At 44.6% G+C, this 72,089-nt stretch overlaps 1 protein-coding gene across 2 annotated transcripts; it reads right to left on the reverse strand.

Moving 5' to 3' along the window:
- Positions 1 to 437: 437 nt before the first annotated feature.
- CXCL12 (C-X-C motif chemokine ligand 12) lies at positions 438 to 17,910 on the reverse strand. 2 transcript variants are annotated; one of them, XM_082286615.1, is made up of 5 exons: positions 17,795 to 17,910; positions 12,545 to 12,662; positions 9,067 to 9,153; positions 5,370 to 5,467; positions 438 to 3,604 (listed from the first exon to the last, which is right to left on the reverse strand). In XM_082286615.1, exons 1-5 carry the CDS (start codon positions 17,853 to 17,855, stop codon positions 3,573 to 3,575), a joined length of 396 nt encoding a protein of 131 aa, XP_082142741.1. In that variant the 5' UTR covers positions 17,856 to 17,910; the 3' UTR covers positions 438 to 3,572. The 2 variants fall into 2 exon arrangements, with proteins under 2 accessions (XP_082142741.1, XP_082142742.1); XM_082286616.1 differs by lacking the exons at positions 438 to 3,604; positions 5,370 to 5,467 and adding an exon at positions 6,916 to 7,525.
- Positions 17,911 to 72,089: the final 54,179 nt, after the last annotated feature.

Genomic DNA, 72,089 nt, shown 5'->3' on the forward strand with positions numbered 1-72,089 from the left:
CAGGAACACAATTACAAAACCCTTTTCACATTATTTGGGAAGATACTTGTTTTTACTTAATAAAAATATAAAGTACAGTATTTACCACATTTTGACAACACAGAGTTCTTAAGGAATGGAAGATGGGAGGTTCATGCAGTCCTTTCATCATGATACATGTTTTCTTCTCTGTGGCCACCAAAGTTTCATGTTTTCAGACAAGGATTATCTTGGTGGGATGTTGATAAAGAAAAAATAATCAGATTTTAGGTGATGAGTTCACAAAAAACCTTGACTTCTATAAATCACATCACTCAAAAGAATTTTCCAGAGAAAAGAAGGACCTTCTAGAGGCTAACAAAAGAAAAACAACAAAAACTTCTATAGGAACTGCATTTTCAATAAAATGTGTATACTTTGAAAAAAGCTTTCATTGCAAAATAAACAGTCATCTTTATTCAAACACCTTAATCAAAAACACATCAAAGTCACCCTTCATTCTTCCTCAGGCAGAATTCATATAAGATATTCATACATAAAAGTATAAAGCTAGTATAAATAGAAATTGACACAGCAATAAATACCATCTACTCTTAAAAAATAATCCAACCTTGGGATTTGACAGCTGCACTTTGAAAATACCCACGTGATGATTTCACATTTATGGAAGCTGCTTTTTCATCATGGTTCAGTGTTCTCTTTTCCGTCCTCTTCACATGTGGTCCCTACCTCACTCCCATCTCCTCAAACTTCCTTTCCCTCACTCTGTCTTTGGTCAACAGTTAAAGGCAGCAGGGAAAACCAAGTGCTCTTCCCAAGTGAGATGCTGCCAGTGCTGCTTCCCAGCCTGCTCTGGTCATGGCATGAATGGGACAAACAACATGTGGTGCACTGGGGCAGCCCAGTGACCAATTTCTCTGGTGCAAAGGCCGTGGCTGCACTCCCCAGTGCATCATGCAGAGAATGTCAGGCAAACAGCAAAGCTTCCCACTCAAGGTTGAATTTTGGTCCAAAGCAAGAGAAAGCTTTTATCAGGTTCTCACTTAAGTCTCTGGCCACATCTGTGCCACCTCTGCATTCATGCTGTGCTCAACCTTACCCAGGTGAGGGAGGATCACGGTGCTGGTCCCTGAGAGGAGCCCCATGCCCTGAGTGGTTTGGCCAGGGTGCTCCAGCACTGCCCATCTCAGTGCTCCTGTCACAGCAGTGTTTGCTCAGGCTGTAATGTGGGGTTGGCATGTTCCCAGGGACCTGTCCCTGCTGGTGCTGACCCCAGATGCACTCCCTGTTAAGGAGGACTGCCCCAGAGCACTGGCAAGGCTGTGCAGTCACATTTACTCACCCCACCTTCTTCACCAGAATGCCAATGTTTCCCCTGGAAACAAAATGGCCATGGACCCTAGCATCACGAGCCAGGTATGCTGCTGAATCAAAATCAGAGGATTATTTATTTCTGCATTTACTGCAATGGGAATCAATCAGAGCTCAGGCTGTCCTTTGATACCAATTATGTGTGAAGAATGCACTTTCCTGGGTGACTTTTTCTGCAGTCATTCTTGGCTTGGACACTCACATGTCCACCTCTGGCAAACCACTGGCAAATGCAGGTGCATGTGTGGCACAGGGGATGGACCCTAGGATATAAAATACAATCCAGGGAAGATAGGAGATACTGTTTTCCTCATAAAATTTCTTTCTTTCTTTCTTTCTTTACCCTTTCAGGAGAGGATCTGATCCTACTAATTTTAAATCAAAACTCCAATTATCATGAAGTACAGTGGTACCAGACCTTTTAAAGCAGAGACACAGTATACTTAAAGCACCAGGCAGGTAATGATAACAAGACAAGGAATGTCAAAATCACAAACACAAATATTTTAGGCACAGCAGTTTGTTTCTGCTTTAAAGCAAATGAGGTGATGTGGTCCCAGCTGAAGGACTCTCTGCAATAGCCCTGTTTGGCAGAGAGGAAAATACTTAGAAGATTTTTACCTGAATCCACATGGAAATAATGTAGTCCCTGGATAGCCAAAGTGCCTCTTTGGCACTAAAGAAGCCTACCACAAAAAGTAGTGTGAAACACCCCTCTCAGTGTTCCTGACACAGGCTGCAGGGAAGAGGAAAGATTTCTTTTGAAGCAACCAGCTCAAAAAAGACAATCTTACAACATTATTTTGTTTACAATACAAACACAGATACATACAAACACAAGCATTGTGCGGCACAAATGTGCTTCCCCCCAGATCTCAGTGCACAGCATGACATGATTCTTGCAGTGCTGCAGGTGTCTTTCCATACCATACAGCAGATATTGTGTATACAGCAAGGAATTGGGAGAAAGAAACTTCTGGCTTAGAGAGGGGATCAGTGCAAGGAGTGGTGCCTGTCCCAGGCTGTGGTTTGCAAAGGGAATTCCAGAGGCTATCCTGCTCACAGCTAACAGGGCCATGACCACTGGTGAACTGTGAATGTTGGCCTTCATTTCCATACTCGAGAAACACCTCTCCTTCCACAAACTGCACAGACCCTCTCTTGCCCCAGGCATCTCTTTTCACCAAGATATGGCCAGACATCTTCTTCAGGTATCTCCAGAGCAATCAGGGATGTGACTGCCCACAGGCAGGTGTGACTGTTCAGTAGCCGAGCTACAGCATCGTTGGTGAAGGGTGAATGAATCTCAGCCTGCTTCAGTGCAAAGCCAGCCAGGCAAGCTGAAGTCACCTCCTGTGGAGGGGTGGGAAGAGATCCCTGGTGCATGGCAGCGTATCTGACTCCTCCAGCAACTTGCAACACAATTGTGTGGTTAGGGCTTTAATAGCCCATTCCTTTTTTTGCTAGATTTGTCATCAGAAACACAGGAACATAGGAAATGCCAGATGACATCAGAACAGTGCTGTGGCTCCTAACACACACAACTACTACAAACTGAGTATTAGCACCTCACAACACCAGATGTGCATTGATCCAGCTGCTCACAGATGTCAGCAAGGTTTCTGATCTTCAGAGAAAACTGTAGCCCTGAGTTTAGTCGCTCATCCAAAATATCTGTAAATGCCACTCAGGCTAATGTTGTCCACTTTCATCAGTCTGATGCTTTTTAGCTTTCCTATGTTCTTGGCCTCTATGACTTCTGGAGACAAGCAGCTCCACCACTACTTACACAACATCATTGCACTGTACAGTTCATGTCCTTCTAGGTTTAAAACTCCAGGAGACTTGCATGAACCAAAAGAAAGTTAAATAAACAGGACCTCTACACAACAAAGGAAATAAAATATTATATAATAACAGGGTTAGTTTAAATTGGTATCTGCCCCCAGTGCTAGGTAATAAACCAACCTGTATAAATTCGTATTTTTCTCAAATAGTTACATCTTACTATATAAAAATAGCACTGTGAAAGCAAGCCAATTTGTGCAAGGGGGAAAAAAAACCAAACAAAAATAAAACCCCACCAAAAATAACCAAGAAAAAAACCTTTGGAAATGCGTGAAGCGTTGCTTTTGTGCTGCATGTTAGCAGTGAAATGTATTCATTCCCTAATACTGGTTATCTGCTCTCTGGGTCCTACAGTAAGAAATCCTGTAGACGGCTTACAATGCTTGCCTCTTACATCTTGAACCTCCTGTTGATGAAGAAGAAAGTGAAACACTATTAAAGTTTATTTCAGTTGCAAAGGCTTTGATATCAGGCCTAGTCAAACAGCAAATCTGTGTCTGGACTAACCCAAAGGCAGCCCCTCCAACCAGTAACTGCTGAACATTCTGGGAGAAGTTCTCCACAAGGAGCTACTGGGACCCAGCAGGGCAAACCCAGCAATGGGTGTTATTTTGGGCAGGTTGTGCTCATCACAGTTAGTAAGGTGTTCAGAACTAATATAGGAGGAAGGTTGGCTAGAAAGCTTATTCTGGACTTGAAAGCCAGAGCAGAGAATTATTGGTGGGCAAAGAAACTTGGCAAAAAATACAGCAGGGAAAGGTGAGATTAATCATTTGTGAGCAGCCCCAGTAGCGGAGCAAGTGGCACTGGGAATGCCTCCTCTACCTGCCCCTACCCCACAGCTCTGACGGAGATCATGGACTGCAGCTCCAGAGAGTGCAAGGTCTCCGTGAGGATGGAGGAATGTAGAGGGCAGCCCATGCTCTGCTCTTGTTCGGCTTCCACTGTGGGGTGGCTGCAAAGCAGAGACAGCCAGTGTGCTGCCAGCCAGGAGCCACCCCCGAGCCCCCCTGCCCTGGGACCTGACCTGCTGTGAGCAGCTGGGGAGCACATCAGAGTAGTGGTGACCAGCTGCCCAGAGAAGGTGGGGTGACAGGCAGGGCAGGCAGGCGCTGCACAGTGAGCGTGTGAGGCCCGAAGGGCCGAGGTAGGAGCTCAGGTGGGGTGCAGACAAATGGAGTCTCCCATGCTCAGTGTGAGCATGGTACCCAGGAGAGTGTGGGTTAGGCATCACAGCAAAGTGCAAGTGTCTCGTGTGTCTGGTTCACTCAGAACAAGGAGCCAGTTTGTGCTGGTGGCCTCCAGGTTTTGTCTGAAGCGACCCTTACTCCTGGCTCCAGGCTGATCACCTTTTGCAGCCCAGAGGTCACTAAGGCTGAGTTACAAACGTCAGAGGGTAAACACCAGGTATTCAAAAATTGATGTCTCAGCACATCTTGTCAAACACCCCTTTCAATGCCTGCTAGACAGCTAAGGCTCTGTGACCACAGCCAGAGACTGTGACTCCCAGTAAAGGCAGTCTCAGAAAACTCAGAAAACTCATCTAGGCACAAAGAGGATGACTAAACCACAAGGAAAGTTTTTCCTCTGAAGATATCTTTTCCAATATCCCACAGCAGTAACCCTATTTCTTTTGGTGCAGAAAGGCAAGACAAACCACTCTGGTGAGGAAAAAACATGGGACATGCAGAGCATTGGCATATATAACACCATTCCCTGGGAGTTGCCTATCATCTCCCATAGGAAAAGCATCAACCAGTCACCCATGCACCACATCACGTTGTCACCACGCGGTGCTGCATTTCTCATTAAAAAACACCAGTGGCAAATTCACAGCTGTTATAGTTTAACTCTGTCAGTTTGATATTGGAGTTAAAATATATAGGGCTCCCAAACCTTCACCCTGTTTTTGACTTTGTCTTTGCTTCTTTTGGCCTCTTTCTCTGTCCATTTTCCCACATCTGTTGTAGCTAAACTTTCTCCCCATTTTAAGAGTTACATCTATATAATACACCTTTGAAGGAAGGGTAGAGATATTATCCTCAACAAATATGGAGGGAAATGGAGATCTGGATAGGCTAATATATTTGCCCCAGGTCCCATAAGGTGGTCAGTGGAAGAGCAGGGACTTGAACCTGAGGTATCCCAGCTCAGAAACTAATGCCTCCTACCATTCTTTCTCCCTGGAGACTTTAGTGGTGTTGCACGGGAAGGGCAGAGTGGGCCCCGTTTCTTCTGTTGCTTTTTTTTATGAGTGCGATGACGTGGTCTAAATTAAAAGAAAAATACAAAAAAGACTGCCATAAATTATCCATATACAAAAGCCTTATTCACATTTATCCTATGGTCCCTTCATATCTTGCTGGCAGGGTGCAAATGTAGCACCCCCTTTCATATAACTTCTGCCTGAGAGGAATGCTAGACAAGTCAAGGTGTCCTGGTGGAAGAATATTGGCAAACTCTGAGGCCAGAACAACCCTTTTATCCAAAATACCAAAGCCTCCCCAAATGCCTTCCATAACTTCTCAGCCAGGAGCCTCACCATCCAAAGAATTCCCTCTGAGGTATAGCGGAAGGAGAGGAGGGCTGCATTTCTGGCTTCCCACTCAGCATTCCTGCTGACATCAGCAAGAACCAGTGGCTACTCCGAGGGGATTTGTGGGCATTTGGTGCCTTAAAACAAGGCTGTAAAGATAATCACCCACATTGTTCCCCTTCGTGTGGGGCCTTCACCCAGCACGTGCTTGGTGGAGTACTGGGAGGTTGCTGTTCTGGTATCTTGTACTTCAACCCTCATTTACAAATTAGGTGAGAAATTAGGAAGAGCTGCCACACCAGGGCTTGGAAGGCCGCACCAGGGCTTGGCTACCAACACAGCCAGCCCCTACACATTCAGAGTTTCTTTTCCTTTCTCCCAGCTGGCTTAAGGAAGATTTTTCCCATGTGACTTGGTTATCTTCTCCAGATCCATCGGCTCTCTCCTGTGTGTCTGCAGTAGCCACTGAGCTTAATGGACTCCGGGATCTTGAAGCGAGGGAAGTTCTGAAGTGGGACTATATTAACATGACAGCAGAGAAAATGGGCTGTGTTAACTCTGTAGAGGCCTGATTTTGCATATCCTTGTACAAAGGCAGGAGGAAGAGGGAGTCAATGTACCGTAAATGATGACTGGGATTGTGTGGAAGTGGTAAAGGATTTGTTAGCTATTTCAAGAAAGGAGTGATTTGCCCCATGTCTATAAAATGGATGAATGTTGAATGATGTTGGCCACAGCAGCTGCACAATGATTTTTAAAGCCAGTTAAGGAATTTGGATTCCTGTCAGCCTGAATGTGTTTTACTGATGTCTCATATGTGTATTACATGGAGATGTGATGAATACAAAGCAATAATAAATGCTAAGCAGAATTAGTGAGCAAAATAATTCCCTAGAAAAAAACATTTCTGGTTTCATAATTAACTGTATTGGACTACTATTCTAGGAAGTTTTCCTTGCCCTTATCTGCAGATTATGACACTAAAGATATTCTCATATTGAAGTACTGGTATAGATTAAGATGTCTTCACAGTTTGGATTCTACTTAAGCAATTACAAGAGCCCTTTCTACAAAACGTATTGATTTTATTCCAGAAAAATAAATTCCCATGTACAATTGGGTTTTCATAACATGAAACAATTAGCCATTTTATTGCTAGTGCATATAGGGTAATGTCACATTTCATACAATTTCGGTACAAGTGAAAAAATATAATATATGGCTGATTGAGACTGATAGCTACATTAACATTTATAGATCTATATAGATTCATTTTACAAGCTGTTAGTAGTTTAGAGGGATATCGGTGTTTTAAACTACCAACATTCATATGGCTCCAATTCAAATATATGAATTGTTTGATGCGCTATAAATATATTCCAAAGTACATTTCATTGAAGAAGTCAAAGCTGTGCACTAAAATATATCAAAAACATGCCTGGTGAAAATGCCACAGACAGAGCCCTGACTGTCTGTGGAGCATGAAAATGCCACTGGTGCTAGCATTACTAGTTGGAAAATGAACACAATGCCATGATTACAGGATTAGGGGATGGAGATAGATGCTTTCTGTCATCTTATTTCATAGAGCTGGGACCAAATTCTCTCTTGTTACCCAATGTAAACCAGGATGAATCCACCAAATTGGCAGAATTGCTTCTGTAGTAGCATTTGGTAACAAAACCCAGAATCTGGCTGGAGATCAGGCAGACTCACTGGTTTCAGTAGAGCTGGTCTCAGATCTTCACTAGTGGAAGTGAGAGCAGAACATGTTCCAGCTGAGTTGCTCCCCTAAGTCAGATAGGCACATAATCACGTTTGTCCAACCTTGCAGATTTGTAAAATGCCTCCTGAGTTTCAGTTTGGGGATGATAACAAACAGAAACTTAAGCAGGAGCTTGAGGATTTTTCCAAATTGTAAAATAAAGCAGCTCAGATCCCTAGGATAGTCAGCATGGGCCACATCCTGCTCTAAGGTTCAGTGGTGCCTAAACCCAAAGCCATTCTGGCAGCATTAACCTGGATTACCTCTGCAGAGAATTTGTCCAAAGGACAAAAGGGCTGAGTGCTGGCAGCAAAGAAGGCACTGAGCATCAGATGAGATGGGAAGAGCTGTCAGGGCTGGAATCACATTGACTTTGTTAACTGGCTTCCTTCCCTCTTCCTTCTCACTCCTGGCCCCAGTGCAGTCCCCAAAAGGGACATGTGGAGGAATCTCTCTACTTCTGGTGGCATTTTTCCCCTTGTTTATTGTAAAAACACAGGGGAGTAAAGAATTTTTTTTGTTTTTAACTCTACCTCTTGTTTGGCAGATGCATTTACCAAGCACGCAGCGGAGAGCATTCAGGTACCTGTGCCTCCCATCTGCCCTGAGGCCATACCTTCCCCAATAACACACTGTTTCTGCAAATGATTGGATTCCAGCCCTGCCTTCACCCTACAGATGCAGGAGGGACAAGGTTCAGCAGGGTTACAGTGCAGTTACTGTGGGGTGGGAATGTGATGGCAAGGGTGGCAGGGATACTGAGTGCACAGGTAGGCTTGCTGGCCAAAATGCTGCTGCTGGAGCAACCACAGCCCAGGGCTCTGGGCAAGCAAGGGAATGCTTTGTACCTCATTTGGTATGTATCATCTTCTGTGCTGGAAGGCTGGAGCCCTCCCCTGCAGTTCAGCACAAAACTGTGCTCTGTGCTGCTCTTTTTAGCATAAAATTGGACAAAGATGGGCTGAGTCCACCTCAAAGTAGACACGGGGAATAAAAATAGATTAAGAAAGTCCGAATTTGCCAAGGTGGGCTGGTTTTCCCCTGGTCTTGTGGGAAAGGCTTATTCATGGTAGCACATTGCGCCTTGGCTGACATTAACAGCATTCCACACTGGGCAGCAGAGAAAAAATTTTTAGCACCAAGAATCCCTAGGCCTCAGCTGCCTGTGCAAGCAGACACCCAGTGTAACATGGAGAAGGGGCTCCAAGGACACGGGAATGGTATAGATTCTGAAGTAATTGTAGTTTGGTTTGGGGAAGGGGGGGCACAAAGGAAGCATTTTCCTTGGGAGAACAGCTGTTTTTTCAAAAGAGGATGAGTTCGGGACCCCAGACCATACTCATTAGCATAAATTTTGCCTCAAACCCTGGCAAAATTCTTAGTTTAACATCTAGGATATATTAGAAACTGTTGTTTCAATACAAATTAGGTCAACTCCAAACCCTTCTTTGAAACAATATCTGATTCCACAAGTACTTTGTCCACATGGTAAAAGCCAGCCCTTTAATGTTCTACCCTTTAATAAGTCAGGATGTTAGCTGTTAAGTCCATTTGTCTCTTGCCTTACTTGTTTAAAGCTTTCTCCAGATACTCCTGGATCCACTTTAACTTGGGATCAATGCACACTTGCTTGCTGTTGCTCTTGAGCCTTGCACTGCCAAAGGAGAAAAGTCAGAGTGAGTCTGGTGTGCAATACTCCTCATCCCACACCCACCCCCCGCCCCTGTGCCTTATTCTCCTTGGGTGCCAGTGCTGCTCCCGGTTAACCCATGATCAGGATGGGTTATTTTTCCCATCCTTGAGTCACTTATTAGAAATATCCCTGGTTTGGAAACCATCTGTCTCCTTTGACAGGCTCTCGTGGTCTGTGCTGGGAATCATGTGAGAGTGGAACAGACACAGAATTTGAATCTAAGACTTCCAATTCACACCTGGACTGTTAAGGAGTTAATGTTGATGCCAACAACAGAAAAACTTCATTTGGAAATACTGATATGGTAAATATAAGTAATTTTTGCAAGGAATTGATTAAGAACAGCTTTTATATTCAACCCAAAACAGAAGTTTCACATGTTTTGAGGACAACAGCCCTCAGATGTCCGGATGTTCCGAAAGCAAGGCTGTGGTCACTTGTTAGCTTTTTGTTTTATACAAGACTGAATTAACAGGTTGCAGGGAGGAAGACAACTGAAAGTGTCATAGTGCCTGAGGCAAGTTTCCCCTCCTTTATTCAGTCAGCATTGAAAACAAAGGCCGAAACCTCCTGAGGGGTTTCTCCTGGATGTCCAAGCTGCACTTCCCACACCAAACTGTTGAGCTAATTTGAATTCCCCATGAATTTGACACTTGGGCTATCCGAATCTTTCATTCAGAAGCAAGACAAATAGCTTTTCATCATCAGGTCTCACCCTCCAGGGATCTCAGGACCTCTTGAGAGCTGTTATCTCCCACATTCCCTGCAGCACCCTGCCTCTGCCCCAGCTGCTCCAAAATTTCCCTCTAAACAGCCTGCCTGCCTTGGGAAAGTGCAAAGAACAGCAATTTCATGGAAGTGCCCATACAAATAAGTTCAGTACTTGTTTAAACATTTGCTGGATGGAAGCCATAATGTTCCTCACTTTATAAAATGAAATCTGCAGAACATAAAACGATGGCGTAAGAAATAACAGGTCAAAAAGGCTCCTTGCTCTGAAGTTATGCAACAACACAGTTGTAACATAAACACATCAAGGATCCGTCTTGCAACCCCTGTGCCAGTAAAGAGATGAATGGGCCTAATTCATATTTCCCTTACAGCAGTGCCAAGCTGGAGCATTTCCAGCTAAGTGATACCAACAGAGTGTAAGAATGGATTTGCTGATCTTAGCAGTGTCTGGGAGTTCTTGAGCTGACCTCACAGGGTACAGAAGCAAAAGCACACGTAACCAGTCTCCAACCACATTCAATACAATTCCTCTCACCTAATATTACCTCTCACCTAATACTGAGACACTGATTTTTTCAGACATTTATTTCTGAGCCTGTCAGCCCCTGACAGTTGTGCAGTCATGGAAGAGACACAGGCAGTTGTATGGAGTGTTTAACCTGGACTGGTTTATGTGTCTACTTGCTAAAAATGCTCATTTCCGTGTACTGAAAAGCAAGGAATTTCGTGTGGGCTTTGTAGAAGTAGATGTTGATAGAGGAGTTCACTGGATTTGGAGAGATGATTTCCAATAGAAGGAAAGACAAAAGCCTGCTCTTATGCTTTTTTCCAGGTACAACTCCCCTTAACCAAAAAGGAAAATGTACTTGCACAAAAAAAACCCCAAGAAACAAAATCCACAAAATATCTTCTAGCAATTATATGTTTCACTTACATTCTCTATTCCTGAAAATGGCAGCTTTTAATTTATTTACACCTTCACTGTTTAATGCTTAAAATGATTCAAGATGAGAAATTCATGTGTTAGTTTTGATTGATTTCACCTTCTGTTCCAATAAAGACCTAGTCTGAACTAGTGCTGTTCCAACGGTATTTGGAGGGATGTTTTTAAGTACCCTACTTTTCAAAGTAACAAAAAGAGGGTGAACTGTAGGTTCGTATGTTCTATGTACCACAGACAAACACATTTGGGTCAGGAATTGGAAAGAACATGAGTTGTTTCTGTTCCTGCATTTCATGCTCTAATTTATCTCTAATTACTATAATCCTATGTTAATTAAGAGATAAATATATACTCCATCCTATCTTAAATGCTGTCATTTACTTGAAACTACTCCAGAAAATTCCAAATCCTCTAAAAAGCCTTAGTGCTGGGACCCTTATGACATCCACCAACAGTCCCAGAGCACAAATCCATGCACTATTGCATTTTGGATGCTTGCTGCCAAAATTGTTTATAGGTAGAGACTGGAGTTAGTCACAGCTGGTTTTGCCATTTTTTTGAAAGGAAATCATTTCTCAGCTGCAGCTTACATTTTTCTCACTGTCCTCCTCCAAATCCTATGGAAGAAGCACATGATAAAATGCATATGATCCACACAGAGTGGTTTAAAAGAGAAAAAAAAGTATGAATAAAAACTGGTTCATGAATGAACCAGGAATGAATACACAATCGTGTACATTCCTGAGCGATCTCACGAAGCCACATCGGTTTACTGAGTGCAAAAATGTTTTGGATGACAAAAAAGTGATTTTTACAGCATTTGAGTTGCAAGAGGAAGGGCTCAATATATGGGTCAAAGAGAAAACTACCAATGGGATCGCTGCACAGAAACCAAATCTAGTCCCTGACACCCTCTTAAAGAGGCTAAGGGAAGCTGAGAGCAGTAAGGCTCCCTTGCAATGAAAAGATTAATACTATTTTCTTTTTCTTCAGAAGGTTTTGAATTTTGGGAGAGGAGGGAGTGGGTCACCCATGAAGAAGTGAACAAAAAAGGCCTGCCTAAAACATAGACGTGAATCTACAAAGACAAACAAACTCCCAATGTTTCCTGAAAATCAGGGTTGCTCTTCCAGCAAAAATAAAGAAGTTATTTTCCATTGGGAACCCATCTTTCTGTTCTGCTGTGATTTATTGAGTCAGTCCCTGCCTGGTAAGCATTCCTAGATTAGGCCATCATGTGTTTAGGGTTTGTACCTCCTGTGGAGGATACATGAAACACAGGATTTCCTTCTGCTTGTTTAGCTCCACTCTGTGGAGAAGTGACCCATTAGGAGACTCAAACCACTGTAAAGTTTTATCCCAAGGTGTGAAGCTCCACATCCAAGGCAATGGACAGCCTGTCTGACATTCCTGCTCACATACACACGGGGGAACAGGACATGGGATCACACAGTAACAGGGAGACCACAGAGAACACAGCCGGGAAACAACCAGCTGGGCTCCTTTATGCGGGGTAAAGCAGGGTCCAGCTGTACCTGACAAATGGGGTGAAGAGATGAATTGAGGGTCATGGCATGAGACAGGCTGAAATTCAACCACCAGGGCAAGCATCAGCTCTGTGACCCTTCTTTTTGACACCCGAGATTTGCACCCAACTGAAAAGAGCAAGAGACTTACACAATCTGAAGTGAGCAGTTGGGTGTGGAGAGGATTTTGAGGTGCTTAATATTGGCTCTTGCCACGTTGCTCTCGTAGAATCGACAGGGACATCGGTAAGTCAGGCTGACGGGTTTTTCTGCGGGACAAAGGGAGGGAAAGGACATGTTACCTCTTGCTCCCGGTCAGCAGCACAGACCCCCCGATCAGGGCTCACAGCATCAGGGCTCACAGAAAGAAACTCCCTCCAAATATGCAGGTGAAAAAATAAAAATGCAGCAGAAAAGCTGTAGCTTTGGGAGAGCATTTGCCCACAGCTCAGAGCACCATCCCTTCAGCTCAGTGCCCAGCCTTTCAACCAGGGTGCGTGGGATTTTGGAAGACAAAAGAAGAGGGAGAGAAAATGGAGATAAGTAAAATCGAAGAGATTAGAATAAGGAGCCGTTCCATTGTGCAGGGATGCTCCTGGTAATTAGACAAGATAAAGGCCAAAAGAGGGGGCACTTGTCCTCGGTGTTGTTCTAGTCAAACGATTTTGACCCGAGGCCAAATTAGAAGGTAGCCAGAAGAAAGCGATGAATTCCAGAGAGTTCAGATCAAAACGGCTCAGCTCAGGTGCATGCTTTTCACAGGGGACTTAGTGGCTACAGAAAAGCTCTGGTTTTGCTGGCGTTCCCAGGGCCCAGCTGACCTTTCCCCACCGCAGCCAGCCCTGACTCCCAGCAGAGGTACCCGCACAAGAAGGTGCGGCTCAGAGATGCGAGATCCGGGCGGTTTCACATAAGACACTTGGAGTCTTTTGAATTTCCAGCCTGCGGGTAAGTAAGGCAATCGAGGAGACAGTCATCAGCCAGAGCGCCTTCAATACACTATTCAGGGGCCACCAGACTGGATGAGAGTTCTGTCACTGGCATCACAAGGGACAGAATTAAGTTGAACCCCCTAGGCTAAAAATCTGCCATGCATATGCATGCAGGGCTGAGAAAAGCCTGGCGCCCACCACAGCCTCTGCTACCCGATTTCTCTATGGGACTGCTTAATTACTGGCAATCAAGTGCATGTAAGTAAGGTCTGTAGTTTGTAAGTAAGGACTGTAAGTTTGAAAGTTCCATGCGCAATAAAGAACAAACACAGAAGCTTTGCCTGGGAGTCCAAGAGATGCCTAAAATTTTAAAGAATTTCCCAGTGGAACAGTTTTCAGCCTCTGGGAGGAATTAAATTCATACACCTAACCCCTAAAATCTGGCTCATGCTGTAGATGGTCAGATCTATATCTGACAGGGCTTGAGATCCCACATGGCAGTCTTCCATCCTGCTTGTTTAGCCACACAGGAATACTTGCGGCATCCAAAACCAGTTCCCTTTAAAGGCATATGGGGAGCTAAAGAGCAGGGAAGGGCTTGGAATTCCTAAACAGCTGTCTAGGAAGGAGAGAAAGACAGGTTTTCAAGTACAGCTGATCTACATATATTGCACATTTATTGATGCCTGTCTCTAGCACATATAACCACAGACAACAGGGTGAAATTGTCCTGTCCTGAGGAGGGAAGCCCCCTTTTTTCCGGTGTCTCTACCAAGAGATCAGCCAGAATCAGACCCCACAGGAGAAGAATTAATCAGTGGGAGTAGACCTTCTCCTGATTCACACCAGAATCTGGACTATAAGTTAACAAAATTGAAGGACTTTTCTATCAGTTTTATAGCAGTCCAAGCAGTGATTCCACCTGTGAGGTAACAAATAATCTGCTGGGGGAGGAGGAAGGAGAGCTACAGGGTGAGCCTCGAGAACATGGAGTAGCCTGGATAGTGCTAATGTGGAAAGGAGTGAGGAAGGCGCTACGATCTCCCACTGCAAATCTGTGCCTGATAGCTACACATCTGTGAGTTTGTATTGGAAAGGGAGGCTGAAACTGAATGCAGTCATACAACACCACTCAGCACAGCTGCAGTGATAGTGTCTCTGCAAGCTCGTCTCAACCAAGTTTAAGCCAGCTTTAACTTAAACAACATGCAAGAGATGAACTGTTCAGATCCATGATTTGATAATGCAACCCTGTCCTCTCTCAGATTCGAGGTGGGATTTTCAATCCAATACCACTTGAAATCAGGAACAGAGAAAGTTTAACCATGACTAAACCTGTGTGTAAGTCCCAAAGTTGTTTCTTGCCCAAGAAAAGGCATCTGGCACAGCAAGGAAGAGGGGAAGCTCCAGTACTCAGTGTTCTGTCACACCAAGGTAAGGTGGAATGACAAATCCCCTCCCAGCACACGAATCCCTTCGGTATTTCTGTGTGCCCAGTGATCATTGCTTGGTGATCAGGAGCAGGCACTGAGCACCAGCGAGCAGCAGCACAGGCACCGACTGGGTCAGCTCTCTGTATCACCAACAGGGAATCAGTAACTCCTGCCGCTGCCCCTTTTTTCACCGTGCTCTCAACAAGGCTGAAAACCAGGGAAAACTAGTACATGTGGCATCTTCCAACACATGAGCCCCTATCTTCCAAAAGTAGGAGAGGGAAGGGGTCGTTTGAAGGCCATAATTTAGGAAGAGAACATTTCTGATCTTGCTCTGAGGCTGACAAACACATTCCTTATCTCATTTCAAAATTTGAAACATACTGTTGCATGTACATTAGAGCTGATTTAGCTGGTTAACTAATCTACCAATTTGTACTGCGAGTTCTCAGACATCTAAAAAACACTGAGCACAACCTGAAGCCATTCTCTCAGTGTGGCAAATTAGTATTGTCTGTTAATTACCTTATCACATGAAAACATAACTGATGGTACATGAAGGTTTTGAGACTTTTATCTGTCTGGCACATTTGGTGATGAATAGAGACAAAAGTTACAGAAGAGCCAGATGCTAATTTGATGATAATGACATCTCTATATCGTTCCTTCAACCTAATTTTACTTAGACAAAAAGGGAACATCTCTTTTGGACTTGTCTAGAAGAGTTTGAAGGTTTGGGGTTTTTGTGTTTTGAGGTGTTTTTAACAATAAATAGTTTTATCGTTTTCTAACTCAAACTGAGTTTTGTTGGCTCTGAACACCCACTTTTGCTGACGAATTCTCTCTAGAGACAAAGCACACACAAAATGCTGTCACAGAGTGGCCACATGTCAGTGTTGGACAATACCTATTTCATCCCGCAGGGATCTGCTTCTCTTCACCCACACTGGACACTAAGGGAAGAAGTGAGTTGCCAGTTCTGCTGCAAAGTTATCAGCAGTAACTTACTGCAAGGACTAGGAAGCTCTGGATGCTTGAACGGAGAGGGAAGCTATATCCAGGCAACCAGACTGGACATGGACGGACAAAACACTTGATCATTTTACTTCTGCTCAGCCTAGGGTGCATTTGTCATTATCAGGAGATGGTTGATAACTTTTTTAACTGTAGAACAGCTCCATTTCCCTGGAAAGCAAGGCTGGGATAGACAGACACAGCTTTACCAGGTGACTAAGAAGAATTCAGAGCTCACCTGCCCCCCAGTACAAGGTAGCCCTGCGAGCCCTCATCTGGATCAGGGCTGAGAGCACTACATGACATGCAAAGTAGGCAAAAACCTCCATCTTTACACCGCAAGACGGTGGAGTCACTTTCCTTATACTAGTTTCTCTCCAGCCCTTGTGAGCCGTTTCCTTCCTCAGGTAGCCAGGTCCCCACAGGCTTATCCCGGCGTAAGACACCTTTGCTGCCAGCAAAGGAGAGCAGCCGCGCTGGGGGAGAACCGAGCTGCAGCCGGGCAGTCCTGCCAGCCTCCCAGCCCTGTGCAAAGTGCTGCCAGAGGGAGGTAAGGGGGAGGAGAGCCCCTGAGCCCCGGTCCCTTCCTCCCGCGCCTCCAGACCCGCACTCGCCTGCAGAAACGAGGGAAGCCCGCTCAGCTACCCAGGCACCGGCAGCCCCAGCCGCTCGAAAGCTGGTGATGGTGGCGGCCAGGGACCGGAGCTGGCACTGCCACCCGTGGTGCCCCGGGTTTGTCTTCGCTACCTGCCGCTCTCGCTTCCCAGCTCGCAGCCCCCGAGGTGGTGGATACGGAGAACGCGGCGGGGGCCGGAGCCACCTGCCCGGGGCGTTGGAGTCTCTCCAGGGCAGTGCCGGCTCCGTGTTCCAACGGGACAGGGGTGTTACGCGGAAAGGCATGGGGAAATTTTCGGGAAAAATTAACTCTCTCAGGCTAAACAAGGGGACACTGGAGGGCATCCTCTGCCTCCCTGGTGGAGAACACCCAAGTTTCGTTCGCCTGAATGGGAGAATAGGACGGGAGCGGAGGTTTGAAAAGGCGCCCTTTACCCAGCCAGAGTGGTTTCGATGAGGGGACGGGAGGTGGCAAGTCTCTGCCAGGTGAGAAGACAGCTGCAAGAGGAGCGTCCGGAGGATGCCCAGAGGCTATGGACAGAACCTCGCCCCGCCAGGCGTGGGGAGGGCGGCTGCCCCGCGCTGTGCGCACTCCCCGGACCCCCGGGCTCCCCGCGGGATGCGGGGCAAGAAGCGCGGGCTGCCGCGGTCTCCGGGGCTGTCCAAACGCGGAGGCTTTCACAGAGCGCAGCTGGTAAAGCAAGCCTGGCAGCTGTCGCTGCTACCGGGCTCCGGGGGCGACACGCGGGACGGCGGGGACCGGCGTGGGGCGGGCGGGCTGTGAGACGATGCTGCAGTGACTGCGTGGCCAACGCCGCCAGCCCGCATCCCCCAGACCTCCCGGCACGGCAGCCCCCTGCGCCCCCGAAACCTCCCCGTGCACCGCGCCGGGGGTGCGGTAAATTCCTGCCTAGTGACCGCTTTGGCTCAGCTCTGCCCTGATTGAGGAAAGATAAATCACGACAGAGGACAGAAGAGGAACCGAACAACCGCCTGTTTCTAATTTCTTCTAACTTTTAGAGTTGGGGTTTTTTTGTTAGAGGGAAAGTCGATATGCATATTTTGCAACCAAACCACCTCTCTGCAGACCGAGCGCTGTTGAAAGTCTTCCCCCAGACGACTTCAATCTGGGGCGAGTTTGGCAGCGAGGACCGCTTTGGCCAGCTTTTTGAAAAAAGCCAGGCAGGGATGGAGGAGAGGGAGGAATGGGAGCCTGCCTACTTCCAGCTCAGCACAGCAATCGCTCGGGCTCTCCTGACGCATCTGAGCCGCGGCCGGAGCCCGAGCAGGGAGAGCGGTGTAGCTGCGAGGCGAGGGGGAAAGAGCGGGGATTTCCGCGGGACCATCGCTCCCGGCCGGGCTCCCGGCAGGAGCGGTGCGAGCGGCGCGGCCCCGCTGCTCACTTACCCTCCGAGAGGGAGATGACGGCCAGGGCGAAGGCGAGCAGCGCCAGGGCGCGGAGGTCCATGCTGGGGCGGCTGGAGGACGCGGGCAGGCGCTGCGCTGCTCTGCTCGTCCCGGCGGCCGCGGCGCTCTGCTGGCGGCCCCTCCGCCCCTCCCGCTATAGAGGGGCCAGGGGCGGGGGGAGGAGAGCCAGGGGGAGTAGCTAGACTGTGATTTATTGCCCGTGGCATGTTATTACATCCTTCCTCTGCTAAAAATGGTTGGAAAGGAACCAAAAAAGCGAGGGCTCCTCGCTCCGCTCCGTCAGCCCGGCAGCTTCCCCCCAGGCACAGCGCCTGCCCCCACAGCTCCGCGCTCCGAGCCCCCTGGGGGACCGGCGTCTCGGGGCTGCGGCAGGGACCGGCATCACCGTCACCCCATCAGGCCCCAGCTGGGACAAGAAAGTTGTTTTCTCACCAAACTTTGCCAGCCCCGGGCCTTTCTGGGCACCCCGGCCCCGCTGCTCCTGTACCAGAGCTGCTGGAACCGAAACAGCGGTGGGGGACGCATCCCTTAAGTGCTCACACCGGGGAGAGAAGAAAACTTCCCCCTCACTCTCGTGGGTGCGAATCTAGATTCACACTGGCACCCTGGTCATCGGGTACGGCGCCTCATAGGAAGCATCTTCCCAGAAGTTTATGTGGGCGTTTAAGGGGAGAAAAGGCAGAGAGAGAGAGAAGAGAGAGAGGCTTTCAGTTTTCGCCTCTGCGTGTTTGGCCCTAAACACCACCTCTTCCCTGTATTAAACAAACCCAGTAGCACATTTGCTGCCAACATTCCACCTCCTTTGTATTGCAGATGCCATTGGGCTCCCTGGCACCTCGGCTGAAAGCCCTGGTAGCCCTGCAGAGCCCGGAGGCTCAGGAGTGTCACCTGCCCTCAGCTATTACAGAATTGTCAAATGTAACTGACTCGAGCATGTCCTCACTGTCTGCAGACCAAGCCCACCGGGCCCTGTTTGTTGCCATTAAAAACTTTAAATAAACATCTAAGCTTTGATGGAATTTGGACTCCTCGCCTGCATTTAAAACAGGCACTTTCGGCTGGGCCAGCGTGGGGTCGAGTGGGTACAGCTAATCCTGGTGTGGAGCTGTATAAAGGACAGGTTCACGATGACACCAAGAGCACCAGGATGGTTGTTTTGTACCCTGGGTAACTGCTAATTCTCTCAGCTACAGCCCACGAAGTTGGACACAGGAGTTCAAACACTGTATCTGTGCTAAACTGTGGCTGTTTCACTGAGAGAAGATGGTTTCTAAAGGCCAGGGAAAATGCTTGCAGTGATGCTCAGTGATGAACAGGATCCCTACCTGACACAGACACACATCCAACTCCCTAAATCTAGTTATTTGTCTAGTTATTTCTTAGTCCCTTCTTACCAAACAGCACCGAATCTGTTTAGGCTGATCTTGCTCCCAGATCCCCTCCTTTATTTTAGGTGAGGTAGCACAGTAGTGTACAAACCTGATGCACTGAAAGCACCACTAATCGTAACCAGTGCTGTGAGCCTGGCTACTGCTGCCGTGACAGCTGTGACACTCTGCAGGGTTAGAAGAACCTTATCGTAATTGCAAACACTGCTAGGAGTGCTGCTGTCCCACCAGTGTTCCCACTGGCACACGAGGACAGCCGCACTGCACTTAGCCGAGACACTGTTATGTCCACACCACACTTAGAGTCGCAATTACTTAGAGTAATAATACTTAAAGCAATAGCGCGTCTTTGCTCTTGCTCTTGCCCCAGAGAGAAACATCTCAAGGATCTAATCAAAGAGACTGGATAAATGTGGAATGAAATCAGAGCCAAATCTTTGCAGCAGTCTCCCCCTCGGCATCCCGAGACATGCAGGCGTGTTGTAACTGAAGGTGAAAACTAGTTGGGTCCCAGGAAACGTCTGGGCAGACTTTCAGAGCTGAGTCGAAGAGCCCCAGCACGCAGATGAAAGGGCTCCCTCCGCACCTCGGGATAGCTGAGCGCACCAGCAAAAAGGCAGGAGGATGCCTTGGTCCCCCTGCGCCTCGTCTCTCCTCCCCTCCGCCACAGCCGCCTCTGCACGGGAGATCAAATCTCCCAGGAGAAGGGGACAGGGGGACCGGGCCACCGCCCCCGGCACCATCCCTCTACAGCCTCCCCGACTCCCCGCAGCCAGCCCGGGAGGGGGATCGCGGCGGGACAGGGAAAGGGAAGGGGGGTCCAGGTGCTTGGTAAAGTCCCCGGGAGCTTGGCTCGGGCGGAACCCCCGCTCCGACGGCTGCCGGCGAACCGCGGCTGTTTCTCAGGGCCGTGTCCCTGCCCGCGACGCGTGCCCAGCCCTGCGCGCACCCACAGGCGGGCTGCCCGCCGCAGAGAGCGGGCACCGGCTGTTCCGCCAGGGCGATTTCCCCGAGCAGCGCAGGACGGGCCCGGCCGTACCCCCGAGCGGAGCGGAGGGGTCGGCTCGGAGCGCAGCCGAGCAGAGCGGGGCGAGGGACAGCGAGGGACGGGAGCCCGCACCGCCCGCAGCCCTGCACCGGGGCTGCCTCCGCGGCTGCACCGCTGCCATCCTGCTCCTGGGTGCAGAAGAGATCTCCAGGCAACAACCGAGCTCATCTGAATGAACTCCGAGCGGTTTTCTTGAACGACGGTTTCTGTTTTTCCTTCCCGTCAAGCACAAACTGCTGCCTACGGTACAACAACTGTGAGCTTAAGATTTAACCAGCAACAAAGTAACAAAACAAAACAAAACATGAACCCTCCCTCTCAAGGGGAGTCTCGTGGTTTACCCCTCACCTCAAACTAGAAGTAGGAACTCAGTGAGATCTGAACAAATTGAACATTTAAAAGGAAAGTCAAATGACTTGCCAAGTGTTAAATTTCTTGAGAAGTTCGTTTCAACTTAATGTTAACTCCCAGAGAATTGACCAGTGTTTATCTGAATGCTCAAAAATTCCAGCCTACACCCCTTGATGATCTGGGTGGCTGAATATCTCTCTCTCCCCCTTCTCCCCCCAACCAGCTGCAGCCAGAACTCCATAATAGCCAGTAAATTCAATCTTTTATCTGAATGCTAACAAAGAAAGGATGAATTCAGAAACCTTAAATAGACCTACTGTTGACTTCAACACAGCTTGAGACAGCCCTTTTTAATAATAAAATATTCCAAATTTTTAGTGTGTTTGTATCAAATTGCATGTCCTCTTAAATGAGGAGATGGCAACATTTCTGTTACTCAGAACTTTAGACTGGCATAACCCAGCAACAAAATCATTATTATCTGAAGCTGGTTTAAATTCCCACAGATTATGTTGAAAACAAGCCATTTCTGGCTAGCACAAGTTACTATTACGAAAATTTTGTGTGAGTCAAGAATTAAATTGAATGTCCTCAGGTTGGAAAACAGTACCCTTGTTTTTATCTTGTTCTCACTAATGCTAGTTCACTGTGCTCTTCCTTAAAGTTTCCTGGAGTTATCTGTAACTAAATGCATCACTTTTTTGGATGGTCATGGTGTTCACACCAAATTTATGTTTAAGTAAAGTTAAAAATAACAGTGTATCTCAACAATTTCAAGTAAAATACATGACACTACGTTACCTTGGATTCTAGAGTTAAGGGAAATTACATTTAGAAATCTATATTTATTAGGTTGTTGGACTGCACAATAAAGATACAAAATCGACCTTATCTCTCTGTCTGGGCATCTACTAGCCCACACAATAATGACTACAGCAGTTTAGTATCGTCCCTAGATGCAGCTCTTTTTTTTTTTTTTCAAGATCATGTTTTTAAAAGCATGTTTATACTGCTTATTTCCTTATAACATGATACTGTGATGGGAAGGAAATGACAGGTGCTAAAATGTTAAAATTTACATTAGCTACTGCATAGTATCCTTAGTGTGCAGACGTAGGGGTACTTGGAGATTTTAAGTGCTTCAATATTTTTATGTATTTATATTATTTTGTAACTTGACTCTGAAATTCTTTATCATATTAAAAAAAAACACAAAAAACCCAAGAAAAAACTAACCCAACCAAACCAAGGCATCCATATAAAATTCTTCCTTTAGTTAATGACTGTATGCCCTCAAGTTACTTCCATCTTGCTGTCATTTTTGTTTTGCTTAAGAATTCTCTTTTTAAATAGTAGTCTTACTCTTGCAACACTCCTACAGAATGTTTTATCCCCCCAGCACTATTAATCAGGTGAAAGCTTGAAGGCTTTGCCATCTTGCTGCACATTCAAGCAGCAGCTAGAAAAGGACAACTGTAGTGTGGCTTGAAGATCTTTCTTGACTCCTGTCTTTGACCTTCTTGTTTCTAGTGCTAAGACTATTTTCCCTTGTTATTACCATGGCAGGGTTTCAAGCTCATAGTTTTCATGTATAGCAAACAGGACTTTTAGTAATTAAGTATTTGCAGCAGACCAGTATAAACTAAGAGAAGTCACTTGTTGGATTTGTCTGCAGAAAGAAAAAAAAAATTTCCCCAAACAAACAGATTTCAGACAGAATTGCAAGAGATCTATTCTCATAGAAGTAAAATTGCCTCCAACATTCATGTACACAGAGATATCCATAATGTATGTTGGCCTTGAAAGATTCCTTGGAGGGCAGAGGGAGAGATCAAATAGAGGTCAAGTGAGTAACTGTTTATAGATGGTTAACTAGAATGACAGAGAACTGTGGTAGCTGCTTTTCTAATGGTGTTTAAAAGTTTAAGTTTGCTTCCCTGGGAGTTTTGCATGTGATTTCAGTGGATATGAAATTGGCCCTTAAGGCCAGACTCCATCTCTTCTTTTATCCCAGCAGAGCACATCCCAACTTGGTCTAACCTTTCATGAAGAAACTCAAACCGTGATAAATTTTGCTTGGGTTTAAGTTTTGTTATGAACATAGCTCTTGGCCTCGCTGTAAGGAGTTTCCTGAAAGCTTGGGGTAAAACAGAGCCAAGTTTGCCGTGTTCTGCCTCTCCCTCTGAGCACCAAGCTGACACCACACAGGAGATTTTATTCCAAGAGTGTTTCAAACTGTGTGGCTTTGCTTGGGTTTCGCTTGGACTGTTCAGGTTCACTGAGTTTGCAGGCCACTGCAAGGAACCTGGGGCTCAGCAGTAAAGGCTCCCTATTCCCAGCAAGAGGAGGTACCTGGGAGGTCTGGCCAGGGCCGAGCTCAGCTCTGCCTTTATGCTCTCTCCATGGGAAAGTGATGCACAGAGAGCCAGAGCATTAGAACTGAAATGGGTTAGGAGTCTGCAGGGAAAAGATCTAGCCCAGTGTTCAGGTCAGAATGGTCAGGGGTCCTTACAACACCCCTCTCATTTCTTTCAGGCTTTCATTTGGCTAATTAAATATGAGTCATGTGTCTCTTGGGATTTCTTTTTTTTTTTTTTTTTTTTTTTTTTTTTTTTTTTTTTGCTATTATTTGCTTTCAATTTAAGATAGGTATGAACAAAACACCGTAACCCAAATATCTACAGACTTTGGGGATTTTCAGACTCCGAAACAAATTTTCCAGCTGCATTCTTCCTCAACAAGGGTTTTGTCTATATTAGCAACTTGCAAGGTGCAATAAGAACAGATCTACAGAGCAAAGCAGTCATTCCATTCCATTGCAAGGGCTTTGTTTTTTAGTCTGAATTGCAATTTAGCAAGGGGACTATTTGCCCTTCTGGAGTTCATTTTATGACTTTTTTTCATCCTAAACAATCTCCTTCACACATTCAGAGACATCTCTGCGATGCAAAGTAAATAGAGATAGGGTTTCAAAGAGTCCACGCTAAAAGGAGATCCCGGATCCCAGTTAAACCCGAGATGTAGGTGCGAGCCCCGAGCCACGACAGGCGGGTCCGTAGCGCGGGTACCGCGCCGGCATCCCCGGCTGCGGGCGCCCCGGTTGCGTGTCCTGGGGGGCCCTCTAGTGCCTGGAGAGCGCTCCAGCTGGGATGAACACCAGGGAAGCCTCTCCGCACTTCAGCTCTACTTCACTTTCGGCTTTTCAAAGCCTTCTTCTTTTTCCTTTTCTTTTTCTTTATCTCTTTCCTCTGCTTCTTTTTCTTTCTTCTTTTTCTTTCCCGTTTTCTTTTTTTTCCTATTCCCCCCCCTTTTTCTTAACCTCCTCTTTTCTGCAAATATTCTGGAAAAATCTGAAAATTTCCATTCTTATAAATGCCTTTATATAATTTTTAAAAATCCATTATTTTATTGTTGCTTTTCAAAAGTCCTAGAGTCAACTAAAACCACGAATATAGTCATTTTAGGCAAGAGTAACCACAGAGTCACATTACATAAAAGCCCAGAGTAATAGGTAAGATAAAAAACGAGCAAAAGATAAAAAGGATGTGTGAGGGATGCATGTGTGCTGTGTACCCAGAGCCAGGTAATAGTGCCTGGGCAACAGATCCAGGGAATATCTGCCTGCTGATGAGGCAGATAAATTAAATCTAGTTTAGAGATTTTTTCTCTGGGCTATGGGCAGCTGTATCAATCTCACATTGAAGTGAGATCCAGCAAACGGATTGCTTGTGGTGATGGAAACATTTCATTTGCTGGCACTGTTCTGACATTCATTGTGTAAAGTTGCCAGATGTTGAAAATGTTAAGTTTGCAATGAACAATCATTAACATCACTTAAGATACACGCCACTCACATGACAAGAACATGTGTCTTACAGGTCCAGGCCTAACTGGGGTGTGGAGATTGGGACACACCAAATGCCATCATTTGCTCACTTGCTGGAGTGGGGTTTTACTCAGAGCTTTCCTGGATCTTACAGCCAATAGCTGACTGCAAAACTGAGGTTTTCAGAGCCTAAACCTTTGCTCACTTAGAGGAAAACACTTAGAGGAAAACCTTTGCTTTGAGCTCCTAAACCTTTGCTCACTTAGAGGAAAACACTCAGCAGGAAATTAATCCCTGAAGGAAACACCCACGACCTGCCGTTCCCCCAGCATGGTAGCAGAAATATCAGCTAGTCATTTCTCCTCCTTTGAGTAGCTTTGGTCTTGTGGCTGTAGCTACTCTCCCTCTCTTCTGCTTCAGCACTTTGGTCCTGAATACATGCTTCAGGAGATTATCACCATTCACACCGAAACACAGAGTAAGTAAGTTGGTATTCCTACAGTATCATTCAACATAACGGATCCCCAGCTGCTTATAAAACTTCAACCATCCACAAAGAGCATCAGAGTCATTCAGTTACAAGACATGGAGAAGTACAGTAAAGCCATCGAGTCCTTTTTTCTCACAGTGCAGAGTTGTTTCTGATTGAAAATTTATTGCCATTGTGTTCAATTGGTGCTTAAAAGTTTTTAGAGATTCAGCTTCTATTTCTTCCCCCAGGAGGTCTTTCTATAGTCCATTATGACCTATCATCAGAAATCTTTCTTTCCTAATGTCTCTACTTTTAAATCCTCCCTTCTGGAGCGTAAAAAATCTATTTATGCTAATTTACTACTTTACAATATTCCTCTCTGGAGATGGTTTCTATTTCCTTTTTGACCCACACAACCAAATGATAAATGCCCATGTTGTTTCATTGTCTTACATCATGAGTCCTAAAAATGTTGGTGCTGTTGTATCTCACTTCACAAACAGGCACTGACATTTGCTGATGTATAGGTGTTTTTATACTTTTAAGCATTTGTGTCTTTGCTAGGTCACCAAAATCAGTTTGCATCCTATTTTCAACCTGGCAAAGACCATACAGGTAAGGGATTCACACAGACTGAATTTCATGTCAGCATGTTCAGCCATGATTTTAACAGACCAGACTGGACCACAATTGTGCAAACAGCAAACATTTGACAAAGCATCTGTGTAGGAGCTTGTAATCTCATTTTTAGGAGTTGCTCAAAGTAACTGACCTCAGAAAAATCAGTATATTCATAATTATATGTCTGCAAGAATTGGTTCCTCAGAACTTGCTTCATTCAGTAAAAAACACTGAGATCTAAACAAGGCAGTTTAGAAGAAAATTTGTCAGTTCTGCATTTCTTCTAATCTACAGTGACTGCTCAGATTTTCAGGAAAAATAACTAGCTCAAAATGTGTATGTATTTAAACCCCTGCACCTTCTTCTTGTTTTGTGACATGTACATTAAGCTAAGCCCTAAGAACGTGACATATACATTAAGCTAAGCTCTAGGAACGTCAGCCTCCCACAAGGGAATAAAGTAGGTGTTTAAACTTGGCATAGTCACCCCCTTCACACATGCATACAATCAATTCCCCAGCATTTGTAGCACAGTTTACTACAACTTTTTTTGGTGTGTGTTAATTTAACGTGTACACAAAGCTCTGACAGTGTATCCCAGGTGGAGGGACTGATCCTTGGCCCCGCTCCCACGTCACAGAGCAAACACAGCACAGAGGTGTCAACATCTGTTAGAGCTTCACAGCTGGATATTCCCCATGCGCAATGAAGTACCCAACTCCAGTCTCCCTGGTGCTCTCATCTTGCCCTGGTGCAACTCCCTCAGTGCTGTTCAGGGGCCAGTCTGGTGTGGGACCTGAGCTTGGTGTGTTACAGAGCAGGGAGACTTCACTGACAGAGCACAGCCATCTGACAGTCACTGTGGCATTTACAGATGCAAAGGATGCAGAGGAAGATGCACGAAAGCAGTACAGAGGCCACATTATTTCAGATCAAAGGTCTGTGTAGCTCAGAATCCCCTCTCCAGCCATGCTCAAGAGCAGATGCTCAAGGGTGGAGGGCAAGCATGGCTGAAGCTCCCTGCAGCAAGCCCTCCCGGCACATGGCCCAGAGTCTGGGCTCAACTCCAAGAAGGATGTGAAGCTCCTAACATCCCACTGGTTTCAGCAGTTTCAAGCAGGTCTCGCATAATTTGATTTTAGCAGGGAATCAGAAACTTCAGTAGAAAGAACGAACTGTGGGTATAGACTTAAGTTTTTGAAAACTTTTGCACTGTTCTCCCTGATAAAACAAAATCCAGCTTCCTTCCCCACCCCACCCTGATTATAAAGAGCCTTTTTTAGCTCCTGCAATATCTGAAAAACAGCAGTTGGAATTTATAGAACAGTAAATGTCTGCCCTGAAGATAAAGTCAAGAACACCTGGAAATAAGAACAATATTGTACCTTCCTTGTCCAGCAGGAGCTCATGGCAATATCCCAGTGCAATAAAGTACTTATCAATAACCTCATTGGAAAAGCCCAGGTGGTAGGGCTGCTAAGGCAGCAGACACCACAAAGTCAGGGAATTCAGAGTAAAGAGAGACTTTAGGCTTGAAAGATCAGTCTGAGAACATAAAATCTGTGAGGTTTCAGTGGTGTTTCTCCCTATGTCCAGTTAGCAAATTACAGCCAACTGGTTTTCTTGTGAAGAAGAACAAAATTTATTTCTGTAGTGTGCCTATCTAAGGATATAAATCCTGGTTTTCTGCAATCCATTTTCCCAGAATAACACCACAGCAAGCATCTCCTTCTCTTGTAACTGAGGAAATGAGGAGAAGGAATGCGCCTGGACCAAGCCATTCTGCACAAGAGGCCAGTATCTGATGTGCTGGCTCATAAATGACACAGGAAGATTTTCTCTGGATTTACAGCCTCATCAGTTCCGTGGGGGCTGTAGTTTTCCCTTTTACATTTCTTGGAGGTGTTGCATGCACTCTCAAACAGGAGATCTGCTGTGGAAACAAAAGCTTTTCAGATCTCCCTCAGAAGGTAGCCTTTTCCTCCCAAGCAAACACCCTGACCAGGTGGACTGCCTGCAGCTGGGATGCAGGAGTGAGAGTAAGTTGTTTAAAGGTCATAAAAACCCTTGGGCTTAGCTTTTATTCGTGGAAGAAAAACCCAGGTGGCAGATGCTTCTCTGCACTCCTCCTAACACGTACCATGAGAGTGAACCTGCCTGAGGGGTGGCTACAATGCAGGTGAAGAAGAAATCAGCTGGGTTGGCTGTATCAAATGTATCTCTATGCTGTGGAGATCTTTGTGAGGATGCCTTAGTACCTCACAGACTTTATGAAAGGGGGCCCAGTTCCCTGGATGGAGACGTATGTTCATTGTAGGTCTGTGGGGTACCTGCTGACCTCCAGCTGCCATCTCAGGAATACTTGTGTCTACAAGCTTCTTATCATCTGACAGGCATGCTGTACACATGAGCTGTTCCAAACAGCACTAGAAGCCTATATCTGGGCATCCAAATCCCACACAGAGGATTCTCTCCTGGTGTTTTATTCCCATTTTAAGGATAGAAGAACCATGGCAGAGTGTTATTCTGAACAGTGGCTGCAAGAGTGTCCTTTCATTTGGGGTGAAGCAGTGTCTGGAAGGCCAAATCTTGCTTGCAGCAGATGAGTGCTGCCAGGTCCAGCTGGCTGGTGTGAGTATTCAGGCCTCTGGAAAACAGCTGCTCAAGGAGACTATGGCACTAAGAGCTATTTATGGAATTTGGGATTACTCAGAAGTCTGTAATAAAGGCAAGGCTAAGCCCAGGCTCACAAGGGGTGCAGATTACTGCCGTAGCTGCAGTGATCCTCGGCTACAATGGCTCCTTGTGAAAGCTGAGAGACTTTCTGAAGTTGCCAGAGATAACTAATATTCCCTGTCTTCCATTTACCTGCTCCAAGCCATGGAACCAACCCCAAGTCCCTCATGGGACACAGGACAAGCATCCATACAGCTCAGCTCTTGCACACTGCAGTGAATTGCCCTGGCATGCCGGTGCTGCCTGTAACCCCCATGAACACACACCGCTGAATGTGAGCTCAGCCAGCACCACTTACTGCTCTGTGCCTTCAGCTCGGCCCAAGCCCAGCCTGACCCAGTTCCACACGTGGGGCAAAGGGGCAAGGGATGCTGCAGTGACCTCTGCAGCTTACAGCCAATGGCCCTGGGAGAGTGTCGGGTGTATCTGTGGGGAAGTGTCGAGTTCCTGCCATGGACGTGCGAGGCAGTGGCAACAGAAACAAAAGTGACTGAAGCACATGGCACAGCATCTCCTGTCCTGACTGACACAATGGCAGTTGCACCAGAGCACTGATTGAGAGAATGAGGAATGAAGGGGCTGATCTGTAGTGCCCCTGCCTTGCCGCCTGGGTCCTTGGGGGAAAGTTGCTGGGAAGAGATCAGCACTAAAAAGCAGCAAGCGCAGTTCCAGGCATGGAGAGTTCAAGGCTATCAGATCCTTGGTGGCCTGGGACTGCTGCTTATAGAAGGGTCAATACAGAAAGGATTAACTCACTGGCAAAGGGCCTGGTGAGCGTGGGGCTTCCTTCCAAAACCTCCCAGCCTGAAGGGCTTTATTCAGCTCTAACTCCAGATGCTACTAAACAAGAGGAATAGGAATTTCCCAAACATTTACTCTGCTAGGGCTGTGAGGCTGGAATAGAGAGGGGGAGGATCTTGCTCATCAGGGAAAACATCCCACATCACCAAGGTAGAACACTGCTGGGAGGCAGCAGCACAGATGAGCAAGAGCTACCTGGTCCTTGCCCTAGGACCTGACTCAGAGAAGTCAGCTTCCTTAATTTCCACTGTCTGCAAGCCCAGAGGTTGCTTATGGCATGTTCAGCAGCTGGCCCGTCTGTCTAATCTCTCCCTTTTTTTATCTCTGCCACCCTCTCATCCTTCCCTTTGCTCACCTCACACATTTACTCTTAGTTCATTTCCACTTTTTTAATTCTTGCTCCTCCAGCTCCCTACTTCTCCCTTCCTTTTCCCTTCATTTTCTCTCCTTGTTATCCTGCTCTGCCTCTGCTCTGCCTCTCCTTTTTCTCATCCCACTCCTCCCATATGCTCCACTTCCCTGGAAGCACCTGCTAGAACTGGGTTCCACACAGCCATTAGAGATGTGTAAGCCCTAGGAATGTTCTTGAGCATGTGGAACCTGCACCTTTATGAGATACTGCCCAAGACACGCCATCTTCAGGAAGGATGGCTTAGAAATATCTGCTGTCTGTGTCCTTTGCTCTGTGGGATGTATCAGACAGTTCTTTCAGCCTCCCTGTGTGGCCAATACTAGGTCCTCTCTCTCATTTTCATAGAAAACATTTAATTTCTAAAAGCTACAAAACTGTGTAGGTTAAAAAGTACATCAAGGTTTGTGGACTCCAAGGTTGTACAATACAAGGAAAGATCTTCTGGTCTGAGTCCAGATCCCATAATCACACAAATAACCCTCTTATTCCACAGCTCTTTAATCCAGTCTGCTGACAGACTCTTTCAAAGCCAGCTTGAAACATTAAGGACTTTCTCTTAATTGTGCCTCAATTTATTCTTCATCCATCTATGAATAACTTGTTCTTGCATGGTACAGTCTATGGTGTGATGAATCTCTTCTCCCTCACTTACAGACAAAACTTTTAGCTAGTCTTTTTGGGAGTTTTTCCTGATTTGGTAAGGACAGACCTTTTGGCGTTTACAAGTCCAGTGCAGTTAGCACAGAAGTCACAAGCAGGACTATCAGCTACAGCCCCATCATGTAATCTTCAGTGTCACCCTTCATCTACTTCCACTTGAACGGGGTTATCTAGCTGGTGCCATCTAACTCGGGAAGGTTACACTTCATTTAGATGTATTGAGTAAATTCTCAGCTCCACTGATACTCCATCTTCTAACAGCAGGGGTAAAAGGGCAGGCGATTGTTTATGTTGGTTTCAGGCTCAATCATAATGTAGGGTTTTGTCTGAGTGGAAGTGCAGAATTGGAGCAGCTGGCAAAATTCAGGAAAACTATAGGATTCCCTTCAGATCAAAGGCAGTCACTTTCTTCTTTATTCCCACAACTGATCTCAAGGAACTCTCTTGTGCGCTTCAAAAAAAAGAAAAAGTCATCATTTCCTCCTCCATCTCTTTTTTCATTGAATCTGATTGAAAATTTCTCATCAAAGCTTTTCCAGTAGATATTTGAGCTCTTGGTGAAGAGAAAAAAGTTTCAGTGCCCTTGGAAACATTCAATTTTTCAAAAAGTAAACAAACAAAATCATTTTTAGATAAGAACAGCAGAGTCAGGGGAGAAGAGCAGGAGGATACTGATTCTCAGTGGAAAGGCAGTATGTTTTGTGTCAAAATGGAATATATTTCAACAAGCAGTATAAGCTCATCAAAAGTTCCTTAAATTCAACTTCTGAAAATCTCCAGTGTCAAGCCAAGAAATTGTTGAAAAGTAACAGTCTTTATCTGCTTGCCAGTCGTGTCGACTCCATTGCTTTGAGCCCTAAGAAAGGCTTCTGAGTGGACTGGTGTCTGAAGTTGAGATACATGCTTGTATTTACGTTCCAAAACTAAAATTTTGTTTCAAGGAATCTCAGTTTGACCCCACTTCTTAACATGGTGTGGGTTTTGGGAAGCTGTCAAATGGCCATTTGTGCACTACTTGTCAGAGTGGGTTAGGAGAAAGTCCCTTTCTCTTCAAAAAAGCTCCCAATCCAAGGATAAACCGTCATTTTCTAAAGCATGGCAAACACCAGAATATTGCACTTAGAATCAGTCTGTGCAGTGGACAGGATGCTTCTTCAAACACCTGGAAATTACCTGGCTTCTGGACAATCTGTTTTTTCAGAAGTAAGGGGTCTTGAGCCCTTATAAACAGACACAGAAGTGTCACTGGAGCAGCAGCAAGAGTGATCTCCAGCCGAGCAGATCCACCAGCAGGAAGACACCAAATATACCTGGGCAATCCTGGCATCCAGCAGCAGGCAGTACTCATGGCTGGACTCCCAGTACTGGAGATATGGATACATTCATGCTGCAGGCTGGAGGAGCATAGAAATATCAAAATCTGTGAAGTTTTATAAAAGCCACCCAGAGGATATGAAGGCCTCCAAATCCCAGTGACTTGAGTAAGAACTAGTTCAGCTTCCCACTCTGGACTAAGACTGGTACAAGTTTTGAAGAGGGGAATAACCTGGGTGAAGTCTGTATGGAAATGTAATGCAGATCTGTTGCCAGGGCAGACAGCACTCTTGGAGGAGTTTAATTTTGGTGTCAGGCTGCCCTCCTTTGCAAAAGCCAGTGATGAATTTTGCACCACTGAGTTATGCTGTCCTGTGTGACTGTAGCTCTGTTTATTTTGAAAACTTGCTGTGCTGGAGGGAATTTACGAGCCAGCAATATTTCTACTTTATAGCACTTCCTTCATCCACATTCCTTCGTCTGGTCATTTACACGGGCTGGGCCCACGAGGAGAGGTCAGGGGGGCACTCAAGTGGTATCAAGAGGCTCAGAATGGAAACATGTTTTCTCACGCAAAAATAAATAAGGGAGAAATGTTTCCATTGCAGAAGAGGAGCAGAGGCTGGGATCCCAGCAGAGACCTACCAGGGAACAGCAGGCTGCCCAGCCAGGGCAATTAACAGCATTTCACAACAGGTAAACACTGTACATAGCATGTCTATTCTAGTGACACCCCCTTTGGCTTTGGCACACTTAAGTCTGGTTGCTTAAACCAGTCAGCAGCTGAAATGCAAAATACAGATGTAGTTATATCTGAATGAACAACGAAGGAGCTGTCTGAGGAGCAGGCACGTGTCTCCCCTGTGCTGCACCTGAACACAAAGCAACTGCTCCCCTTGGATCACAGCTGAGGATTTTACATTTGAAGAGGCAATAGGCAAAAACCCCCAACTCTCCACACTAATTTTCTATATATACATTTATACACTCTCACTCTACTGAGAAGTGGTAGATGATCCATCCCTGGATGGAAACATTCAGGGTCAGGTTGGATGGGATTCTGAGCAACCTGATCTAATTGAAGGTGTCGCTGCTTATTTCAGGGAGTTTGGACTAGGACCTTTAAAGGTCCCTTTCAAACCAAATTATTCTAACATCTTATGATGCCCCTTCCCTGCCCTTCTCAGGAGTTGATTGAGATCCCAGCTTGGAATGCTCTTCACCTAAAGTTGCCTGAAATCTGTATCTCATAAAATTTCTTCATCTAAGTCTGCAGCAAAATGAAAAAGACATCTGTGGATTTTAAGTATATAATCCCCCAGCCAATCCCACCAAAAACTCAAACCACCACCCAAGCCTGAAAAATCTACAAGATCAGCACCTGGTATTATTAAAGTACCGGGAGCACCCAAAACAGCAGTGTGACCATCACCAAAGCCAAAGGGTAGCTCTGGTTAGGCTCCAGTGTCCAGCTGGGTCAGCTAGGTGCCACATGGTGGTGTGAACCTATGGGAAGCTCTGTCACTGTGTCCCTTACCCTGCAGAAAGCACTGAGCCCAGCTGATGTGATCTGGCTGTGTACACCTGCACTGTATATCTGACATTCCATACAGAGGACTTCCCTCCTACATGTGCAGGCAGACCACCACCTGCAGTGGAAGGTCTTGGCTACTTTAATACTTTTCACATACTTGTTATGAGTCCTGTTGGTCTCACTCCTGCCTTCCCACCCCAAGATGTCTGTATTTCTGCTTTAGATTAAACAAGCAATTCCCACACAGGCAGTTTGTTAAATGTCCTTGCAATGACAGACAATACCTTAGAAAGGCACAAAGTGCTGATTTATCTGAGGTTACTGGCTACAGCACGTGGTTTAAATCAGATCCCGGTCCATGACAGTGATATAAGGGAGAACTCTACTTAATGGCAGTGAAGGGAGCACATCTCCCTCCCTTAATCACACACAGATTTCCAGTTGGATAGAGGCAGGGCTGCCTATTTGTCCTTCATTATGCAAACCATAAACACACACTCATATACCCAGAGCTTGTTCACTCTCATCATCTATCAAGAATTCCAGATTCCTCCTGTGTTATCCAAAGATCTTCTTTATTATAACATCCTTTCCTAAAAATTTATACAAACTAACTTCTGTTCTCATCCTATTCTCATCTTTTCCCAGTTGAACTGAAAAGATCAGGTTCCCAAAGAAGCTTGTTTTGAGGCTCCATGTAGATGTTCTTATCTGGGTGAGAACTGAAGTGACATTTGCAGAGATTCTAACATTCGGCAGCCTTGATTCTGTGACATTCTCTTCTATTTTAGTGTCAAACAGCTCATCCAATGCTGTTGATCAGCTCCAGTGCAAAGCCAACCAGATCAGCCTATGCCATCCCTGAGCAGCAGCTTGGTGTTGCAGTTCAATCATGGTGAGTGCTCATCTAGCTCTGTTTCACAGCTGGATAACTGTGAGAGAATCTCTTCTCGCTGAAAGAGGTTCAGCAACAAATGATTGAACAGTGTTACCTTAAACTGACAGGGCCTTTTTACAGTTATGTCAAAACCTAAATCAGATGGGACATTTCCAAAGGTACAAGCAGAATTAAGTGCCTGTTTCTCAGTGGCTCTCATGGTGAGTTGGACACACACAGATACTTGTGGCTTTGAAGAGAGGATCCAAATACTGGACATTCGGCTCCTGCCTTAAATATATCCTTGCAAAGTTTTTTTTGGCAAAGACAATTCTACCAGAAAGATTCAGGGAAAGCTTTTAAATTCCATTTGCCATCGGATGTAACTCAGACATGACATTTGTAATGTCATCAGAGCAGAACTGCTGACATGAACAAGAGTGTTGGCAGTGACTTCCATGGGACAAGGATTGGGTCCAGTTTTCATATTTCCTAGGCATTTTTTGCTAAGCATTATTTTGCATAAAGAAGCATTTGTTTAGACTCCAGATGTTCAAGTAACCTCCTGTCATATTTTGTCTGCATCCCAGTGCTCCCATCTGTGATCTGAAGTGTTACGAGGTAAAAGTGGAAGGATTTATTTTGATCTCACTTCCATCTGTTTTACACTCCACTGACTCCCTTCTTGATTTGTACCAGTGTTTGAGAGCAGGGCTAAAGTGCAGCGGGTGCAATTCTGCACTGCACAGTGTAAACCCAGAAAATGGGACATTCACTCTGAACTGACCTCTGGCAATTATTTGCAGAGTTATTTGGGATAAACAGTTGTGATCCAGGAAATCAGCAAACTCTGTGCAGGCACTTGTTCAGGGAGAACATCTGCTATGGAACACTTCAATTGTTACCAGTGCTTAACAGATGGGCACTGCTGAGGCTAATGATTGTGAAATATGAAATTTACGATGTTTCTGAGCAACCCACAGCAATGTTACTACAGCATGTCCAGTGCTGACGTCTCTTTACCTAGTCACAGAGTGTTCTGAAGGCAGCCCTGACCTAGAAGCTCTGGGGCTTACACATCAGTGCTAGCCTTGGTTAGAGGAAGAGGAAATTTATGAACACTTCCCTTAATGGCTGTGATTATATTCAAACGGACAACCTGATTTGGGCCAGAATGGTCCATGGTCATGGATGGCAAAGGCTTCTCATGAGTGTCAAAATAGCTGTGTATGCTGGGGGGTTGGAGATCTTTCCCCTCCAATTCCTAAAACACGTGCTTCTGTTCCAGGGCTTGCCTGCACTGTTCTCCATGACTGGTCGGACAGGGGATGTCTGAGGGCAGAGAACCATTCTCACTACTTTAGAACCAGACAAAAATTAGTGTCGGGGAGGTCTGTGTAGGCACTTAAGATCAATTTAGAGTTTGTGTCAGCTTACATAGTTCAGGCATTTGTCTAAGGCTGATGAGAGAGTGAAGATGCATCTGCAGGCAGTTAAAGACTCATGGTTCCAGTATTTAATTCTGTAAATACTTTGTGTTGCAGAATCCCAGCTGGAGACAGCAGGATCACCAGCATAGGAAACACAGAGACTTGAATTCCAAATGGGTAAAAGGTATCCTACAACCATACAGAGAAAAGGGAAACAAAACTGAAAACCCCACTGTCCAAGAAGTTCAGAATTACAAAACCTTCTGCTTTTGTCTTCACTCTGTCTCAGCAGAAACTGGCAACAGATCCAAGGCAGTGGGGGGTGGTTTTTATCTCTTTATGCTGCAAGAAAAAATTCTCAGAGCACTTTGTCGGAAAGAAATCATTAACACAGGAAACATGAATTAACAGAGACTGCAATAATCTTTGTTACCAACGAGATGGACTGGGTTTGCCTCCCAGCTGCATCACTGGAAATCCACCAAGGGAAGCATTTTGGACAAAAAGATTCTCCAGAGCCTGGAGCACAAACTGTGTCACAAAGATTACAGGAAATGTTCTGCAATGTAGGGCTAACAGATTTTACAGGAGACCTGAAAATTTTCATGCCTGGTCCAGAACAGAATCCCCTGATGCTCAGCTATCCTGTTCCTCCTCAGGCCTGGCTGCTGAACCAATCCTAACACAGCCAGCAGCCCAAGGTGATATCACTTGCTAACTATGAAGTTTGGGATTGAAATGCCTCGTCCTTTCTCATTTTGCTTGCCAGCACTATCCCTCAGCTCTAGTCAGGGCCTCTTATTAGCCTGAGAACTGAATTTAACCAGAATAGTAACAGTTTGCATGCTCATCTGACACTAAAAGAGAAGAATTGGTGGACAGATTATTGGCATGTGGAATTATCTCTTTTCAGATTTTCTGTAATAACGCGGCTATTAAACTAAAGATCATTAATAATGCGCCATTTAGCTTGTTTTTGAAGGGTGGAGGAAGGACTGAGAAGATATGGATGAAGAGACTGAGGAGAAGAAGCTGGAACTTCTCCTGGCAGCAGGCAGGGAGACAAAGCCCAGCTGTGCCTGTAGCACACTTTGATGTATTCGTAAGGCGTTGGGACAGCACAGTCATTTCCAAATGTATTCACTCACAGTGGTAGTCCAGCCAGCTGGCCTGTCTGTGTTCCAAGCTGGGAAAGATCCATGGTCAGCAAAAGATGATGATACTGGAACTGGGGCTGTGAAGAAGCCTGACTGCCTGTCTCTGCTACAGCTAGTGTCTCCTGGTGGAAATGTGAGTGTTCACTTTTAAATTTTGATTTATGACAACAGAACCTGGTATGGGTTTCAGGGATGCAATATTCTGCTGATATTTTTTTTTCCCCCTTGCACTAAAAGAGGGGATTATGAAAGCTGAGATGCTTTGGGCTCACTTAAGCAGAAAATGCCAGTCTTCAGATTTCTCTTTTTCTCTCTTTTTGGGCTCTTTTTTGTTATCACAATAAAGATACCTCCTCACCTCTGAACTGAAACTGCATATCAAAGGGAAGAGATGTTCAATAATAACAAACACAAGACAGAGTTCAATCTTCCTCCCTCCCACTGAGTGAGGAATTAATTCTGGGAAAGCACCTCACAAACCCTTCCAAATCTTCCAAACTCCTCCAAGTCTGCAATATTGGACTTAAAAAATGCTGAAAAAAATGACAGCTGTGCGGAGCCTGTGTTCTCCACACTATTACTACATCACAAGCCGTTTAGTTCACACCATTTCTCTGCTGCCTGACAGCACACATCAGCTGAAGCAGGACTGGCAGTGACCCCAGCTGTCCTTAGCAATGAAGGAGAGATATTTGTCTAACTAGGGACCCAATATGTTGCCGCCCTGTCAAGGTGCTCACTTCTTTAGCTCTGGATTTCTCTGGTTAATTGGTTGTATTTGTTGTCTCTCTTACACAATGTTGTGCCAAGGAACAGAAGGATTTGTAAAATGATTTGACACTGTTTAGCCCTGGGACAGATAAAGGTGCTGGCTCTCACCTGAGATGCAACAATCTCTACCACATTCACAATCTTCACATCTTCCCTCACATTCTCTCTGAACTGTCCTGATGCAATTGAAAGCTATGTATGAAATAAGCTATAATTTTATAACTCTTTATGACAAAATGTTCTTTGATTTTGATCAAGATGTATCAGCCCCAGGCAGACATGGCCTCCAGCTATGCCAGGGAGGTTTAGGTTGGATATTAAAGACAATTTCTTCACTAAAGGAGTTGTCAAGCACTAGAACAGGCTGCCCAGGGAAGAAGTGGCTACACATCTTTAGATGTGGTAAGGACTTGGTAAGGATCAGTCACACCATCCTGGTGCTCAGCTGCAGCTTTTCTTATCATGCCCATTATACAACCGAAACCCCAAATTCAGTCAGTAATCTCACACCCAGCTAGAAGAGACCACCAGGGAGATTTGGTAATTATCTGCTAAAGCCTGAAGTTCTCAGCAGGTGCTGTCTGCTCTGCAAGCCTTGTCATGTACAAAAAAGGCCACTTTGCTCACCCTCAGCTTTGATTCTCTTCCTATGCTGCAGTGCTCTTCTCAGGTGCTGCAGCTGGTGTCACTGCAGGTTGTAGGGGGAAAGCCTTGCAGTGGGAATGGATGCTGATTTTTAAAAAATCTGTTATACAAAAGATTCCCCTAGAAAGAAAGTTTTGCCTTTGGCTCAAGATCCCCTGTGCCCAGATAAGTCATGTCAGCAGACAGAATATGCCCTGAAATAGAAATAATGGCATAGTGACAGGGCCTTCATCTAGCAGTCAGGATTGATGCTGCCAGAGTGGCAGGCTCTTCCCTGCAGCCTGAGAACATGGCCCATCCCATGGGAAACTGCAGACCTGTAACCCTGATGTGTGAGTGCCCAGCCTCACGAATGGGTTGTGATGGGCTGACACAGCTCCACAGCTCCTCTCCTGACTGCTGCCCTTCTGTGCCTCACTATTCGTATTTATCCTGAGGCATATGTTTGGGCTGAGTGGGAGAACATGGGCTTATCTTTACAGTTGTTTTTTCTTTTTAATAATCAGTAATTACAGTTCCTATTCCTCCTGTAGGCCAAATTCAAACACTGATGTACAAGATAGTGTAAGATTGACTTCTTATGATTTTCTTACCAGCTACCTACAGCCCCAGGCAAATATGGAAACTACTCATTATATATATAGGGTAAAGCAAAGCATCATTTCAGATAGAAAACCTGTCTCTGACAGGTATCTTTTGCATGCTTCACTTATTTTTTATTTTTACTCTTCTCTCACACTCAGGTGATAAATTACACCAAGCTATGAATGATACCACTCTTACCCTTAACTTCATAGATAATTCAGGTCAAATTCAGAGGTAATACAAAGGAATCAAGGTGAAAGTAATAATGGAAGAGTCCAGAGGGACCCTCTCCCATGTCATACACAATCAGGAGTCAGAAGGAAGGTGTGACACACACAAATCTGAACTGCCTCTGAGACTTTCCTTTACCAGTGCAAATCTTCTCAATAAACAAAGCATGACAATGCCTTTTTATGCAAAGGCTTTGTGATAGTTATAGCGCTGCCATAAACCATTGATGAAATTACTCTGAGTGGAACAATCGTTTGGTTTGCTACCTTCAGTCCCATAAAGACAAAAAACCCTGACAATAAGGCATCATCATATAGGAGAAAAGAGGTAAGACAGCCCTCTCCTCATGACAAAGAGCATGGCTGTAGCATTGCTGATTCTGCACTGTTTGCATTGAATTCACCCCAGAGACTTCCCAAAGGTCCTGCTAAAGCCTGCACCCACAAACAGAGTAGGCAGTTCCTAACTGTGCAGTACTGACAAGATTTAGCCAATTTTAATTTCTGCAGCTCTTTCTCATGACACCCCAAAGAATCCCTGCTGCTTAAGGTCAGTCAAATAATGCTCTTTTTTGAGGGGGTGGGGCTGCATAGGTTTGTGAGCAGTAATACTGTTTATAGCTCTGTAGGTAAGAGAGGGTTAAACAAGTTTTATGTTCAGAGCATCTAAAAGGGTCAAGAGGTCATTTCCTTCACGTGTAACCATTTGACCAGGTGCAACTGTGGAATTTTCCCTTCCTCAAAAGCCTCAAGGTATAGATTACTTCCCAGAGGTGCGTAATTAATTTAATGGCCCAATCCTCTTTGGATATGGCAAAACTTAAAAATATTGAGCACACAGTGGCTGGAGAGACTGCACAGATTTGTTTGACAAATACCACCATCAACCCTATCCTCACTTTTACATGAATCATCATTTAGGATTAGGGAGGAAACGGAAATGGAAAAGTCTCTCTCTGAATCCCAGCGAAGTGAGTTCAGCACTTATTTCCATGAGTTATTTCTGCATTACCCTTTTAAAACCACTGCTCTTTCCCTTGCCACTTCAATGATCCAGTGACCCAGAGTATATGACAAGTGCCCCAGCTTTCAGAGTCCTTGATCTTTTCTTCAGACTCCTACCAGAAGCAACCAACATCTTTAAAGTATGCTAGTGAAGCCTATTGCTTACAAATAACTGAGGAAAAACAAACAAACAAACTATATAATAGATATTATCTTTTTTTCCTTGTTCCTTATTGTGGATACATTAGACATGAAATATTTTTTGACTTAGAGTTGTTTCTCCAATTTGTTTCTGTGTGAGGAATATCTTATGCACCTCGCTGGAGCCAAAGGGAACATTCCTCTTTCCTTTAAGATGACTGGCATGGTAGACCAGAAATATGAATTTTGGACAAGAATTTCAAGACCAGGCAAACAGAGCACACCAGCCCAGAGGTTTAAAGACTCCTCTAGACACTGTAAGGCCTAATACACACTTTTGCAAGTGCTACAGTCCCAGATCCTGAGCAGTACTTAGGTAATGTGGACAGTCAACACTTCCTAAACTCCACTGAAAACAAAATAGAGTCAAAGTCACTTGACTTAGAGTCTCTCTTGGCCCTGTCAGTCTCTCTCTGAAATTAGGGTGGACTTAAGTTTTGGCATACGGTTTTATTTTGTGTTTGGTTTTGTTTGCTTTTTATTAGTAGAGGTTTAACTCAACACCTGAGAAACCCTGCATGAAACAAAGGTCTTCATTAAAATTTTAACACCCTTGCTGCTTCAGTTTAGAGTCAGGAGAGCTCCCACTATGCGTGTAATTGTTTTTCCATAGTAAAACACTCTTTGCTGAAGGATAATTGATATGAGGCTTAAAATTCTAGCACCAAAACACCCCAAAAAGTTAATAACTTCTCTAAGTATTTGTATGGGCCTCTGATTCCATCCTCTGGAGTCCCATCATGTTCTTCAAGGGTGGGCTAGTAAATTGTCTTCTTGGCTGTTTCACTGGCCAAGTTCACCCACACACATCTCATATTCCAAGGAGTCGGATCCCATAGGTCTGTGTAATGTAACCAGTTTCTTTCCTGCAAATGTGCAGTGAGAATGTGATACCATTTTACTTCTGATGTTAGATCACCAGCACAGACAGCTTACTGGCCTCTGAACTGATGGGGAAGAGCTATCAGGCACTCAGTCCAGAGGCAGAGAATATTAACATGTAAATGTGCGTCTGCATACACAGACCAGACTGTGGTTGTCTCAGTCAAAAGCTGAAAAAAATGCCAAGACATAAAATGACTATTTACCAGTATCACCAGCTGAAACTGTCCATAAATGCAGAATTTTGCTTGTTATTAGGAATTTCTTTCCTGATTAGTCCGTTCCTCGAACCCGCTAAAAATATGAGGGCACTTCTACCCATCAGTTCACCAGCCAATGTCTTCATCCTATTCACAAATTAGCTGCTGAGGGAACACCTCAGCCTCCATCCTACGGATCCCCTGCGCTTGCTTGCTGAGGGAAAAGCTGGTGCACTGCAAAAAACATGCTCAGATTCTTCCAGCTTCCCTCATCCTCTACCATGTGAGCTGTATTACTGTCCCCTCAGCTGGTCACAAGAACACAGCCACTTTCTAGCCCAGAAAGTCCAACCAGACCCACCTGTCTACTGTGTTCTTGCTTATACAACCAGGTTAAGCCCCAAAACTCCTTGCTCCTGCAACAGAGACCTCTCAGATGAGTTTGGTGATATTAGAAATGTGTGCTGGGCACCAATATCTCCTTAGGTGTCCTCGGCCAACCATGGCTTTATAATGTTTGTGGCCTTCTGTCCTAATCAAAAGACCTAAGGGGAGTTCAGTGGAATAAGGTAGCAAACCTGTTGTTGGGGGAGAGGGAAGATCATGTTAAATAATGCCGGTTTTAGCCAGGTTACAGTGCAACGAGTTATGTAATGATATTTTCCAGTATCTGCCCAAACCAGGAGTAACTCTGGCTGAGATCCTTCTTCCTGTGCTAACCTGTACTTCTTTACAGAGGATCACAGCAGTATGACTGGGCCAACAATCTCAGTGGTGGAGGCCTGTGGTCCAGGATGCCTGCTGCCTCCCAGGATCTGCCACAGAGGGTTTCAGGCTGGGGATGATGAATAAATTCTGGTATGCAAATTCTGTATACAATGCTGAGATGATTCTGAGCTACATGTTAGTCTAGAAGACATGTTCAGCCAGGCTGCCTCAATTTTGGCCTGGGCTGTAGCACAGTTTCCTCCAGCTCCTGGAGTAGTCTGAGACTGGGAAGGCACAGAGGTGGTTTAAAGTCACTGTCCTGCAACTGTCTCAAGGATGGGAGTGATGCTGTATCATCTGGAGACCCATCACATAACCTCACCCTGTCAGCCCAGCCCAAACACAGGTCCCTAAAGGCACAGCTGTCTCTGTGTGTGCAGTCTGTCCAAAGCTGTGGGAGCAGGGACAATGCATGGCCACACACAGCTCAGTACTCTTGACCAATGTTTTCCTCTGAAGGAGGGACCTCAACTTCAGTAAAAGCAATCCAGAAGTGTAGGAAGTAGATGATGTTAACTAGTAAAGCCAGTCATCTTGTAATCCTTTTGGGGCAGTTGTGGTGGAGCTGCAAGATTGATTGAGGCTGGAGCTGCTTAGCTTGACAAAGTGATCTAGGGAAGGTGTGGAGACACCGCAGCCATTTGCAGATATTGAATGCCTGTGTGCAAGTACCACGGAGGACAGGCAAATTCACTGAGGTGCCAGGAAAATGAATAAGAAGGGATAAAAAAAGGAAATTAACAAGACATCATGGCTGTCAGGAGGAATTTGCCAATATTACTCAGAGGAATAATCTCCCTGCTTCAAACACATATAACTAAACCAGATAAAACACTAAAAAAATGTTAAAATATACAGTAGAAAAAGCAGTCTGGACTCATCTTCCAAGGGTGGAAAGAGAAAGATACCAGGAAGACTTTGCTGTCTATCATCTCCAGGCTTCTCTGAAATTTCAGGCTCTCCTGGGAGTGCTCATTCAAATTTATGCAAAACTGAATTAAATAACATTGAGCTACTACTGTGTATTCCACCATAAATTCCATTCAGTATAAAATGAAAAGATATTTCTAGAGACCTGTAAGATCTTGTTAAGTGAACAAAACCAAGTGGGACTTCCTGCCTAGATATTTTTTTCTTCAGATTATCCAAAGACTCTTTCTTGACAGAGATTCCCCAGATTATTATCATTGTTGTTTCCTGTAATAAAAAATTCCTTAAAAGTTAGTTTGAATGAATGCTGAATCTGTGCTTCTCCAGCCAAGGAGCCCTTCCCCAAAACCACTGGAGGCTGTTTGCCACTGTTTTATGTTAGTCTGTCACTGACAGATTGACTGAATACCCAACCGTGTCTGCCTGCCAAAGATCAATGGCTTCCTCCAGAAAGAAGTAGCCTGGGGGGAAGAGGAATGCCTGGGCCAAAGAGCTTCCTGGTCTCCCATGCAGTTTATGGGTCTGATAATCTTCTTGCTTATCTCAGGGCAACACCAGGGTTCATCCCCTTCCTTAGGGAGTAGAGATATGCAAGATAGTGACGCTATCAGTGTAGAGGACAGTGGCAGCTTAAAAAAAAACCAACATAGATCTATCTTTTTTAGGTTTCCTCAACATATTACTATCAGGAGAACATAAGGTAAAATAAGACAAGGAAGACAATAGTGTGGCAGACTTCCTCATGCAGCAAGTGATGGGCAAACTACAAAATTCAGATGTCATTTGATCTGGATCAATAGCTGAAATACATTGAAGTTCACTTGTGTGCCACTCTTTATGAGACATACCAACAACTGTAGAGTCCCAAGAAAAGACAGCTGGGAGTCTAGAGAACATGAAATACGAGAAGGGGCTGAAGGAAGTGGGTTTTTCTAACACAGGGAAGAGAAGGCTGGACAGGGAAGGGACCAATTGCATCTTTTGCTTCCTGAAGGGACTTGTAGTCAAGACAGCTCTAACTAGAAGAACAGGGCTTGATTTGGATTCTAGAAATTGGTGAGCTTAACATAGACATTGATTTGCCAGTAGCTGTGTCCAACAGATAATACAAGATCAAGCAGATATATTACAGCATTTATTCTTCACTGAGTTCAGAACACCTTAAGCAGCAGCAAATTATGATCCAAACTCTCTGAAAGAAAACCCTGTAGGGGCTCAGAAAACATGATCAGACTGGATCTTGTTTCTTGTTAGGAATGAATTTAGAACTGCAGTAATGGCCTTTTGTTTGGCCTTTCCTCCCAGACTGGCCTTAACTCAGTGCTCTCCCACTGAACCCAGTGAGTTTGCTACTGATAAAGCTGAGGATAAATAGGAGATATATTTACACACCTCTACAACAGCATAAAGAGTTCTGGCTGCTTCTTTGTGCTGCTCCATCCTCCTGACTTATCCCACTGTGGGCAGCTGTACTGCCTTTCTTCTTCCTCCAGAAAGAGAGGCAAGAGATGCAAAGAAACGGTGGGAGAGTGCTTCACTTACATTGGGACCCATTCTTACCTCAAAGACTGTCCTATATGTCCATTTGTGGTTAATTATGACATCACAGAAACTAGAAGACAAACATTTCTTACCTTTTTCTGTCTTCTATGACAATGGGGTAGATCGTTCCTATCATTCCTTTCCTGCCTTCCCCCAACCCTTTCTCTTATGTCCACCAACTTCTTCACTTTATTCAGGCAAACCCTTTATACTCTCACATGCTGCAGGAAGGGAGACTAACCCAGATAGAAGAACAGAAACACTCCAGGACAGAAAGGAGAAACAGTTGCTGGTAACTAAAACTGAATCTCTAATCATATTTCTGTAGACAGAGGGCCAGTTTCCATCTCTTAGAGATACTAGTGTGGAAAATGGCACCTTTCTTTTCCCCCTCCATGAACTCCCCTGTTTTAGCTGGAGGTAGGATCTTCCCCTTCTCAGTTGTTCCAGGCACCAGAAAAAGATTAGAGTGACCTGCCTGAGGACAATGGCCTCTTCCTATCACCCAAACGATTCCTAGTCTGCACAGAGCACTGCTCCAGCTCTTGCTGGATCCTTCAAGGTTAAGAAGAGCACCAAAAAGCAAGAGGTCATATAATTTGCTGAGTAAAACTGCTGGAATGAATTTGGGTCATTCTCTCTAAATAGTGCATTTGCACATGAGCTCCGCAGAGCTGTACATCTGAATGGCACTGCCAGATAAGGAGCCAGGCATTTAGGCAGCACAACTCAGACTGACTGACTTCTGTTGAGTGATGCTGGATGACACCAGAGGAGGATGCAGTGGCCTTGCAATATTTGACATCTGCCCCTCTATAAAGGAAAAGGATTTCTTGGCAGATATCCCACCTTCAATATTTAAAATTTGAAGATAGTCTTTATTGCTTCTTAATTGGGATGAAGGCGGGAGTATGTTTTCTTTGGATCTTACTTCAAAGCAGATGATCAGTGTTGCTGAAAATAAAGAGCCTTGTTTAGGCCTCTTCTGATCTTACCCGCTAAGCAAAATAAACTCACATGCGAGCATCCCCCTCCATTCATGCTCTCAGGGCATGTCACTTCCCTCGTAGGTTTATTTGAAAAATAAGAGATGCCAGGCTTCAGTCTTCAGGGAGCAATTGCCCATTCTTAGGAGATTCAAGGATCAGCACCCTTCTGCAAACAGTCCTTTTGGCCCCATGCAGTCAAAACAGAAAGACAATAGTCAGGAGCCCTTGTCTTGGAGCTGCTTCTTTCTACAACGTTGTGCTTACAAGAAGCCACCTTGGGAGGCCACTAGTTAAATACAGGACATAATAGACAAAAGCTCTCATATGAATCCTCCCCTACTTCAATCTGATGTTTCTTCTAAGGGAGAAAAGAAATTAATTGATGGGGAGCTAAAACAACTACCTTTTCCTGGCCTTCATATCTGCATCAACTTTATCTAATGCAAGTAGATTGAAAATGGGAATAATACGGTACTATAACACTGATAGGGAGCTTTCAGATTCATTGTTCCTCAGTTGTTTTCTGTAGTTAGAAATAAAGCATTCAAGCTGATAGGGCAGGAAGTATTCTTTTTACCTTCCCCTGAATGTGAAAAACTGAATCTTCCAGGGTATTCCAAATTAAAACTCAGGATCAAGTAACTGAGAGTGTCCCAAAGGTACTGCACATCTAGATACTGAATAACAGGAGCACATCTGATGACCAGAATGTGTGCTGCACCTCTGAAGACCCCTCTAACTGCTTGCTCAGCAGAATTGGTTCCCTACAGCACAAGCATTCCTTTTCAGTGACAGGGCAACTTGCTTCAAGAGTCACCTGGATTAATCAAGTGAAGTTGTGTGGGACTTAAGGACAAATTTCAACCTGATAGTCTACCACAGGAATGGAATCACTGGGCCCCAGATACAGCCAGAAATGATCAGTAAGTGTATGCACATCAGCAGTTTCATGGCGAGGAAAATGTTGGACACACTTCTGTTGCCTCCTGTTGCAGTGCAGCTGAGCTCTCAGTACAGTTGCTGTGTGAATCTGCACTTTACCAGACACCAAGGACCCTGTGTATCAGAGTGCTAATTAATTCTCAGTCTAGTACAGGATAAGTTGTCAAATAACAACACAGGGTCTAGGAATGCACTATAGCCATTTAGAAAAATGTTACTGATGCACATTTTTAAATGCTAAAATTTCAAAACCTGAAAGAATTTGTCTGGAAACCGTAACAGCTCTGTCACGGAGGCCCTGCAGGACCTTCTGGGAGCTGTATTTCATGTATTTCACACTCCTGCTTTCCCCTGGGCATGATCCTAAGTTGGGCTAGATCTGCTGCGATGCACGATCTTCTCTCCTCTTGTTCTCTTCTCAGGCCGTGAGGCTGACGCAAGAAGCGATAGATGACATATCTTGAGTTCAGTAAGGCTTATGACATTGTCCCAGGTGACATTTTCAGAAACAGTGAGGAAAACACAGTCTAAATGAAGCTTCTCAAGACTTGATGCCAAAATGATAAAAAAAAATTAGAGATCAGTTTTAAATTGCTTAGACTTACCCTAGGAAGATATATGGAAGAGGATTACTCAAGGGTCTGTTCTGGCTCTGGCACTACTCTTTGTTTCTGTTAATGATTTTGGCAATAGAATAGGGATTACCTTTTAAAGCCTAAGTACATTACCAAAGTAGAGAGATGGAACAGAGGGAATAAAGGTTGAATGTTGTAATTAAGTTAAAAAACCCCAAACCACCAAACACCAAAACTCGACCAATTTAAACGATTATTAGAAAGAAAATTTGTGGCTTGCCTGGTTGCAAGTCTGTATTGACAAAGGTCAAATACTATAATTAGGCAGAAATAGCCAACTGAACAAAAAATCTAGAGATGGTGAATGACCAAGAACACAAAAGGTCTGCAGCAAATGTTCTGGGGACTGCAGTGGATAAAAACCTGAAAGTCAGCCAACACTTCCACCCTGCTGTGAGAAAAGCCAACTTGAAACAAAAAGAAGCTCTCTGTGACAGACTTTGCAAGAAAGTCTTCCAGTCTGTTCAGTAGTGGCAAGGTCTTAACTGGAATAAGGGTTGCAGTTTCAGGCACTGAGCTGAGGATACAGATAATTTTGGAAGACCTCTCTAAAAACAGTGGTAATAATCAGAAGATTAAAAAACAAACAAAGAAACAACTCAAAAACTCCCACCCCTCACACAAGGAAAAGGATTTAAAAACTAGTATTTAATATTTGGAAGAAAAGCCTAAAGGCCATGAGTCTTCAAAATAATATGAGGGAAACAAAAATCTCCAATAGCCATAATTAAACAAATAATGGCATATATAGCCTAAGGCTGTTTGAAGCTGTCATTGTTGCAGATTCTTAGAAACAGATGGATAAATACATGTGAGGAAGAGGAAGAGTGAAATTAATCTTGCCTTAGGGCAGTGGCATGGGCTAGGTGACCCATTAGATGAAGACTTCTTCTCCTGTTATTTCTACAAATGTATGATTCCATGTGTGCTGAGCACAGCACCTACACCAGAGCTGCACAGGCACACGAAGCCAGCATCTCCCACTAGGCACTATGAGAGCATTTTAAAGTGGAATACTGTCTTTTAGCAAGGATGTTATGGCTAAGATACTTCAGTTTTCAAGTTGACAAATATACTTAGACATTTCTAAAGGAAGCAGACCATTTTTCTCCAGCTGGAAACTTTCTTTCTGTTTAAGTCACAAATTCGACACAGAAAAGTATTTTTGAGGCAATCTTTCAACCACTTCCTTGTATTGGGTAAGCATACTAGAAATGTGGATTGTTAGCTCTATAGTCTTCGCAGTTTAGATAGAAAGTAGAGGAAGGAAAAGATGATAACTTTCATGCTGGAGAGGGTACATATTTGTGAAAAGTCATTACTTGTTTAACATTCAAGCCAGAGGTCCAGAGTTTGAGAACAGCCCAGGAAGGAACTGGGTAACACAGCAGGGAGAAACAGGATGCAAGGTTTTGACTTCAGCATCCTCTTTCCTCTCCTGAGCATGAGGTTGGGAGCAGGACTCAGCCCCCAAGATTTCCCTGAGGGTCAGTGCAGTCAAATGTATAGCTGCTTTAGGCCTCTTTAAGTAAAAACACTGAGCTAACAAATAAAATCCCACCTACTGTGATTTCTGGCACCTGTGTGATCCTTCACTACTGCATGGTTGCTTCTCCTGTCAAACAGGCTCAGCTCAGTGGCTTGGTTGGCACTTGGCAGTGAATCATCACAAAACTTTGCTGGTTTAGCACCACTTTTTATCTAGTCCAATCCACGAAGAGCCTCAGCATTTGGAGTCTGATATTCAAATGGCAGAGTTGTATCACCCTCTCCATCTCAGTGTTAATGGTGACCACAGCCCTCTCTACCCCTTGGATTCTCCTTCTTGCACTGGAGTCTGCCCTACCAACTTATGTCACCCTTCCCAGATGGCACTCAGCCCTGGGTGCAGTGCAAGGATCCCTGTAGCAGCCAAAAATTTCCAAATGGTTTTAATTTTTATTGGGGAGGCCGAGGGCGGTGGGGGGGGGAGGGGGGCGTGGTGGGCAGGGAAAGACAAAGATCCAACAACAAAAAACAAGCAAGGAGCTTTGGTCTCATTCTGCCCTTCTTTCCTTCATCCTCAGTGCACTGGCACTCCAAATTCCACTGTCTCCATGGTCAGGGATAGTAGCTAACAGCAGTCCTGTCTAAGAGGTCAGGAACATGGCACAGCACAGAGGCATGTACACCAGCTCCCCAACCTGAAAGAGAAAGGTAGCAACCATGAGAACTCCCCAAACCCTGGAGGCTCAGAGCTACAGCAGCTTTTCTAGAAAGCCAACAACTCCTGCAGGCAGTGTTGTAGTGAAAATTCAAAAAGATAAAGGAGGAAAACCTCAGAGGTATTTACATTCTTCATGTAAGATGTGTCAATTTTAATGGGCAGCAAGTACTCAACAGCCAAATCAGTAAATATATTCAAGGTGTATATCTCACAGTGAAACTCTTTGTGAGGTAGGAGTATGGGGATGCAACTGTGGCTGAGAACTTAAGCCTGAGGTCTTCTATCCACAGGAGAGACAGCTAAGGTACATGCACAGTTGCTTTCACCCAGCCTCCCAAGGAGGAAATAAACCTAAACCTTTCTACTTAATTTTTTATAAAGTCTATTTCTTTCTGTGCCATCTTTTCAAGACACACATACACACTCTGCAGAAGAGTAACTCCCTTTTGCAACACGGCTGACCCTGCCATGCCTTTTGACAGAGCTCTAAGGTGATAGTGAAGCTGAGTTATAGCTGGGGTGGGTGAAGCTACAGGCATTTGTTGCTTAAACACTACACAAGGTGTTACTCTAATTACTGGTGGAGTCCACAGAGGGGTGAACAGCAGCTCCCAACCTGGTGCAAAGCGGCAGCACCTTGATTTGGAGATTAAATTAGTGATTGGGTGCGGAGCAGAAGGCAAATGGGCTGGTGGGGGAGGGAGGACAACATGCTGGTGGGAAAGGAGCCTTGCTTTTCCTGCCTGATCCTAGCACCTTGGCCTTGGCTCTGCAACCCTGCCAGTCCTAGAAAGTTTCTCTTTATCCCCTCCAGGCTACAAAAGGCTTGTGGTACTAATGTTTCTAAAAATATCTCCAGGAAAGGCAAAAACAAACAAACAAAACAACCCCTAATAAAACCAAAACACAACAAACCAACCCAAAACACCCCAACCCCGGACAAACTGACGAGGTTTATAAGCAGCTCAAATCCTGGGTTATTCCTTCACTAATGGGGTTTGTCTGGTGTTACTGAGATCAGAGCCTGGCCACTGGTTACAGAGAACACAATGGAATTTGAAGCCTAATTAACAAAAGAACTCCCTCCACCTGTCTTTAAGCAGCCCACGTGTTTCCAATTGGGCTTACAGCCACAAATGGATAAAATTGTGCTAAACAACTCTGAGCACATGACAGAAAAATAGCCTCCTGAGTTATGAGCCAAATCCACATACTCAAGGGACCACAAGAATCAAAACAAGACCATGTTCAGGGATGTGGATGAGGGGGAAAGGGAAGGATAACTTTGCTGGAAGAAAACCTTAATATTCAGCAGCTCAGTTAGTGGGAAATGGCTGTTATTACCAGGCATGTGGTAAAATATTGGTGACTACCTCAGTGTGAAGGAGTCAGGGTAACAGGCTTCTCCACCACCCCGTATCTCTAACATCTGCAATTAGGACTCTCATACAACATACTGCATGAAACCTGTGCACTCGAAAGCAGCGCAGCTGTCTTGTCCCTGCACATAGCTAGGCATTTCAAAGGAAAACATACAGGAAACGTCCACTAAGTAACAACAGAGCCAAGTCAGGAACATTTTTCTCCTCAAAAGAAGAAGGTGTCTCTCACCCTGGAGAAAGATAATAATCCACCAACAATCTGCTTTAATCTGAGGGCTGTGCTATGCACAATAGCACTGTATATTGACTGCCCGAGCCCAGCCCTTTAGACAGCTTCGGTGACAGATTGTAACAGGCCTGCTGATAACTCCTATGACCCTGAATCAAAGGGTTCACAGGCATCACTGCTGGGCTGGAGTTACTCCACTTCTGTAGTTGAAATGTAAATGTAAGTAGCTAATTACAATCTCTTTTCATCCTAAAACAAAACCTTTTATGCTTTCTCTGATAGTTACTAGCAAGCTGCTGCTGCTAATTATTTAGCAGTGGTAGCATCCTCCAAAACTCATAAAAATGCAAGGAGAACTCAAATAAAATTTTGGGTCCCGTTGTGTAAAGAGTGCTATCCAGATGGATTATTTGCACCCAGCCCTTAGGTGCCTCCAGGGACCTGCTGTCTCCTGGAGACAGGAGAATCAGTGATGCTCAAGAGAAATAGTGATGCTTAGCAACACTCCCCCAGCTCAGGGCACACAGACCAAATCAGGCTTGCTTTCAATGAAATGCCCTAGGTTGAGCCTTCTGGAGTTTTCTAAGAAGTCACTGATGAACCAGAAATTTATTAACTAGTCCTGGCTCTCTGCTTTCTACCAGTAACACAGATGACTGTCAGCTACAACCTCAGGCCCAGTGTTTAGGGACTCTCCAAAGGCTAGAAGAGCCACTTCCATTTCAGACAGGGCCAGTTCTGGAGCTCACTCACAGCCTGCACAGACAAGGAAGACTGTGCTGCTGTACCGTGTGGGAGCAGAGGAGGCACTTAAAACCCCTATACAGAATGTGTTCAGTCCCAGAAGAGTCTAGGTATCTTGGTATGAGAGAGAACCTTCTCTTCCCAACATCACAGCCTGGGAGAACAATACCATTCCTGTGCTGAAGTTGCAGCTAGAGAGAAGAAAACTGCACTGTGGCACTGACAACAGTCCTGGCCTAGGAATTCCATGATCACTTGAATTATCACTGGAACTTTTCTAACTCTAACTTCTAGTAAAAAAAATTAAAGTATGTTTTTCTAGCTTTAAGATTGCTGTAGGTCTACTGCATTTAAACCTTGTGACAGATATTTCCTATAAAAGCTATAGCCAAAAATCAACTTTAAAAGATGCAGCTTCTGATACCGAGTCACATGCCTCTGGAAAGATGGGATTACTGTGGAGATACACACCCCACCCTGCCTCAAGCCCTGTGAATGCACAGGTTGAGAGGCAGCCAACCCGCTGAACAAACACAGCCCAAAACCGAGTACAGGGGAGGCAAGGGATGGAGAGGGGTGGGTTATGCCTGGCCAAGTCCTTGAAAGGAACACTAGCTACATGATCTGCCAGATCTGCCAGGGGCAAGTTTGGGATGTAGCCAAGTTCTCAATACCCTCAGTGCACTGTGCCACGGAATCTGAAGCATGCTGTGCTGGTAATCAAGTGTCATGGGCACTGCCAGCTGCTCAGGCTGTACAGCTCCTGCCCTCACCTCAAGCTGGTGACAGAAATTCCAAGACTGCACTTACCAAGCCTACTTCTAAAAGGGATTATCAGCTCCAGCTTTCTCCCCACAAAGGCTCTGTGTGCCAGCAGGCCAGTCCGTTTCCTGCTGTAAAAGGGAAATGTGCTGCAAAGTGTAAAGCAGGGATGTTAGTGATGCATCCACCTTTAAAGTGCCAAATGCACTGCCTGGAGCCGGTCATTGTGCTGGTTATTAGTGCCTGACTGGAAATCCAGAGGGAGAGGGGAGTTGTCCTCTTCCACAGAGTAAAAAGGAACCATCAGATAGGAAAAGTAGGAACACTCCTGAAGTTTTCCTGGGAGAAGAACGGTTTCTCCCTTGAAAACATCAGTAGCTGTTCTTATAAAGATTAAAGCAAGTTACAAGGTTGTGTCTTCAAGTCTCTCCTTCCTCCTTGCTGCTGTTGACCATCGTTCAGCCAATCATGCCTGTCCTGCCCGTGGCCATGGCTCCATGTGACTTAGTCATAGATGCAGATGGGAACACACCTCTGCTAGCAGAAGGAAGCTGGTTTGAAAAGAGCAAGGGAGTGATGAGAGATCTCTGAGAAGGCCAAGACAAAGTCTATGATGTAGCAAAAGGGGTTTGGATGAAAGAGGACTTGGAATAGGATGCTTGAGAAAAGAGTAAGTTGTGAAAAGATAAAGGAAAGAACAGGCATAAAGAGAAGGACAGAACAAGTGGGGAAGGCAGAGAAAGGACATGGGGAGTGTGGAAAGAGGAGTTCAGTATGGTGAGATATATTGGCATCAACCTGGGAGGCAAGGAGTGCTTGTGGAGATGTTGAGGAGCACACATGGACTGCAGCAGCCCTACTGGTAATATGACAACCACGCCTTGATGTCCAAATGCAGAAGCCTCTCAAAAACTGCCCAAACACAGACGCACACTCATGGCAAGATATTTACCAGTGGAAATATACCTGTGGTTGAGTCACGAATAAAGAAGGATCCTTTGTTAGATTACTTTTATTATCATAATGAATATCTGTTCTTAAGTGAGATGAGTTAATTGTGAAATTTCTAGGGTCTCCTAGCCAAGCATATAGCACCTGCTCTGTAGGCACAGAATGGGCTTTTTCAGAATTTATCATTTTGTTCACTTACTCATTTCTGGACTGGAGTCCATGTAAGAAAAACCTACCACCACACACACAAAAAAACCCAAACCAAAAAAACCAAGCAAACAAGACTCAAAAGAAACCCCAGTCAGCTTGTTTTGTTTTATACAGTAACAGACTATCAAGATGATTTTCCTTTACATCAAGAAAAACCTCTTAAACCTCCATGCTTTTAGCATTAATTGAAATCTTCTATGCAGCCTGCAGTGTGCATGGGTCACCCCAAGACATTGGGGGGAGACCATCAAAATATTTTATCAAGTCTGTTTTTAAAAGTTGCAGAGATGGAAGCACTAGGCCAAAGTACTCAATCTAAACAGACCTGACTTCTCCTTCACATACAAATCATATTAAAGCACAAGTTCACGTCTGGCTAAAAGGAGAAACAAACAAAACTTGGAAATGGAGAAGGGGATGGCTTTGAAAGATCTTAGACTGGGATTTTCAAAGTTACAGTGTACCATGGTTCAGATGCACCATCCCATTAATTTTAATAACTACCTAAATTCCCTAGCAAGCTGGGAATAACTTCAAAGTTAAATGCTTCTTATATTTGGATACTTCCTTTAGATGACCTGGGTTTGTTCTTTCATGGTGAAAGGAGAGATGAAAAGAGTGTTCTGTGCTTTCTGCTCAGACAGAGCTCTGCAGGCTTCACTGCCTAAGCTTGCAGTGGCCGTCATCACTGCTGCCTTCTCTCCCACACCCTCATCTCAAGCCCCCTTGAATGCTATTTGTTTGCCTGGCTGCTGACAGAGATTGTACAGATCACTTGGGAGAGGACAATAAATCATAACTATATGACAAGCTGCTTCTGACAACAGGTCCCTCTTGTCCTGTTTCTGGAACTTTTTTTGACTTTGTTTTATGTGTTTTTGTGGTCTGAAGTATTCAATAAATCTCTTTGAACCTTTCAGAGCCTCCCTTTGTATCTCACTCACACAGTTCTGCAATTACCTATTGGACTGGGAAGGTCCAGAGCTGACAACCCACTTTTAGCCTGGCTGCAGTTACTGTATCATCTCACTAGCCAGCTCCTCATTAATTTTCCATATTAAATTTTTATGAACAGAAAAATAATATTTGAGCAGATATAGAAAATGCTTAAAGAACAGACGCATAAAACCTTGAGCTCAACACCTTTCCATCTGCAAAAACATCCTTATAATTCCCATTATTTTAAAAAAGTTCTTCCTCAAAGAAATATAAACACATTAAAACATGAGAGCTCTTTGAGGGAACCTTGCAGAAGTCAGGGACTGAGGCTTTCAGCATTTTCACTGTAATTCAGTCTCATTCTGCCCCAATTTTCTTCTCCCTGACATAGAAATAATAGCAGGGCACATTTTCCTTGGTAAAAACCGTCTTTTTGACAGTTCTGTTTTTCCATGAAGGACAGAAAAAAAAAAAAAAAAAGGATACTTTGTCTGAAAGTGAAAGTGGAAGGTTGCAAACTGAAGGGGTGGTTGCTTTAAGCAGCTCTCTTGGTAAAATTAGAAATGAGGAAAGTACTGTCAGCAGATGGTGAGCAATTGTATTGTGCATCACTTGTTTTTCTTGGGGTTTATTCCTCAACCTGTTATCTCCCTGTTCATTGTAATTATTATTATTAAATTTTAATTTAGTTCAATTATTAAACTGCTCTTATCTCAACCCACAGGTTTCCTTTTTTCTGATTCTTCTCCCCATCCCAGTGGGGGATGGAGGGGAGAGTCAGAGAGCAGCTCTGTGCTGCTTAGCTGCCAACTGGGGTTAAACCACAATGTTACCCTAAAAACAAAATTGAAAGCTACCCTCAGTTCCACCTAAGGAAAAGTTGAAAAATATTCTTATCAATACTTACACATACGTTTCAGAACCATGATTGTAAGTTAATTGCATTACAGTATTTACTCTTTAACAATCTTTGAAACAGATGAAACATATGGTTTACATATGATTCACATCCTTGAAAGACATATGTACTGTCAGTCATTTGAAAAAGTCTTATCCGATTCCATAACATTGAGCAGTACATTAGTAACATATGTTTTATGATCTTTTCTTCTGTATTAATCACATAAGAAAACACATGAACATAGTCTTAAGAAAGGGAATAAAAATCTCATGAGCTTAAAAATCCAAGGTAATCATAAAGCAGTGACTCTGAAGAGTGATAAAGGACTTGTAGCTCTAAAGAAACAAAACTGACAAGTTGTAAAGAGCTTTCAGTTGAAAATGCAAAAAACCTTGGAACCTAGGAGGAGCATTTTGTTTCTGAATAAATACAGTTAGACACCAATTCACAGTGGCTTCTGTCTTTCCTTATAAAGGGTTTACTTTTTAAATGATTCTAAAATAAAACAATATCCCAATTTAAATATTTAAAGCTCCATGAAAATGGTACTGCCCATTTCAGGTAAAATTAATGCACACCTGGGCTTCCCTGGAAATCAGCTGTTTTTCCAGCCAGATACTTTATTATAAATACTGCCCAGGCTGTGCAGACATCTAATATTCCAGCAGGACAAACACTTCAATGGAAGAGCAATAACTCCTACAGGGCTACCCATACAGCCAGAAGTCCTCCACAAATGTGTGTATCAACTCAGTAGCAACTCCACTGCACATACATGGAACTCTTGAGCTAAAGGGAAGAGCTTAAATCCCTGAATTATGTTTAAATCAATAAACACTATATCTATATTCATAGTTCTCTGATGCTCTTCAAAAAATCACATGTGAAACAAACATTAAAACCCGCCCCCCCAAGAAAAAAAACAACCCACAGTTCTGTGGCCCAGCAAGTGTTAGATGCAGTATTTTCTAAAACAATGCTTTCCTTCTACCCATGCAATAAATAATTCAAAGTTGCTATCCCTGCATCTAAAGTCTGCTTATCTCAGAAGTTTTAAGCACATCAAAAATCGCTATATAAATTGAATTAAAGAAGTTGCCACTTTAGCTGAGGGCTGTGAAGTTATAGATAAAATGACACTGGCTTCTGTGGGTTGGCTGTTCTGAGCTTGCCACATTATAAGAACATTGCATTGAGTCCAGCAGTGGTGCTGGAGAAGCCTGAGTTCTCTGAGAAGTAAACTTCCACAGAGCTGTTTGAGAGCTGGGTTGAACTCACGGTTAATTATCACTTGGGCAGATGCCATCCACATTTTGGCCATTAAAACAGCTCAAGTAACAGCACATGCTTCTGAAGGGTGAGAGGGACACCACCAGGTTGAAGCTAACCACCTTTAGAGTCTAGCTGAAAGCTTGCTATGCAGTTTCCAAAATGTGGGGATCTGCACTCTGTACTGGCACCCTTCTGGAGAGACCCATCTGCCCGGCTGAAATGATATTCTTCAATTAAAGCAATGCTGAGCCTCAGCCCTGCCTCTGAGGGCTCCAGTGCCTGCTGGGATAGGGAGGGTTAGGTGCTGCTCTGCCTTAGCAATCCCTCTTCACACCATGTATTCTAGATGCTACACTGAAACAAAACAGCTGTGAAAGCTCCCTATTCACAGCACAGTGGTGTGAAGCCTCTGCTGCTAATTACTGTGTCTTAAATGGAGCCACGCTGGCTGAAAATCCCCTGAACTTGAGAGCCAGGAAACCACAGCTTTCTTTGCCAGAGGAGTCATATAGAGGAAGAAACGTGCCTGAACAGAACAGCTCATACACTCTCCAGGGGTGGCCTGGGGCTGTATCACCTGAACAAAAGGGAAGCATGGCTGGCATAAATCTTTGAGACCATAAGCACCTCCTCTGGTTTTAAAAGCTCTGTCTTCTAAAAGATAGGCATACAGGTGCTCTACTCTTAGCCAGGGTGTGCTACAAGCCCACAGTGGGTGTGGTGAGGGCAGTAACAGGATCACTCCATAGTTTCACAGCTCTCCCCACGCTGGCTAGAAAAAAGGAACAGCAGGTCTTTCCATGGCCATCATCCTAAGTACTGACAGCAGCTGCAGTCATTTGTCCCAGTGTCTGATTCCCAGCACCAGCCTCTCCCTGCTATCCCACATCTCTCCTAGTCTTAGCCCTTTGTTCTGTACCATATCCACAGCTGTAAAACAGGGGAATTCAGGTCCTGCATTTCTCAGGCTCCGGGACCCACCAACCCAGGGATGCTTCAGCATTTAATGAACTGCCTTCTCTTTTGACAGACACATCTCCAGACAGGACAGTTTTGACTAGAGCAAAGATACTCCACATATGTTTTTGATTAGGATCCACCCCATCCCAATGTATTCCCTGCACTGCTTTATGCAGTGTTACACGGGGTCAGCTTCTAGATCTACGTGTAACATGACAGATTGTCAGTGACAAGGCGCAAAGCCCCAGGCCAGCACAGAAAGGGAGGCCCATGCTGCTCAGATCAGGTGTCCGCACACAGCTGCTCGCTTGTCACCTAGGTGGCATGTGAATAACATGTCAGGTTCCTGCCCGTTGCAGAGTTTTGACTTTACCTTGATAAATTGTTCTTTCTTTACTAGCCAGGATGGCCACAAGGCATTTCCACCTGATGTGTCCATGTCACCATTGCCCTGATGGTCAAAACCAGCTGGGTGTATGGAGAAGCATGTGAGACATGAAGGTGCTCTGGGATGTGGCAACCACTAACAAAAAAATGTGCTGGTACCTACAAGCCACAATGACTGAGCTGCTAAGGGTCAGTGCCAGTGCTGATGGCTATGCTGAGAGGCTGTGGGCTTTCTTGTTTCCTGCATATACACGCAGCTTAAGGCTCAAACACTCTCTGCGGGAAAAGGAAGTGGCCACAGAGTTCTCATCCTGCAGATAAGGCTGGGATCTGTCTCCCACTGGAACCATGGGCAGCTCAGTGTCAGCCTCTGGAGATGTTGGGGTGCAACCTTTTCTGCCACACACTGAGTACCTTCCTGTCTGCCTTGGCAGAAGTGTCTGAGCTTGCTTTTCCTTCCAGGTCTATCAAGAGAGGCTGAACCACAAACAAGCTTCAAACTTTTTTTTGGCTTTTTACCTAAGCTTTCTTGGGCTGAGTTCATCTTCAGGAAGGGGCATTGTGGAAGTGCTCCCTAAGTGCAGACACATTCACATTAGCCATGAGTGATCCAGGACAGCCTTGGTACCACCTTAAGCTGCACCAGATATATTTACCTAAGGAAACAGTGTATTACATGACCTCTGACATACATGTGCTTGCCTTCTCAATTTCTAGCCCACAGATAGGAAATCTGAGGCACCAAATAATTCTGGGACTTCTTGTAGGTCCTCCAGAGAGCAGAGAAATGTATCTGCCTTTACAGACTCCCACCCTGTACACTGCCAGTGCTACCTCCACCAACTGCACACACCAAAGCCAGAAACCACAAATTAGAGATCAGTTTTAAATTGACCTGTAGAATGGAAGTGCTAAAAATGAACTCATTCCAGAGAAGGAAGGGGACAAGGCCAGTGTGCAGAATGAGTTCAAGAGAGTTATTGGAGGGAGGAATAACACAAGGGACTGAAGCAGGTGATCTGTCTCCAGCTGGGTCACTCTTCAACAAGGAGTATCTCTGCAGTGGGGAAGATTTTCCCTTTCTTTTCTGTGCTGTGGCGCTCAGCTGCCCCTGCATTTTGCAGGTGCACTCAGCTGAGACTCATCCCAGAGCCCTGCATTCAGAGCACATAAAAGCTCATGCCTCCCCCTGTGCCTGCATGTCACAACAGTGTCAGCCCATGCCACCGATCAGAAGTGAACTGCAGTGGGGCTATTGCACAGCCCCCAGCATGGCTCTGGCCTTCCAGACACTGAAAGGAGCTTTAAAAACATGACTGAATGAGGTACTTCTACAGGAAAGCAAAGATTCAGTGCAGGCTTTATAGCTTAGCATTTGCAGTATTCTACCTGCAAAACAGGGTTCATGAAAGAGTGCATTTGACTTGCTCAAAACAATTTCTTTTACCTTCTCCAGGCTGAAAGGCATAAGCAAGACCAGAATCATAATTTGGCCTGTAGCCTTTCCCCTAGGACTAGCTGGGCTGCCTGCTGTACATCTGTAACATAGACTGTAACACAGGGCATTTGGATCTCCTGTAACCCATCAGCTGGTAGCTGTTGAAATCACCCTGTTTCCTTCCACTTACTACTTGCCTTTTAAATTTTTTTTTTTTTTTTTTGAAAACTCAGTCATCTAGTCAGATTAGGTGGTTCAGAATTTCTTAGCAGTGAAAATAAAAGCTGCTAAAAAACACTAAAATGCTCTTGGCCATGTCCTGTCAGACTAAATCCAAACCTCATCAGTTTTCAACAAGTCTCTGCGAACACATTCAATTGATCTGAAATCAAACAGACAAGGACGTTTTGCTGGAGCCAGTTGGTTTTGCTGAGGGTAAATCACACCCAGCTCTAACCCACAGCCATGCTGTGCAGCCAGCACAGCTATTTCAGTCACACAACCAAATGCCTGCTCTCCCGTTAGGCTGTTCAGTGATGGTCTTTGACAAAATCCTCGCTGCACATCAGCTTCCTCCAGGAAAGAAAAGGTGATGTGCTGAATTCTAAACTGTCTAAGGGCAACTTTAATATGGGACTTGCACTTTTTGAGGGAGGTTTTGCCTTTGTTTTTAAAGAAAAAGGTGACTGATCTGGTAAACTGGGAAAGAGTATTTTTAAGTTATTAAACTATTAGAAGAGAAGGCTACGCTTCTTCCAGCATATAACATACCTCTCTGAAACATGCAACATGTTATACATCACCTTGCCCACCTGGAATTACCTGAAAATAGCTGCTATCTTTTGCATAAAATGAGGAGCAGATTCATTTTTCTGAGGGTACGTGCAAAGCCTACACACAGATACATAGGTAAGAGGAAAGGGACTGCATGTGTGTTATATACAGAACAGAGAAGAGGCACACTAGGCAGAGCATGGTGCTGGGGCTCAGGGTGGGAGAAACACTGACAGCACAGATGGGCTTGGGACGTGGCTGGTGCATTACAAAGGGTAATGTGCTTATAAACAGAGCACCTAAGCCAATATCTGCCCTCTGTGCATGCTCTACAAGCAGCTCCTTCCTACCTGGCTCCATCCTCCAAACACACAGACCCAGCAGACCGTTTAGATCAAGGCAAACCCATCACATGCCAAAGCAAGGGGCCCAGCCTGTCAGTAGGGGCCCACCAGCCCCTCACCACTTAAGAACACCAGGATCCTGCCTCCTGTCATCCCCACACAGCTCACAGAAACAGCCACTGCACAAACCCAAGCCCCCTGCAAAAACATGTACCTTGCCAGGATGCCCTCACAAGCCCCCAGGTTGAGCAGAGGGGGCACATCCCAGCAGGAAGGGTTACCCCATCCAAGGCCCTCCAAATGGAGAAGAGCAGACTAGAAGGGCATGTGGATGTGCTTGGGGCTGTTGGTCTGGGACAACCCCTCCCCACAGAGCCCCCTGTGCCGAGGGCAGGGGAAGGGCCCCTTTTCACCATGTGTGTGGGCTGAGCAGGGCATGGAGACCCCCCTGCCACCACCTGCCCGCAGACACACAGCCTGCACAGCTAGTCCTGTGCTGAAGGGCAATTAAATTCCTCATTAGCTGTAACTAGCAGGCACCTGACACCCCTCAACAGAAGCACAGCAGCAGAGGGGCCTCTCCCTGGCAGGCGAGGGCCAGTGGGAAGTCAGTTTTTTGGGTTGTTTTATGAGCTCGGGTATGTCTGAGCTCCCTTCCACTGTGCTGGAGACTCACTACAGGCAGCACCTGTGAGCTGGAGCCTGATCCACGTCTCACCACTCGGGTGGGAACCCCTGCTGATTTTGGCAGGGTGTGGATCAGACCTTCCCTGAAAAGGCTGGGAATAACAGCCAGCCAGAGCCTTAAGCTGAGCTGTAGTCACCAGCATGAGCTGCTCTGGGGGCCGAGGACTATGCGCTGCTGACTGAACAGAGAGCAGCTCCCATTAATTATCCCAGCCCTCCTGCTTGGTGCCTCTGTCCTCTCAAACATACAAACCAAGATCTCCAGAATTCTCCTTCACTGGATGAGATCTCTTGCCAACCATCCCATCCAAATGAATCTTCCAAGTATTAGGAGCTTCACCTCATATTCCCAAGGTGGATAAAAGGTTACCCTGGGCAGGGAGACCTGCCTACACCCTTGCAGTCAGACATGTTGTCCATTGCCCTACTGGTCCTCAGCAAGTCAAGTGCATCAGACAATATAATTTTTCCAACTTCACAGTCAGATGAAAAGGAGTTCCTAAGTAGGCTACTGACCATTTGGTCCAACTTGCTTGCTTCAGCATTTGTGGGTGTCAAACTGCTCTGTCTCTACAAGGCTGTTAATATGTGTGGTCCAAAGGACCTTGATTATTTTCAAGACAAAATTATCCTGGGGATAAGGGAAACCCAGAGGCAGGGAAAAATCAGAAGAGATTAAGAACTTGCAAGTGCACACTCTTGTTCTTGCTTCACATTGAATTGGTTTTACGTGAGGCTTTTCTAACTGGGTGCAAGGCTATGGGCTGATGCTCTTCAATTCCCTGCCAGTGTTGTACTGTTTCTCCCCATGATTTCCATGCTCTCACCAGGCTGCTGCTGCTGCTGCCTGAATGAGTGCACTGCAACACGAGCAGGAGAAGATGGCGGGGCACAATGTCACTGGATGGCTGTGCCTGAGCTGCTTGGACAATTTTTCTTTGAACAATCAGTAAGAAAAATGTTCACTCTGCTTTTTGCAGAGGAAAGGTTTTGGATTCTCTTAAAAGCCTTGCCCACTCAGCCGCCAACCTGTTTATTGTATGTCCACATCCTTTGATTAGTTCTTTAGCACCTGGCCTTGGCTTTGCAGCACATGAGCTTCCTACAAGCTTTAATGCACTTATCTTCACAGATAAATGTGAGGGAAGGGAAGAGCTACAAACTCCCTTGGATAGAGCAGATCTTTTGATGCATGTCTCTTAAATCCTAGGCCAGCCATTAAATCCCTCCAATGTTTAGCGGTCTCCAACTTGTTCCTAAGGTCATTCATTATTTATAGTATGGGTCTGGCTGTATGGTATTTCGTTGCTGCTGGAGGAGGATGGCAAACACAGAGTCAGGAGTCTGTGTCCTCCTTAGCCTCAGAGACACTGCAGGATGTCTGGCTCCTTGGAGCTAATCCCATGCTCTTTTAACTAATTTGTAAATGTGTTCTTTATAGGAGGGGAAAGGATTCATCAATGTGATGTACAGGTCCTATACCGTCAGTTTGTCATATTAAGCCTGCAAGCTGAATATAGAGAAAAGCTCATGGAAATCAATGTACCATAAAAAAAGGCATTATTTCCAGTTCACATATTATCTCCAGCAGTGGTTCTTGCTGTGACTTCATAAGAGTAAAAAACCCTTCACAACTGGGTAAGTTCTTCCTACAAAGCACCTACCAGCAAGGCTCCACTATCTATCTTAATGTGATAAGTAGCCTGAGCTCTCCAATTCCTGTAGTGAAAAGCAGTCAAAACCTCTCAGACATTTTTTTGGACTGTGTATCTTTCAACTGCAACCTCTCTAATTTTTCAGTTTCTTTAAATGTAAGCCCCATTTTAAAATGTCCACAACAAAGGCTTGGAAGGGGAGGCAATATCTTTTATTAGACTAAATGACATAGCTGGAGAAATTAGACAAGCCTTCAGTTAGTGAAGAGTAATAAAAGATACTGCTTTTCTCCAGCAACTCTGCCTTGCCTGTAGCCTTAAACCACCTCATCTTCAGCAATTCCAGTGCCACAAAGAAAGCATAGAAATCTTAGAAAGGCTGAACATCTAATCTGTACTGCCACAAAACAGAATTATTATGAGGACTGCACTGCCTGGGCTGGTTTGTTGTTGTAGGATAGCTCTCCAGCACTAGGCAGCTCCTATTTCTTAAACATAAATCACCACTAAAACCATTTGTTTGAGTTCAAAACCAACAATGGGGTACTCAAATTGCAATAAATTAGTTATGTAGGGTAACATAGAAAAACACCAAAAACTACATTAAGTCAAGGGGAATACAGTAAATATTTTGATAAGCTGTTGTCAGAGCACAATGCAGCTATTTTTAAGCTACAGCTTTAATCTTTGTCTGCCTGCAGATACTGGATGAGCTCCCTTTGCATGTTCCTGATTTGTCTTCTCCTCAGGCTTCAAAAGTTAGAGCTGGGGTAAAACATCCTCCCACCTTCAGGCAAGTTTTGAGGTACAGCTGCCCAGGATATACCTGAGCTGAGACCCTGCAGTTCTCTTTCCCAGAAGCTAATGCAGCACCTGGGGAAAAACCTAATGCCAAAATATCACATGTACAGAGAAAAAACATTTCAGGAAAGCATCACTCCTAAAGAGAATGAGGCAGACTGTAAATCTATCCAGCTCAGCCTCCCCTACAGCTGGGAAGGTCTCTCACTTCAGATTCCCTCCATCTGTCTTTTCAGCATCGATCTGTCACCACAGAAAGCTGCTGACAGACAGCCCCGATTCACACAGCCACGCAGGAAATCCTGATAACCAATTATCGCTGTGCAGGAGTTCATCTCACAGACAGGCACCCCTACCTACCAGCGTCTGCAGCTTCATACACCCGAGTACCAGCATCCTTGTAGCAGCACTTTTTAAGTTTCGTTTGAAACAAAATTTTAAAAATCAGCAGAATCACCAGGCACACTCTGCCTTGTTCAATAATGCTAGTGGCAGCTGCTTATGCCAGAGGGCTGGGAATGGTTTGTTCTTTTTTCTCAGAAGACAACCCAGACTTCAGAGAAGGTCATAAAGTTTCAATCAAGAGTAGACCTGCCCAGTGTCCTTCTTGCCCAATATCTTGCTCCCAAGAGCAGTGTGGACCTGGTGAAGCAGCTGTGAGATAATCCCTCAGTAGATCACAGTCAGTAATTAGGATTTCTCTATCTGTTCACATAACCATCCCAGCAGACTTGCATGAATACAGCCCTACCCACTGCAGCTACTCTGATATCAGTGCAAGGGAGCTTATCCTGCCCTTGGTGCTCCTTCATAGCAAGGGAATAAGCTGTACCAATACAAAAGACATCACATATTTGACATTAAAGCTGAGCTTTAATGCTAACTACTTTAACACAAAAGCTAACTACTTTAACACAAAATTACATCTTTACAAAATTATACTGACCAAACTTCTATGAGGAGATCTGGACAGGGAGAATAGCTTGATGAGAAACGGTGTCTAAAAGTACAATGCATAAAAAATTATATTCTGGATCAATTATTTACACTCTGCCTCAAACCCAATATCTTCAGAGACCCATTAAGGAAAATATATTTATTTTACAGTTAAAGAAAGATACCAGGACGTACAATAAGCTATTTCAGACATTAAATGAAAGCATTCCTGAATGCTGAAAACAATTGTGTACAGAAAGGGCACAGAGAAGGAGCCTTTGAGAACCCTGAATAAGAAAATAAATCTCTCTTTATTTGCCTTGGAGAGTCTTTTTTTTTTGATGGCAGCTCAACTTTTCTTTGAAACCTTACCATCAAGTTGCATACTGCAAAAAGGAAACAGAGATGTTTATTTATCAGCAGAGAATCACAAGCCACTCTCTGCCCAGGATGGTCTCTGTCTTCTTTACAACTGCTGAGATGGCAAATACATCTCCTAACCCTGGACAATGGTATTGCCCAGGATAAGAAGCCCCAGCAACAGTTTGCAAACCCCATCTGTATCTGGGACACCCAGAGGGATGTGTGAAAAGATTCACAGCAAAGGGTGAAATGGCTTGAAATTGCATTTGTCATATTCTATTATTTATGAATATAGAAATATAATTTTTATTCCTGTTCCCTCACCCAGGATGGTAGGAAAAATTACCATATTTCCTGAATAAGTGAGTGGAAAAAAGACCATTTGGAATTAAAAACTAGTTTGGAGTGCAAAGTCAAAAAGTGAAGGTTTTCTCATGTATACTTCCAGTGCAAAAGCAACCTTCCTGTTAAATTCCTTGGTAATTTGATAACGTAAGGGACACCTAACAAAAAAACACTGAAGAACTTCATAAACTTCTTGATTATCAGGAGGCTACAGCCTGTTACAAGCTCAGTATTTTCTCAGTCCCTAGCCAGAGGGACTTGCCACCCTCATCATACACAAACCATGCAGAGAAATGAGCTCTCTCCACAGTGGGCTCTTCTCGGGGCTCTGAAGCCATGAGTGCTGGAACAATGGGTGGGTCCTTCGTGCTGCCAGCACCTGCTGGTGGGACAGGGGCTGGGATCTCACCCAGGCTGCTCTCAGACAGCAAACAACCTCCAGCATGAGCTGGATTGGGGCTGGTTCCTAGAAAGAAAAAATTTGAGCTGCTTGGTTACTGTGTTTGGATTTTCTTCAAATGTGTCTTCACAGACAGTGGATGTGTTTCCACATGGACTCGTTGACTGGAATGTCTGAATGTATAATTTTCCTTCTACCCTGAAAATGTAATTTCCTATTGCCACCAGTGCCAGCAATTCTTGCTAATGCTTTAAAGAGAACCTTGCCCCTCTTGTACATCTCTATGTTATTTTACAATCTCTCCCAGTAAATGGCTCTCTTTAGTAGACAGGGAAACTCAACCAGGTGGTGGATCAAGGCCATTGAGAGTTGCCCAGCACTCAGGAAGCTCTGGGCACTGTTCCTGGAGTGTACACATGGGACAGTGCAGTGAGGGGCCTGGACAAGCAAAAGACACAGCCACGGCCTGGGATAAAAGCACCTAACAGCAGCTCATGGCCTCAGAAGAAGAGGCTGCAGCCCATTGCACCATTTGCACACCATGGCAGAGAAAATCCTGTCACTTCAGCAGGTGCCTTCAGACAGATCCTCTGTGCTGAAGCAGTGCTTTCTCTGCCAGGAATGTCCTGATGCATTTCCCCCACCACCACAAACCTTGATGCCTTCAGTCAGCTCCTTGTTTTCAGAGATTGGTTTCAGGAAACCAAGATGCCCAGCTTAAAATCTCAAACTGTTTTGTGCAGGTGATCTCTAAAATGAAAACTAAATATACCTCCCCTAAAATGAGCTATTAGTACTGATATTGATCTGAGCAAATAATTGAATGTACTTCTACTATTTGGATGGCTAAATATTTCCAATAAAGAGCATTATGAAAAATGCATAATATGTTTGCTTTGGAGGAAGGCTTAAGGATTTAAAGCTCATGTTAGAAACATTAGCTGCTGTCACTAATGTGACTTGCTGACTTGAGTGTTTATTTTTTCTGATTTTTCCCCATTCCCTCCAATTTTTCAATTAAAACTTAATTGCCTGCCCACTCACTCGCTGCAGAAGTTATGGGGAGATTATAAGCTGTCATAAAAACCTTCTTTGGTCTCACATTTCTCTCTGGCAGCACAGAGAAAAGGTCAGTTCTAGTGCTGGCCTACACACTAAGCCACACTTGTGGCTTAAGCCCTTGCTGTAGGAGTGTTCATTGGGTGTCGGATTGTGTGCTCATGTCCCATCTTGCTTCAGCTTTGCCTGAGTGTCTTCTAGTGGGCTGCATTGCCATCTCATCAGCAGAAATCAGGAGCCAGCTCCTGGGTGATATATTTCTTGTATATTCCTCTGAATTGGGTATGTTAATCTGATTTTATGGCTTATTTCCATATGTTGAATAAACTAGGGTTTTCTCTACATACGTGAAATGAACAAAGAACAGCAGACCTATATCCCAGCTGAGCAGCTGTCCAGTGGAGAGAAATTTCTGCAAAGATCATTACCTTGAAAAGCAGGCTAAGTAGGGACAGCACAACACTTTACCTGCTAGGAAACCACAACAGCCTTGTGCTATTGCATTCATTTCCTTAAATAAGCCTGTAGCTCTAAAATGATCAAGGACTAGTTTAAGCTTGTAACCAGAGCAGTGGCTGGAGGGAAGCTGTAAAGGCAGTCTGTGTATATGTACAACGATAGCAGCAAGAGAAGAGATTAGATAAACAGAAGATCATTTACAGCATCATGTGCCTCACAAGCCTCTCCTGGCAGGAGATGTATTGCATCCACTCCAAAACAATTAGCCAACCTGACAACCAGGGAATATTCACTGGGGGTAGGTAGCAAGGGTGATTTGCACTGAGACCCCTAGGCTATCAGAAGAGCAGAGGCCAGAGTTTTTCTGGACACTTTTATGGCCAGCTGTTTATTTTTAAGATTAATTTATTGTTCCTGGTGGGTGTGGTGCTGTAGCATGCTAAAAGAGATGTTGTGAGTGTCATTCTTACAGGAAGAACCAGGGAGAAAATTTTGGCCTCCCTGGTTTACCAAGTGGGGTGGAGGTCAGCAGCTTGGATAGACCTTGTGCAGACAGAGCAACAGGAAACAATACAGTGATCCTCTCACAGACACAATGGGGCATGAGCTGCCATTCCCAAGTAGGCATTCACATCTCCTGCCTCCACAAGGGACCATAAAATCTCCCGGAACATTTCCACTTCATAGTGCTGTAAATGAAGAGAATCATGCACCTACAAGGACTTTTTTCTCCCAAGATGGTGAACACTGGAACTGTCTCAGTGCTTTTCAGTAACAAAGGGAAAATTCCTGTATTCCTCTTTCATCTGTAATTTTGGGGGTGGCAGATTTTGCAGATGCAGCAGCCAGTCCTGAGGCAGAACTGCAAGGAACTGTAGAGCCCCAGGAAATGTTTGAGTAGCTCTTTGCTCCTTAAGCTGTCACCTACTTTGTACAACCCCAGATGTAGCCCTACTGAGTTCTTGCCATTCTCACTGGAACTGCCATGTACCTGGGAAAACCCCACGCAACAACCAACTACCCAAACTATACCACAAGGGAACAGGGTGAGGGACAGAGCTTGGGGAATGGGCAGTGCCCTGGAGATGATCACAGACCTGTTGGAAGAGCTGTGGACTCCTGTTGCCCACTGCCTGGGCATGGTCCTGATTAGCTGCTGGCTGGGCTGGAGGAGGGGGCAAGCCAGCATTTACCTGAACTACAGATTCATTAATACAGCAGTTCTGTATCTTTGTGAAAAATACTCCCTGTCATCTCTTTCAGCAGACTATTTTCATCTGGATCCTTTTGGCATTTCCAAGGATTACCCAGATAGCCAGATGAAAAATGTTTGCAATCACCTTCCATATCTGATTGGTATTCCTCATTTGAGCCTGGTCTCTTGGAGCCTATGGCATTGTGCCTATTTCTGACTGGAAGCCTGAGGGATTTTTAAAAGGAGAGAAGTAAACTGCAGATAATAATAATAAAACCTTTCTGCCATGTGGTGTTAGCAGCAGAAACAGCCAGAATGACAGTGACTAGAATTTCCATTTAATATAACTAAAATAAATGGTTTTAGCCTCCACCTAATACCTTGCCCTCTAGAGTTTTAGGAATGCAGACTGTAAATCCCTGATCACCTTAATTCCTGTTATTTTCTGAGCCCAAAGTTTATGTTATTCATCAACTGACTGAACTAAAATCCTTGTGAGTACTCCAGGCTTCTTGGTAAAATCCCCCTAGACCTCACCTGTCAAAGAGTCCAGGGAATTTTTAAAACCTGGTGGTATCCAGCGGCAATACTGCAGTGTTTGAGGCCCTGCTGCCATGGAGGACGGCATGAACAGATCTCCATCCCTGAGAAGGCATCACCAGAAAAAGGAGTTCTATTTGAGAACCAGAAAATCTCACTGTGGTTTGGGAAAGGATTTTCCTTCACTGTCTTCATTCCAGAGCTACAGGCAGTCTTTCAGATAGACTGGATCCATGCCACAGCGTGCCTTGAAGATTGAGTCTGAAACTTGTACTTGATTCTCATGAGGAAAGTTACCCAAATATGGCCTGTGTCTGGTGTGCAGCAGTCTTGCATTTCTTTATTCTAAGTGGCTCCTATCCTGAACAAAAATGGAAAGGTAGCCCTGTGTTAAATATCACAGGAAATATTATAAACTTTTGCTGCTTCCCTAATCTCCCACCAGGCAATATTTTTCAAGAGTTAATGAACTAAAGACAGGAAATCCATTAATAGCTAAGAAACCTTATATGAAGTCCAGGATGGATGGCTTTTTCTCTTTTCCATGGACCAAATTCACATTCATCATTTTTGATATGGAAGAAATACTGTTCATGACACTTCAGTAGCAGTTTTGCAAGAAAACTGTCAGGAGTTATTGGGTATCCCACCTACCCACTGTGAGTTGAATAGATCAAACCTGTTTACAAAAGCAATAAGAACCTTAACTGATCCCAAAGCTTAAAGATGCTTTCTAAGGCTAAGCAACTGGTTTCATTTTAATACAAGACAATACAGAAGATCCTGCTCTACTGTATCATCAGAGGAGCCAAAGCAGAGGTTGCCTCTTGCTGGATCAGCCTGTCACTCCTCTAATCCCTAACCAGGGCTGACCTGGTTTTCACATGCTGGGCTGTCTCCATGGGAAGATCCAAAAACTACTGAAGGTCACCATGTACTGTGCCCATGAGGAGCATAACCATATTTGAGGCATCCATTTGAAATAATTCATCTCCTTTGGGCACCCACACAAGTGTTCCTTGGTGTGGGGATCCCGTGGTTTGAATGGACACCTCCTGCTTGAGCTCATTGATGCCTCACTGATAACTCAGATTCAGCTATGACATTGATTTGCCTATTGTACTGTCCTAATGCTGTTATAGTCTCAGAGCAGTGTTTGCTGAATTTTACATGTTTCTATTTATTCCATTTATTAAAATCCACTGAAAACTCTAGTAAAAAATCTTTGCTGCTTTTTGCATTATCAACAGGACTGGTAAGTCAGAGAGCAAAGATATTCAATAAGGTGTTTAAAGGCACTTTTAAGGCTCAGTTTCTGGACAAACGGCTCTGTGCCTCATTTTTTCTACATTACAGATGCCAGCAGACATAGGGAGTGACAAGGTGGATGGGCTTCTCAACTGTGAAGGAAGAGCCCTGCAGAGGAAGAGCCCTGCAACATTTGGTAGCCACTGGTGTTTCTGGGGCTGGAAGCTTCATGTCAAAGCATACTGTACTGCTGGCTAGACAGAACCAGGCATAAGGCAATGCAAGGATGTATAGAGCCATGGCTTTATTTGTGAGGCTACAGGTGAACAACACTCACAGTGTGAAATAAAATTTTAAAAGACTCACACTTTGCTGCCTCAAGCAGAGCTCTTACAAAGACTTTTAAGCATCTAAGTCCTATTTTCCATAGATGATCCAGATCTTAAAAATAGTATGATCTCAGGAGTAACAAAAGACATCCACTTACAAATCTGCAGATGTTTGGGTCAGGAGTTCAGGCCACTGCAAAAATACCTTCTGCCTGGGAGAGGAAAGGAAAACCCAGGGACCCCACTGATTTTGCTATAGAGTCTAAAGCCACACTTTACCACACGTGTCCAATGTACCTTCCTGGTAAGCTCTTCTTCCCGGCCTTTCAAGTGCAGGATCTCACCTTGCTTGGCTGTCTTTGAGTGATGCTCACAGGAAAACAACCGCTGAAATGCCAAACAGATGTGAAAATGCATCTCAAGAGGAATGTATGGGTGTTGTCAGTCTGTCATCACCCCTTTCACCATTTTACCTCCTCTCCTTTCATCTGGTGCCCACCTCTGCCAAGCCACAGACAGGGGGGCTACATGAAATGTGAGACAGAGCCCTGTTTAACCTGACCTCGGTTTCTGCACTGTGAGCTCTCCACTGGTCTTTACCTGGCTGTGTGAAATTCAGCTTCACTTCACTGCACATTTACTTTAAGGCGGGAAAGTTGTGCTTGGGCATTTTTGGGCAGGTTCCTATGGAAGAGCTGGTCTACCTTAACAAAGATCATAAAGATAGGAAATCTCAGGAGTAATTTGTACTTACATTGGAAAAGCACCACCATCACTTCCCTCTACATGTGTAGCCAGTCTAAGAGGTTGTTACCGTTATTCTCACTTAGCCACATTGTTTAAAGTTCAATTACTTTTTCCCAACCTGTTCTTGAAAAGGCTGAAAAAGGTTGAACACTTTTAAGCAAGCAGGCTTGGCTTTTTGTTTTTTTCCAAAACAGATGGTTTTCCTCTGAGATTTTTTTATAACAAGAACAGGGTTTTCTGGCAAAATAAACACAGGCCTTATTATAGTAATTAACAGAACTTTGATGGAAATATATATGCACCTAAAAACTAATAAGCTGTATATGACCAGTGTCCAGCTAAAAAAAAAGGCAATCATATTCCCTCCCCAAAAGTACAAGAAATTTGCAGCAGATCCCTAAGGACTTTGTAAAAATACACAGATATAGTCCAAATTTCTCAGTAGAAGTTAAAAATAAGATCATCCTGAAACCAACATCAACCAACATCTTTAGCGTCTTTTAAGGAACTATTTTTTTTCCTCTCTCTCTTTCAACTTTTTTTCCTACATGGTAAATTCCACTTTTTATAGGTAATTGAATAGCTAAATTAACCAAAAACTCTACTACAATCTTCTTAAATTATAGCTTTTCCCTGCAAATGCTTTGAAAGTCTCTGATTTCCAGTGCTTTCAACACAAAGACCAATTCTCTCCATCCTGTTCTTCTATACCACATGGGACAGAAAGCACATTCTTGTTGCCCATACTGAGAAAAGAGAGGGCACGATTTGTGTGTTTTCTGTATCTGAATGACTCTGCTGTCTGCAGTAGAATCACTCCTAAATTTTTACCACCACAGAAACTTAAACTCTTCTTTTCACAGTGTCATTTGCTCTTCTGCAAAAGTCGATAGAGTTACTCTGGGCATTTGAATAATTTTGCCACCCTCTTCCCAAAGAACCTCCTGTTAAGAAAATGTGCTCACCCTGCTCAGTGATCTTGAAGGTATTTTCCATCCTTAATGATTCTATGAAAACATAATTACAAGACAGGGAAAAGGATTGTTGATAAAAATAAGC

This window comes from Coloeus monedula (genome assembly GCF_965178545.1).
Source record: "Coloeus monedula genome assembly, chromosome: 8".
NCBI classification, from domain to species: domain Eukaryota; kingdom Metazoa; phylum Chordata; class Aves; order Passeriformes; family Corvidae; genus Coloeus; species Coloeus monedula.

Excerpts from the sequence above, each read along its gene's own strand:
- CXCL12 (XM_082286615.1), bottom strand. The coding sequence starts at position 17,855 with ATGGACCTCCGCGCCCTGGCGCTGCTCGCCTTCGCCCTGGCCGTCATC. Across the intron at positions 5,468-9,066 it reads CTGGAGAAAGCTTTAAACAA|ACCACGTCATCGCACTCATA; the intron begins GTAAGGCAAGAG and ends CTTTTAATTTAG. Across the intron at positions 3,605-5,369 it reads GTCTCCAGGGAGAAAGAATG|GAGGTTCAAGATGTAAGAGG; the intron begins GTAGGAGGCATT and ends CTTCATCAACAG.